Raw genomic sequence first — 72,089 nt, forward strand, 5'->3', positions numbered from 1 at the left:
TCTATCATTTAGGACGCACCATCCAGGCCTTGCTCTCCTCTCACCGATGCCATTGGGAATGATGTACAGGAGCTTTAGGTCCCATACCACTAGGTTCAGGAACAGTTATTACCCTTCAGCCAATAGGTTCCTGAAACAGCATGGATAACTTCACTCACCTCAACTCTCAACTAATTCCACAACCAATGGACTCACATTCTGGAATTCTACAACTCGTGTTCAGAGCATTATTTGTTTACTATTTATTTATTATTATCATGTTTTTTGGTATTTGCACAGATTGTTTTCTTTTGTGCATTGCTTGTTCGTCAATCTTGTGTGTAGCTTTTCATTGTATTTCTTTGTTCTACTGTGAATGCCTGCAAGAAATTGAATCTCAGGATAGTTAGTGTATGGTGACATATGCATACTTTGTTAATACATTTCCTTTCAACCTTTAAGCTTTGAGCAGCTCTCTGCAGTTTTTTGCAGTCCCAGAGCAGTTGCCATACCAGGCCATGATGCATCTGGATCAGATGCTTTCTATGGTGTACGCCAAGCACGTGCCAACAGTAAAGTTTCCCCTCACTTCTCCTTGTAATCAATCTCAGTTTTAATGTCATTTCTGCAATAGAATTATACTAGTAGCTTTGTATCCTCACCTACATCACCACTCCACTGCCCTAACCAGCTATCCTTGTGACTCCCTACACAGCTAGTTTTACTGCATGTGCTCCAATCAAAGCCACGGCTTCTCCTATCAGGAGCAACTGGCAAGTCGAAGGCTGGATCTGTTGGTCAGTACGCATCGATGTACCACAATGTCTGCTCTCCTTATTCTGACTGATGTTTATCCTGGCTGCTTTCACATTGTCCTCTCTGCAAGACGGGTTCAGAGACAATTCACATCAGTAAGTGCCTCATTTACTGTGTGAGCGTGGGTTCACAGACAGTTTCACATCAGTAAGAGTAGCATTCCGACATTCTCTAAAGTGTGGCAGGCTGCTCTGGAAAAATGAGATGTAGCATCTGTTATTTATTGGAGGGGAAAGAATTTGGGTGACTTGGAATGTGTGGGAGGATAATTATCTTTCCATTTCCACTCTGGGCTCTGAGTGGAATTGATTGGTGTTAGATTGGAAGTAATGCTTTAAAACAAAACTGCGTCCTATTTTGGCATTTTCACCCTCAGCTTAACTGCATTTTGATCCACTTTAAATACTGTACAAGATGGCAGGGTTGTATAGCATTTAGCACAACACTATACTGCAGCAGCTTGTATAAAACTGGGGTTCGATTCCTGTCACTGTTTGTAAAGAGTTTGTATGTTCTCTCCTTGACCACATGGGTTTCCTCCAGGTGCTCTGGTTTCCTCCCACATTCCAAAGATGTCTGGTTAGGGTTGGTGAGTTGTGGACATGCTACCACAATCCTTGTTGATTCGATTTGATGCAAATTACCCATTTCGCTGTATGTTTTGTTGTCGAAGTGACAGATCAAACTGATCTTCTTTTGCAACACCCACTGACCTTCTTTTAATCTTTTACTTTTCTTTGTTTCCAACAATGTGGCAGTGTTCACAGACTGACAAGATTTATCCCATTTGATTTGCCATTACTAATTTTTCAATCCTTCTCAAGCCCAAGGGGATTGAGCTTGAATGCTCTGCCTCGATTTACTTTTTTGTGTCGTACTTTCTCTTTGAAAGGAAGAGACTCCTGACAGAGAACTCTACTGGCAGAGTTTGTGTGGTCTTTTCAGATGTTTTGAAGAATTACCCTGTATAGTAGAATTTACTGTGTTTCACAGCCGGGCAGGTTATAGTTAAATGAAAACTTTGTATAATATATCAAACCTTATCTCTCACATCCCTCACCTAATGACTCTAAAGGAGGACATTCAATTCACTGAGGATTTGCTGACTCATACAGCAATCCCACTTATTTCATTAACCCACTGATCTCCCTGAAACTTTTCTCTCACACACAACCAACTCCCCATTCAACTACATTCAGATAGAGTTCCGCTCTTTGGGTGAAAAACATTTCCCTCTATGACTCCACTATCCTGCCTTTCACCTGAAATCTTCAGTCATGAGCTATTGAGTTCTCTGCTGAAGGAAATAATTCCTTCCCCCTCATACGATCCAAGATTCTTAGGATTTTATACAGTGCATCCTCAGTTTTGAGCTATTGGTGATATATAGTCATGATAGTGCAGCTGTTTGCTTTCATAAATAGCCAGAGAAAGTGTACAGAATAACAGTCAGAGCACATTCCACTTAAATAACTCAACATCCTTCCCTCATCAAATAATAAACCACATGCCTTGCCCCTTTCCCAAGCTGACCTACTTGTTTTTGGCATGCCTTTCTTTCCAGAAACTTTCCAGCAGTAAGAAACTATTCTTGCATTTCAGGCTTAGCCTAGAGGCCTACACGCCTGGCTGCCCAGATGCCATTTTGTCCATTAGAGAAATCCCGCCCTTTGGCCCCTCAAGTCGGGGATGACCATAACACACTGATCTAATCTCATCCAATTTTGTATTTCCCCCACAATCTCATCAACAACGTTATGGTATGCACCTGTGATGCTGCTGCAAGTGAGTTTTTAGTGCACCCCTGCCTACCTACTCTTGTGCATGTGATAAAAAATAAACTCAAATTTGACTGTGACTTTGACTTTGAGTCTCCCACTCACTTACACTGGCTAAGTGAGCCACCAATATACACGCCTTTTATGGATGGTGCCGATGACACTACACTGGTTGGTCTAATTTCAAATAATAATGAGGCAGCCTGCAGAGAAGAGGTCATCACCTTGACATAATGGTGTCAAGAAAACAGCCTGTCCCTCAATGTCACAAAAACGAAGGAGCGGGTTGTGGACTACAGGAGGAATGAAGACAGGCTAACCCCAATTGACATCAGTGGATCTGGGGATGAGAAGGTGAACAGCTTTAAATTCTTTGGCATAAACATCACTGAGGATCTCACATTGTCTGTACATACCAGCTGTGTTTTGAAAAAGGGTCTTTTTCACCTCAGGCAGTTGAAGCAATTTGGTATGGGCCCTCAAATCCTAAGAACTTTACTGCTCATGTATATGAAGGATAAAGTATTAATGTCAATTCAAGTTATATGGAATCAAGGGGCTTTCAGGTATGCAAACCAATGATTGGGTACAAATGCAGACAGAGCAAAGAGTTAAATTGTAACACAGAGGCAAAATTCAAAAGGGTGAAGAATACAGGACTGAAGGTGTTGTATTTAAATGCATGTAGCATTCAGAATAAGGTGGATGAACTCATGGTGCAATTAGATTGGTTGGTATGGATTTGCGGACACCGTTGAGTCGTGGCTGAAAGAAGGCCGTAGCTGGGAGCTTATATATACTTTGTATCAAAAGGACAGACAGGAAGGCATAGGCGGTGGTGTGACTTTGTTGGTAAGAGATGGAACTACATCTTTAGAAAAAGATGACACAGGGTCAGAGAATGTTGAATCTTTGTGGATGGAGTTATGAAATTGCAAAGGTAAAATATCTATTATGGGAATCATACATAGGCCTCCAAATAGTAGCCAAGATGTGGGGTTAAGATTGCAAAGGGAACTGGAAAAAGCATGTAATAAGGTTATTGACACAATTGTTATGGGGAACTTCAGTATGCAAGGGAATTGGGAAAATCAGTCTGGTGTCAGATCATAATAGAGGAAATTTTTTTGTATGCCTATGAGATAGCTTTTTAGAGCAGCTTGTGTTTGAGCCTACTTGGGAAAAGGCTATCTTAGATTGGATGTTGTGTAATAACCAAGATCTTATCAGGGAGCTTAATGTAAAGGAACCCTTAGAAGGTGGTTATCATAATATGATTGAATTCATACTGCAATCTGAGAGGAAGAAGCATAAGTCAGAAGTATTAGTATCACAATTGAATAAAGGGCATTACAGAGGCATGAGAGAGGAGCTTGCCCAAGTGAATTGGAAGAGGATACTGGCAAGGATGACAGCGGAGCAGCGATTGCTGAAGTTTCTGGGAATAGTTTACAAGGTGCAGGATAGGTATGTCTCACAGAGGAAGAAGTTCTCAAGCGGTAGGGGAGGCAACTGTTGCTGACAAAGGAAGTTAAGGACTGCATAAAAGCCAAGGAAAGGGCATATAAGGTAGCAAAAGCAAGTAGGAAGTTGGATGATTGGGAAGCTTTTAAAATCTAAGACAACTAAAAAAAGCTATACTGTAAAAAGCTGTAAGAAGGGAAAAGATAATATATGAAGACAGACTAGCCAAAAATATAAAGCAAGATACCAAAAGTATTTTTGGTTATATAAAGGGAGGTGACAGTTGATATTGGACCACTGGAAATGATGCTTGTAAGGTAGTAATGGGGGATAAAAAAATGGCAGATGAATTTAAAGGGCACCTTGCATCTGTCTTCACTGTGGAAGATATTAGCAGTGTGCCAGAGGTCCGTGAGTGTCAGGGAGCAGGAGCGAGTGTCATTGCTATCACAAAGGAAAAAGTGCTAGGCAACCTCAAAGATCTAAAGGTGGATAAGTCACCTTGGCCAGATGGACTGCATCCCAGAGTCCTGAAAGAGGTTGCTGAAGAGATGACGGATGCATTGGTCATGATTGTTCATGAATCACTTGATTCTGGCTTGGTCCCGGAGGACTGGAAAATTGCAAATGTCACTTCACTCTTTAAGAAGGGAGGAAGGGAAAAGAAAGGAAATTATTGGCCCATTAGCCAAACCTCAGTGGTTGGGAAGTGTTGTAGTCTATTATTAAGGATGAGATTTTGAGGTGCTTGGAGACTAATGATAAAATAAGTCAAAGTCAGCATGTTTTCTGTAGAGGGAAATCTTGCCTGATAAATCTGTTAGAGTTCTTCGAGGAAGTAATAAGCAGGTGGACAAAGGAGAGGTTTAGATGTCATTTACTTGGATGTTTCAGAAGGCATTTGATAAAGTGCCAACCAGCTGCTGCTTAACAAAATAAAATTCTAAGGTGTTACAGGAGAGATACTGGCATGGATAGAGGAACGGCTGACAGGAAGGGGGCAGTGAGTGGGAATAAAAGGAGCCTTTTCTAGTTGGCTGTCAGTGACTAATGGTGTTCCTCAGGGATCAGTATTGGGACAGCTGCTTTTCACATTGTTTGTCAGTGATTTAGATAATGGAATCGATGGCTTTGTGGCAAAGTTTGTGGATGATACGAAGATAGGTGGAGGGGTGGGTAGTGCTGAGGAAATGCGATTGCAACAAAACTTAGACAATCAAAATGTTGGCAGATGGAATATAGGGTTGGGAAATGTATCATAATGCATTTTGGCAAAAGGAACAATAGTGCATACTATTACCTAAATGGAGAGACGGTTCAAACATCAGAGGTGCAGAGGGACTTAGAAATCCTTGTGCAAGACTCCCAGAAGGTTAAAGAAGGCAAATGCAATGTTGGCATTTATTTCAAGGGAGATAGAATATAAAAGTGAGGAGATAATGCTAGGCCTTATACGACAGTAGTCAGGCCATATTTGGAGTATTGTCGACAGTTTTGGGCCCCATATCTCAGAAAGGATGTGTTGTCATTGGAGAGAGTCCAGAAGAGGTTCACGAGGATGTTTCTGGGAATGAAGCGGTTAACATATGAGCTGCGTTTTGCAGCTTTGGGCCTGTACTCACTGGAATTTAGGAGAATGTGTGGGGATCTCATTGAAACCTAGCGAATGTTGAAAGGACTAGATAGAGTGGATATGGAGAGGATGTTTCCTATGGTGGTGGGAATCCAGAACTGAAGGGCACAGCCTCAAAATTGAGGGTTGACCCTTTAGAATAGCGGTAAGGAGGAATTATTTTTGCCAGAGAGTAGTAAATCTGTGGAATGCTCTGCCACAGACTGTGGTGGAGGCCAAGTCCATGCGTATATTTAAGGCGGAAGTTGAGCGTTTCCTGAGCGTTCATGGCATCAAAGGATATAGTGAGAAGGATTGAGTGGGATCTGGGATCAGCCAGGATGGAATGGCAGACCAGACTCAATGGTCTAAATGGCCTAATTCTGCTCCTATATCTTATGGTTTTGTGTGGACATCCTCCCTGTCTGTCCTTCCCCCTCCCAGTCTTAAAAATGGGTTTGAAGAGATTGTGTACTGCTTCTCTCAAAATGAATGAGAGCGCTTCAACTGATAGGCTGAAATCAGTCAACTGCCCCTAAATGACACGTTCCACAAGCTGAACACTCTGCCTTTAAAATTGCCTTCAGTATCTACAGCCCATTGTTCAGTTTGACACGTGTGAAAACTTGGGGCTGTAATTTTGTTTGCAGTTCTGCTTTGGGCTTAATCCAGAGAAGGGGAACTTTATATCAGCCGCTTAGCATTTGCCAGGAAATTCAATTCCTGAGTTTTTTTTCCCCTGTGGATTTTCATTTGTGTTAGCAGCTTTTTATTTTGAGAATACAACTCCCCAAAATCACATAAACAGAAGCACAATCTTCATAATTCTTCTGTACTATGACTTATTTTTTTCAGTCTCACTGCAGTGGAAAACAACAGATCTTATTTACTGATCCGGTAGGCTTTTGAACCTGTATTGTCTGGAGGTTCATCTCTCTACCCTCCATTAGTTATCCTTTGTTACCCCTACCCTCCCCAAATACGGGCTCCTTTGTGCATCAAGAATACCTTTCCCATGGAAGTCATGGGCATAATTACCTTCAGCTCAACACGCAAAAAGTGCTGGTGGAACTCCGCAGATCAGGCAGCACTTATGGAGGGGAATAAACAGTCGAAGTTTCAGACTGAGACCCTTCATCAGGAACTAAAAAGGAAGGAGGAAGAAGCCAGAATAAGAAGGTGGGAGGAGGGGAAGTAGAGTTGGCAGGCCAAAGGCAAGACCAGGTGAGAGGGAAGCTGGTGAACGGCAGAGGGGAGTTGAAGTGAGAAACTGGGAAAAGGTAAGGGTCAAAGAAGAAAGAATCGGATAAGAGAAGACAGTGGCCCATGGGAGAAAGGGAGGGAAGAGGGGTACCAGGGGAGGTGATGGGCAGGTAAGGAGAAGAGAAGGGGTGAGAAGGGAATTGGAAAAGAGTAGCGGGGGGGAGGGGAGAAATTATTGGAAGTTAGAGAAATAGGTGTTCATGCCGTCAAGAAGGAGGCTACCCAGATGGAATAGGAGGTGTTGCTCCTCCAACCTGACATTGGCTTCATCATAGCAGTAGAGGAGGCCATGGACCAACATGTCGGAGACCTTCAGCTTCCTGGCCTCAAGGTCACAGCAGTCTGCTGCTGCTAATCTCTGCCGCAACTTCTGACAGTCACTGCATTCAGGTCATCAGCCAAGCTACACTAAAGGAGAGAAGCCATCATGTACTTTTCCTTCAATTCCTCAGGAGCAGGCAGAATAGATGTGCATGTTTCCCCAAAGCGCAAACATACATGGAGCACAAATGATATCCTGGCTAGAGTACCGGAGTATCTTTGGGCTTCCTTTCATAAAGAACCTACCTCCTTTTGGCATTGTTCTTCATCATCCTGCCCACATAGAACATTGGGAGCTCGCTCCCAGACCACACTCCTCTCTCCTCATCACTGACATATCCATTCATTCAATTTTAATGCTCCTCTGTAGCTGGAAAGGTTAACTATAGTGCAACTTGTCCTAAGAATTGGCTGCGGATATCATACCTGCTGGGTTAAGTGTTGGCAGCTCTAGCTTCTCGAAATGATCCAATAGAAACCATTGTGCTGAGGGATATAATTTCAGTTTCAGTGTAACATTCTGCCAGGAGATGCATCAAATGCCTTTCAGTAAAACTCTCAATTGAAGCTCCACTCTCTATGTCACTTACATAAAGAAGGACAGGGTGAAATACAATGCTACTTAATACGTTTAAATGCAATTTCTAGCACTCTGAGTTGCAAATTACAACATTTCAGTGTAATTGGATCCAGAAAAACGTTCTACAAGGAAATTAGTCAAAAAATATGAAATAATGTATAATGATCATTGATGATGGTTGAAGTTAATCTGAGTTACACATTTTTAGGGAGCGACACAGAGACTTCTAACAGCTTTACCTCTGGCTGTTACCTCACCACTGAATAGAAGGTAAATTCCATGTTAAGAATTAGTATGATGTTGCCCTGTTGGATAGTGAAATGAAGTTGGTTTAGATTGAGCTGGACGGATTATGTCTAGGGGCTGAACTGACCTCCCTATGGTTTTGGGAACCAATGCCCATTCCAGAATGTGTCACCAACACCAAGTCATTGCTGGTTCTTTTCCACTGCTATTTTGGAGACAGATAAACTACTGTGTTAGCCTGCATTGCAAGAGCAGTTGGGTTTCGTGAAATAACTTGTATAAAGTCCATAAGAGTATAAGATATAGGAGTAGAAAAAGGCCATTCGGCCCATCGAGTCTGCTCCGCCATTCAATCGTGGGCTGATCCAATTCTTCCAGTCATCCCCACTCCCCTGCCTTCTTCCCATACTCTTTGATGCCATGGCTAATCAAGAACATATCTACCTCTGCTTTAAATGCACCCAATGACTTGGGTCTCCACAGCTGCTTGTGGCAACAAATTCCATAGATTTACCTCCCTCTGACTAAAGTAACTTCTCCATATCTCTGTTCTAAATGGATGTCCTTCAATCCTGAAGTCATGCCCTCTTGTCCTAGACTCCCCTACCATGCGAGATAACTTTGCCATATCTAATCTGTTCAGACCTTTTAACATTCAGAATGTTTCTATGAGATCCCCTCTCCCTCTCCTGAACTCCAGGGAATACAGCCCAAGAGCTGCCAGGCTTTCCTCATATGGTAACCCTTTCATTCCTGGAGTCATTCTCATGAATCTTCTCTGAACCCTTTCCAATGTCAGTATATTCTTTCTAAAATAAGGAGCTCAAAACTGCACACAATACTCCAAGTGTGATCTCACGTGTACCTTATAGAGCCTCAACATCACAACCCTACTCTTCTCTTCTATACCTCTAGAAATGAATGCCAACATTGCATTCACCTTCTGCACCACCGACTCAACTTGGAGGTTAAGTTGAATAGAAGTTGAGGGACTAGGAAAAGGATGCATCAAGGTACCACATTGATAGTATTCTTTCTTTTGAAAGCATGGGCCCTGCTTTGGAGAAATGAGGTAAAATGGGTTGAAAAGAGAATTATCAAGGTACAAGAGGTTCTGCAGATGCTTGACAAACATGCACAAATTGTTGGAGGAACTCAGCAAGTCAGGCAGCATCTATGGAGGGCGATAATGCTGCCTGGCTTGCTGAGTCCCTCCAAAATTATTGAGGTCTCCTTTCTTTCACCCTTTATGAACTCCATTCAAAGATAGACTAAAGCCAGCATGGTTTCCTGGAAGGAAAATCCTGCCTGACAAACCTTCTGCAATTTTTTGAGGAAATTACAAGCAGGGTAGACAAAGGAGATGTAGTAGACGTGGTGTACTTGGATTTTCAGAAGGTCTTTGACCATGTGCCGCACATGAGGCTGCTTAGCAAGATAAGAGCCCATGGAATTACAAGGGAGTTACTAGCAACAGTGGAACATTGGCTGATCAGCAGAAAACAGAGAGTGGGACTAAAGGGATCCTATTTTTGCTGGCTGCCAGTTACCAGTGGAGTTCCACAGGGGCTGGTGTTGGGACTGCTGCTTTTTACGATGTATATCAATGATTAGGACTATGGGATTAATGGATTTGTGGCTAAATTTGCCAATGATACAAAGATAGGTGGAGGAGTGGGTAGTGTTGAGGAAACAGAGAGACTTGGATAGTTTAGGGGAATGGGCAAAGAAGTAGCAAATGAAATACAGTGTTGAAAAGTGTATGGTCATGCACTTTGGTGGAAGAAATAAACAGGCAGAATATTATTTAGGTGGGGAGCGAATTCAAAATGCAGAGATGCAAGGGTACTTGGGAGTCCTTGTGCAGGATACCCTAAAGTTGAGTCAGTGGTGCAGAATGTGAATGCAATGTTGGCATTCATTTCGAGAGGTATAGATTATAAGAGCAGGGATGTGATTTTGAGGCTCTATAATGCATTCATGAGATCACATTTGGAGTATTGTGTGCAGTTTTGGGCTCCTTATTTTAGAAAGAATATACTGACATTGGAGAGAGTTCAGAGAAGATTCACGAGAACGACTCCAGGAATGAAAGGGTTACTATATCAGGAACGTCTGGCAGCTCTTGGGCTGAATTCCCTGGAGTTCAGAAGAATGAGGGAGGGTCTCATAGAAACATTCTGAATGTTAAAAGGCCCGAACAGATTAGATATGGCAAAGTTATTTCCCATGGTAGAGGATTCTAGGACAAGAGGACACGACTTCAGGATTGAAGGACATCCATTTAGAACAGAGAAGCAGAGAAATTACTTTAGTCAGAGGGTGGTAGATCTGTGGAATTTGTGGCCACAAGCAGCTGTGGAGGTCAAGTCATTGGGTGTATTTAAGGCAGAGAAACATAGGTCCTTTTTTTAATATAATTTTTATTGAGTTTTCAAACTTGATTACATGAAATACTAATATCTACCCTCCCCCCTCCCCTTAACCCTTCCCTCCGATATATACCCCAGAAAGATAGGTTTTTGATTAGCCAGGGCATCAAAGGGTATGGGGAGAAGGCAGGGGAATGGGGATGACTGGAAGAATTGGATCTGCCCATGATTGAATGGCAGAGCAGACTCAATGGGCCGAATGGCTTACTTCTGTTCCTATATCTTATAGTCTTATGGTCTTAAATCCTGAGTCAAATCGCTCTCAGCAATCACCATGTATAATAGAACGCAGAACAGCACAGCACAGGGAAAGGCCATTCAGTTGACAATGTCTCTGCCATGCACAATAATACAAAGGCCCCAACCTTTGATTGTTTACTCTTTTTCACCTATGATTCCTGACCTACTGAGTTACTCCAGCATTTAGTCTGTGCTTCTTTGGATTTCCAGCATCTGCAAATTTTCTTGTGCTGTGACAAATTAAACTCAATCCCTTCTGCCTGCTCATGGTTCATATCCCTCTCCCCTGTATATCCTCGTGCCTTTCTAAGCCTTTAAAATGCTGCTATTGTATCTTCTTCCACCGCTACTTCTGGCAGCCTGTTCTAAGCACCTACCACTCAGTGTATAAAATAAATCCTTATCCTGCACATCTCCCTTAAACTACTCCGCTCTTACCTTAAACACATGCCCTCTTGTATATGACATATCTACTCTGGAAAAAAAATCTGGCTGTCTATCTATGCCTCTTTTAATTTTATAAATTTCTACTAGGATTCCCTTCAGCCACTGACACTCCAGTGAAAATCACCAAAGTCTGGTCAACACTTTCTTTTAGGTTAAACCCTGTCTCCAGGCAGCATCCGAGTAAACCTCTTCTATACCTAACCTCCACATTCTTCGTGTAATAGGACAACCAGAACTGCACACAATACCCCAAATATGGCCCAAGCAATATTCTGTCTAAACATATCAAAGAAGTCCCTATGTCATCTTCAGGGGTGTGGAATAAACAGAGGAGCTGAGGAATGAGCTGTGTCACTAAAGTGATGGCAACAGTCAGAGCAGAGATCAGAAACTCAGCCCCAGGTCCAATATGACACTAAGTTTGTGAAAATCCTGCTTCAGACGCAGACAGCTCCCTGAAGCCATGACCATATGTAAATGTTAGAGGTGAAAAGCATTTAAGGAAAATAGTTGCATCAAGGTTTTGCTAGCCTCCTGTTTTGGTGTGGCTGGCACTTTGTGCGGTTACTCTGAAAATGCTGCAAGTATATAAATAATGCAGCAACTTTGATGTATGTTGCTTATATAAATAATGCATTTGTATTAGGATCAGATTTGGCAAAATTAGAATGCACCTCCTGATCCAGTCATAACAAAATCTATGTCATTTAATCTTCCATTTCCTCAGCTAACCATCAGCCAGTTAACTCCCACTGAATTTGGCAACTGATTTTTATCACTGTTAATGTAAATGCAGAAGGTTCATAACTCAGTCCTGAATGCAATTCTGCTTTCAGCCTAGTTTAGGTAAACTCATCAATCAAATCAAAGGAGGGGAAATTACTACACAAGCTATGAATTGTAAATAGTTTTAGATATATTAATCAGGGTAAAGTATTTTGAAAACTTTTGAGAGATGGTTTATATTATTTTCCATTCATTCTGTGAACTATAAGACCGATGCAAATCCACTAAAGAAATAAAAGTCTAATGCAAAATAGTTGAATTTATTATGAAATATCTAGTACAAGACATTTTTTTCACTTTTGTCTGGATTCCTTGATGCCATGCTTGGTGAAATGTTGAGCAACACAAAGGAAATAGGAGAGGAACTCAGCAGGTCAGGCTGCACCTATGGAGGGAAATGAACAGCTGACATTTTGGACTGAGTCCCTCCAGCACCTGAGGAATCTCATGTGTCTGTTGTTGAAATGTTGCCTTGTTGGCAAAGGCAGTCACTCCCACCTTGCCTCTAAAATTCAGATGTTGAATGTATACATAGAACATAGAACTGTACTGCACAAGGGCAGGCTGTTTGGCCCACAATGTTGTGCCGAACCAGCCATAAAGCAAATCAAAAATACCCAAATACCAATCCCTCCTACCGACACCATGTCCTTATCCCTCCATCTACCCCACGTCCATGTTCCTATCCAAATGTCTCTTAAAAGCCTCTAATGTATTTGTCTCTACCACCACACCAGGCAATGCATTTTAGGCATCCACAACTCTGAGTAAAAAACTTATTCCTCACATTCCCCTTGAACCAGCCTCCTTTCACCTTCAATGCATGCCCTCTGCTATTAGACACTTCAACCCTGGGAAACAGATGCTCCCTGTCCACTCAACCTATGCCTCCCAAAGTCTTGTAAATGTCTATCAGATCTCCCCTCAGCCTCCAGCGCTCCAGAGAAAACAACCCAAGCTTATCCAGCCTCTCGTGATAGCACATGCCCTCTAAATCAGGCAGCATCCTGGTAAACCTATTCTGCACCCTCTCCAAAGCCTCAACATCCTTCCTATTGAGGGGCGACCAGAACTGTACGTAATACTCCAGATGTGGCCTAATCAGAGCTCTATAAAGTTGCAACATAACCTGACTTTTGAACTCAATGCTTTGACTAATAAAAGCAAGAATTTCATAAACTTTTTTAACCACCTTATTGACCTGTGTAGCTACTTTCAATGAGCTATGAACTTGGATCCCACGACCTCTCTGCGCAGCAACACTGTTAAGGATCTTGCCCTTAAGTGTAGTGCCTCCTTGCATTTGTTCTACCGAGGTGCAACATCTCGTATATATCTTGGTTAAACTCTATCTGCCATTTCTCAGCCTATGTCTGCAACTGCTCTATGTCATGCTGTATTCATGCTACAGTCTTCTCCACTATCCACAACTCTTGGTATCATCCACAAATTTACATTTTATCCAGGTTATTTATATATATTACAAACAGCTGAGGTCCCAGCACAGATCCCTGTAGAACTCCACTAATTACAGACCTCCAGCTCGAGTAAGTCCCTTCATCCTCCTCCCTCTTGTCTTCTGTGCGTAAGCCAGTTCTGAATCCAAATCACCAATTCTCCACAGACCCCATGCATCTTAATCTTCCGAATTAACCCCCCAGGAGGGTTTCTGTCAAACGCCCCACTGAAATCCATGTAGACAATATCCACTGCCCTACCCTCATCAATTTCTCTCGTCACTTTGTCAAAAAACTCAATCAAGTTGGTAAGACACAACTTGTCACACACAGGGCCATGCTAGCTCTCCCTAATTAGGCTATGGGTTTCCAAATGCTCATATATCCTATCACTAAGACTGTTCTCCAGCAATTTCCCTGCAATGACCTGAGACTCACCGGTCTATGGTTCCCAGGATTTTCCCTTGTTCCTTTCTTAAATAGAGGTACAACATTAGCTACTCATCACTCCTCCAGGATCTCACCTGTGGTCAGAGCGGGCATGAAGATACTGGTGAAGGGCTCAGCAATCTTGTTTCTTGCCTCCTTCAATAACTTGCAATAAATCCTATCAGGCCCTGGGGACTTATCCACCTTAACATTTATTAGGAGGCCCAACATTTCCTCCTTCTTGACTTCTGAACACCATACTTGTCCTCCATATCCTTTTCCTTGGTAAATACTGAAGCAAAGTACTCATTAAGTACCTCACTCTCATTCTGTGCATCCAAGCAAATTTTCCCCCATTTATCCTCGAGTGGTCCCACTCTCTCCCTATTTATCCTCATACTCTTGATGTATACTTGGATCAGGACTGTGATGAGGTCCAGGGCAGCCTGATCCAGGGGTGAGACCTTCCATCACTTTGCTACTGATTGAGATTAGACTTATGGCCTAGTAACTATCTGGATCATATTTGGTTTGCCATTTGTGCAAAGGTATATACCTGGTTGATTTTCCACAGTTCCAACATGATGCAGTAAAGTGGGCATGCTGAAGCTCTTAGCTGAGGCTTCAACCTTCCCAGGAGTATTTTACTGTAATGTTGTTGAGGTGCAAAACCATTACTGTATCTAGCGCTCCCAGATGTCCCTTCATACCACATGAATAAATCCATTTGGTTGCACACTGATGTCTTTGACTGTGGGGAACTCAGGAGGAAGCCAAGTGGATTATTCACCTTTGACTTGCACTCAACCTAGTAGCCACAAACACCGTGGGTGACCAGGTTGTGGGTGAAGCCTTTTTCTTCCATCAGTTGTTTAATTGTCCTCTCCCATTACCATTCATGACTGGATGTGCCATGGTCTAAATGTGAGTTCAATAACTTCTAATCTGAATAAGCTCCTACCACTGTTGAGCATGACTGTGGAACTGTTTCAGCAGGCTGGCACCTCCTTTTATGGGTCCAGTGTGCTTCTCCTGGGATGTCCTTTCATCACTGCTGTCCTTGCTCATTTACACCATCCACTGCCACGTGATATCTGGATAAGAGGAAGTGCTGGAATCAGATACTAAAAAAAACACAGAGAAAACTTACAAAGATATTGACAGAACTTGAGAACCTGAGTTATAGAAAGGTTGAATAATTTAAGATTTTATTCCCAAGAGTTTAGGAGATGGTCCCAGAACCATGCTGCCAAGGGTGACATCCTCATGGCAGGTCATGGAGCAATTCCTTTCACTTCAATTATGTCTTCTTTTTATTTTAGATTGGTTCTGCTACTGTTAGAGCACGTTGTTTCCATTCTGGCGGTGTGTTTTTGGCTCAATCGGGTGATCTGGTGCTTTGCTGTCTCCGAGAGGTTACCATGAGGCTGCAACCAAAGTTTGCGACGTGGAGGCCGGGAAGGCAGGAGGCAGAGCGCAAGCCTCTGATCAATTCCACCTCTTGCCAACCTCGCCAATTAAAGTACTGAGGAAGATTGTTCATCTTCTGTATATAGGTGAGACCCGACGTAGATTGGGAGACCGCTTCGCTGAGCATCTGTGCTCCAACCTCCAGAACAAGCGGGATCTTCCAGTGGCCACCCATTTTAATTCCATTTCCCATTCCCATTCCAATAGGTCCATCCATGGCCTCCTCCACTGCCATGAGGAAGCCACACTTAGATCGGAGGAACAACATCTTATATTCCGTCTGGGCTGCCTCCAACCTGATGGCATGAGCATCGATTTCTCAAACTTCCCGTAATGCCTCCCACCCCCCCACTCCCTTCACCATTTCCCATCCCCTTTTCCCTCCCCCACATTATCTCTTTGCCCATCCATCGCCTCCCTCTGGTGCTCCTTCCTCCCTGCCCCACCTTTTTCTTTCTTCCATGGCCTTCTGTCTCTTTCACCAATCAACTTCCCAGCTCTTTACTTCATCCCTCCCCCTTCAGATTTCACCTATCACCTAGTGTTTCTCTCTCGCCCCCCCCCCCACATTTTACATTTACTCCTCAGCACTTTTTCTCCAGTCCTGCCGAAGGGTTTCAGCCCAAAACATCAATTTTACCTTTCTCTATAGATGCTGCCTGGCCTGATAAGTTCCCCCAGCATTTCGTGTGTGTTGCTTGGATTCCTAGCTACTTCAGATTTTCTCTTGTTTGAGGAAGATTGAAATGATCGAGACAAGTGCGGAAGGCGAGTGAGAGTTCAACACTATCTATCAGCCTCTCACTTGCTGCTGGTGAAGGAGGGTGTCTGAAATATACCTTTTGATTGTTGTATTTTATATCCTGTGTTTTCACTTGCTTTTTTGTTGCCGTTTGCATGATTTTTATTTTTTTTGCGCTTAGAGGAAGGGGGTGGTTTGATGGTTTTTTCCCTTTGAATGGGTTCCATGGTTTTTCTTTGTTTTGTGGCTGTCTGTGGGGGGAAATGAATCTCGGGATTGTATACTGCAGGCATACTTTGATAATAAATGTACTTTGAATCCTTTGAATGAGGGGAGAGTTGATAGAAGTATACAAAATTACAGTATGAGGGGTATAGATATGGTAAATGCAAGTAGTCTTTTTCCACTGAAGTTTTGTGAGACTAGAAATAGAGGTCATGGGTTGAAGGTGAAAGGTGAAATGCTTAAAGGGAACATGAGTGGGATCTTCTTCAATTGAAGGATGGTGAGAGTGTGGAATGAGTAGCCAGTGGAAGTGGTGGATGCAGGTTTGGTTTCAACATCTAAGTGAAATTTGGATAGGTACATGGTTGGGATGGGCATGGAGGACTATGTTCCAGATGGAATTCAACAGACTAGGCAGGTTAATAGTTTGGCATGGACTAGATGGGCCGAAGTGCCTGTTTCTGTGCAGTAGTGTTCTATGACCCTACTAGTTTAAGGGCCACTTAGACAGACCCTTAAATTGGCAAGGCATAGAAGGATATAGTCCAAATGAAGACAAATGGGATTAGTGTTGATAGGCAAAAAGATTCATATGGAAGTGATGGGCCAAGAGGCCTATTTTTATTCTGTCCAGCTTTATGGCTTTATACACAAGATTCCACTTTTGAAAATTCCTTTGCTTTTTTCAACCCACCAGTGGTAGTTGCACTTTCAGTCAGAGGACTTTGTGCTCAGAATATATCTCTGTAAAAGTCACTTTTTAGTCATCCACCCATCCCTGCAAGTGCGACAACACCTGTCTCTTTCTGATTATGCTTTTGCAATGTGACGTGGAATATTGACCAGTCTTGGCAGTGCTATATAAATGAAAGTTGGTTCTACTAATGAGAGATCAGAAAATAATGAGTCATAACTGTAAAGAGCAGCAAAATAAGTCAGATGGACAAATTCAGATATGTTCCATAAATCAAGTGATTCAAAGTATTTTGTTTGGGAAGTCATATTTCCTGGGTCTAGAATCAAAGTTAATCTAAAAAAATCTAAAATTAGCTAATAATTATAGAGTGATGTCAACTATCCATGTCTTTATTGTTTGTACAGAACAAGAAAACACTGCAGTAAGTGTTGTGTAATATACAGTTAGAAATTTCCCTGCTTTTTTAGTTCATTTTGGCCAGTTATTTAACTTGAAAAACAAATAAAGAGCTTGTATATTCCCAAAGTTTTTCTTACGTACAGTGCCAGAAAAGGCTTTTACTGGATTTGGCATAAATCAGATTGAGGTTCTTTGTAAAGTGGATTGACGGAGGAATTAGATAGCTGAGTAGCCCAAAGAAATCTCAGACATTGTTTGTTCCCCAGATTAAAAAGATGGATTGTATCATCATTGAATAATTCTATAGAACTTCAGAGTCAGTGTACAACTAGCAAAGTCTGGTACTGGAGATCAGAACCAGAATCAGGTTTAATATCATTGACATATGTCGTAAAATTTGTTGTTTTGCAGCAACAATGCAGTGCAAGCCACAAGGAATCTATACATTATATAAAAATATATATAAAGTATCAAATTAAATAAGTGGTGCAAAAAGAGAGCAAAAATCATGAGGTAGTGTTCATGGGTTCATGAACCATTCAGAAATCTGATGATAGAGGGGAAGAGGCTGTTCCTAAAACACTGAGTGTGTGTCTTCAGACTCCTGTGCCTCCTCTCTGATGGTAATAAAGAGAAGGGAGCAAGCCCTGGGTGTTGGGGCCCTTAATGATGGATGCCACCATTTGTGGCATTGACTTTTGAAGATGTCCTTGATGATGGGGAAGCTGGTGCCCACGATGGAGCTGGCAGAGTGCAACCCTCTTCAGCTTTTTCTAACCCTGTGCGGTGACCTCTCCATACCAGACGGTGATGCCACCAGCTAGAACGCTCTCCACATTACATCTGTAGAAATCTGCTAGAGTCTTTGGTGGCATACCAGAACTCCCCAGACTCCTAAAGAAATGGAAGATGTTACTGGAGATGGTGACTGAGTTTCACTGAGTGTGTGTGGATACTTGATAATAAAGTTGAAACTAGAAGAAACATTTATCTTGGTTTTACCTTCCAACCTGACATTCCAGAATTTTGATTACTTCAGGGGAGAAAGGCAATATAGCCCTCAAATTGGGTGCTATGGTAGCATAGTAGATAATGCAATGCTAGTGGCATCAATCTTCGGAGATCAGTCCCTGTGTCCTCCTTAAGGAGTCTCTGTATATCCTCTCTGTGGAATATGTCAGTGTTCTCTGGGTGCTCCGGTTTCCTCCCACAGTCTAAAGGTGCACTGGGTAGGAACTGAGCAGATCAGGCAGTTTCGATGGTGCGGAGTAGACAATTATTGTTTCAGACTGAGACCCTTCACCAAGACTACTGTGATTCAGTATTTGACTCTATCCCACAGTGACCTATCCTTTGCTTCCACTCCTGCCCAACAAGAAGGCAGAAGGGAAGAGGTGATTCTAATTCTTGACAGACCACAGTCAATCGTTCATTGTAAATTGTTCTGTGATTAGGTTAGGGTTAAATTGGGGTTGTGGTCCTGAAGGTCGGCATGTCCTGAAGTGCAAGAAGGCCCAATTCCATGCTGTATCCCTAAGTAAATAAATAATCGCAAGCAAAGGCACTTGAGAGAACTAAAACTGGGAATAGGATTACATTTGAAGCTGTGTAAAGCTGGTCAGCACAGTGGTGCAGATAGTAGAGCTGCTGCCTGCATCTCCAAGTGACCCAGGTTCAACTCAAAGCACAACTGTTGTCTGTGAAGTTTGAATGTTTTTCCTGTGACCGCTGGGAGGAGTGTGAGGACATGCCTGTACTGTATGTCTGAAGCCACTGTTTGCTGAGGATTAGAATCACCTGCTCCCTGCTGCCTTCTTGTTGGTCAGAACTGGTGGAAAAGTTGAACTAGACAGGGCACTGCAGGACAGAGTCAAAGACAGAATCATAGTTCTCCCGCTGAAGGGTCCCAGCCATTGATGCTGCCTGACCTGCTGAGTTCCTCCAGCATTTTGTGTGTGTTGCTCTGGATTTCCAGTATCTGCAGAATCACTTGTGCTGCAGAATCACAGTTAAGCAGGGAGCACAACAGCTTCCAACTTCAATAAGCCCTTCGCCTCCTTCAGTCAGAAGGAAACACACTCAAATGCATCTTATGTTAGCTATATGGTGACTTGTAGAATAAGGAACTAACCAATAGGTTCACCACAGAGTCAGTAAAACTCAGTATGTGTAAGAGAGAGATGGTTGCCTTGAAATACATCCTGAATTGCTCACTATATTACACATCATTTCAATGGATAACCATCAACCCATTCTGTCTCTGCCTAACTTAATAGGTATATCAATGCAACCTGCAGATAACCCATGTAAGAAAACTGCCTTGCACAAAATTAATTCCAGACTAAATGCTTGGTTATCTTTTTCTCTTTTGATTTTCTCACTTTTGTAATTGATACTTTATAGCATGGTAGACATGAGTGATGGGATGAATTCTCAGGCAAGTATCTGTGTGAGAAGTTGTGCATTGAGACTGCAAATGCATGAGACAATGTAGAATGTATGATGACTCTGTTTGCACAGTTATGTGAGTGAGTGTAAAAATTGTGTACCGTGTGTGAGTTCCATGTTGATCCACACGTTCTAATTGGACATACCACACACACACACACACACAACTGGTGATCTGGGGGAATGTATGAATTTTACTTTATTCTGTGCTAATTGGATAAATGGGTGAAGAGTGAAAGATGGATAATCAGCGTGATTTCTAGAAAATGTTATTAGGAGATATCCATGTACAGCTTAGCTTTAAGCCAAATCAGTGTGTCTATTTCTATGAATCCGGGCACAGCAGCTATGGGTTGACCCTGTTCCATCTTATCAGTACAATAATTCTGCCACAACAACTTTGCTTCCTTTCAGCATGCTGACTAACCTCATTTATGAACTGAGCTTTTCAGTCCTTTTGGCAGAGACAGTCACTTTCCATTGGCCCTTTATTTTTCCCAGTCCTTCCATCACTGTGGTTGGTTTTATTTTAGGAACATTTCCATCTCATTGCTCTTTTTATCTATTTCCATGTCCACCGCTCTGTGGTTGGTTTTATTTTAGTAACATTTCCATCACTCTCATTCTGTCTGCTATTTCAGTCTTTCTCCTGATGCGCATTTTTGCTGAACTTCTCAGAGTATCCCAGCAGCAAACCTACAACCTACTCAGCGTAGCTGGGACCATGTATTTCCTGAACAGATGTGATACTCATCCTACTGCTCAACCACAGTCACTGCTTTGGGCTGTTCTGACTGTAAATCACAGCAAGTATCACTTGGCACAGGCCATTAGTTCCACTGAACACTGGGTCGAACTCTTCACAAAGTCATTCAGTCTTAATATTAACCCCCACACAAAGATTGGGAAAGCCAACACAGAAATCACCAGCAATTACTTCTCCACCATTTTATGTCATTGAGTATCAGGATAGCTCAGTGTTGCGTGTTTTATCTGGTGCAGTTATGAGCCTGATTAGCAACTCAGTGTTGCTGCTCAGGATCCCTGGACATCTGAAAACAAAATGGAGCAATGAAAGGGGGAAAGAAAGTGGCCTTCTCCACTTACCTTTGGGAGGAGCATTTGTGCTTCTCCCTAATGGTAACAGCGAGATGGTGGAGGTCCTTGATGATGGGTGCTGCTTTCCTGTGGCAGTGCTCCGTGTAGATGTGCTCAGTGATGGGGAGGGCTTTACCTGTGATGGACTAACTGTATCCACTACTTTTAGTGGGCTTTTCCATACAATGGCATTGATGTTTCCCTACCAGGCCATGATACAACTAGTTAATATACTCTTTACCACACTTCTGTAGAAGTTTGTGAAAGTTTTAGATAACATTTGAACCTTTGCTTATTTCTGTGAAAGTAGAGGCACTGCCATGCTTTCTTCATATTGATACTTATGTGCAGTACCCAGGACAGGTATTCTGAAATAATAACACCAAAGAATTTAAAGTTGCTGATCCTTTCCACCTCTGATTTCCTGATGAGGACTGGATAATGGAGCTCCACTTTCCTCATGAAAATCATCTCCTTGGTCTTGCTGTCATTGAGTTGGAGGCTGTTGTTGTGGCGCCGCTCACCCAGATTTGCATTATCTTTCCCATATGTTGATGTCAACAGCTTTGATTCAGCCAACAACAGCAGTGTTGTTGGCAAACTTAAATATGACATTGGAGTTGTGCTTGGCCTCAGTCGTAAGTATAAAGCAAGTAGAGCAGGGAGCTAAGCACCCTGTGGTGCCTAGTGGTGCACCTGTGCAAAGGGAGATTGTGGAGCAGATGTTGTTGCCAATCCGAACTGGCTGGGGTCTGCATGTGAGAAAATCGAGGATCTAGTTGCACAAGGAGTGTATTGAGGCGTAGGTCTTGGAGCTTATTGATTCGTTTTGAGGGGATGATAGTATTGAATGCCGAGCTGTAGTCAATAAAGAGCATCCTGATGTACGCATCTTTGCAGTCCAGATGTTCCAGGATTGAGTGAAGAGCCAATGAAATGGCACCTGCTGTTGGCCTGTTGTGACAGTAGGCAAATTGGAATGGATCTAAGTCACTTCTCAGACAGGAATCTCATCACCAACTTCTCAAAGCACTACATTCCAGTGGATGTAAGTGCTGCTGGATAATAATCATTGAGGCAGGTTACCATGGTCTTCTTAGGCACCAGTGTAACTGAAGCCTGCTTGAAGCAGCTGGCTACCTCAGACTGCCAAATCGACAGGTTAGAGGTATTGCTGAACTCTCCAGCCCGCTGAGCAGGTCTTCAGTAATCGACCAGGTATTCCGTCTGCTCTGGATGCTTTCTGTGAGTTCAACTTTCTGAAGGATGCTTTCACGTCGGCCTCAGAGACTGAAATCACAGGGTCATAGGGCGGCTGTGGAAATTTGTGAAAGCACCTTCATGATTTGATGGTCAAAGTGAGCATAAAAGGCACTGAGCACATTTGGGAGTGAAGTCTTCTGTCGCTTGGTGTCACTCTGTAGGACGTAATAGCATTCATGCCCTGTCACAACTGTCAAGCATCCTTAGGTGACTCAGGTTTGTTTTGGAATTGCCACCTTGCACGTGCAATGGCTTTTTGGAGATTGTAGCTGGACCTCTTGTATTTAACTTGGTCACCAGAATAGAATGCCGATGTTTTGATCTCATGGTTCATCCAGGCCTTCTGGTTAGGGAAGAGTCTAAATGATTTTCTGAGAACACACACATCTACAACTGTTCTTGCAAAATCTGTGACAACCTTGATGTACTTATTCAGATCCTCTGAGTCTTTGAACATGGCCCAGTCTACCAACTTGAAGCAATCACATAACAGCTCCTCAGCCTCCCGTGACCATCTCTTTGTTGTCCTTATCTCTGGATCCTGTTCTTTAGCCTCTGCCTGTATGCAGGTAGAAGGAGGACAGCTAAGAGATCAGATTTCCTGAAATGTAGTCTCGGTATGGAACAGCAGGCATTCCTAATCGTAGTGTAACAGGGGTCGAGTGTGTAGCATTCCTGGTGCTGCAGGTGACAGGTTCAAGATAAATGGGCAGAGGTTTCTTCAAACAAGACTGATTGAAGTACCGACAATGATTTGAAAAGTGTCAGGGCATGCTGTTTCTTGTTTGCCAATCACGACATTCAAAATATCGGATGCCTTACATCTGACTTTTAACATCTGTCTTTGGCAGCATGTAAACTGTGGTTGGGGTCACGGAAGAGAATGCTCTTGGCAAGGAGGACAGTCGGCACTTAATTATCAGGTGTTCCAGGTCAGGGGAGCAAGAGCATGGCAAGACCACAGTGTCCGAGCACTGCTAAGATTTTATCATGAAATAGAACCCCCCCCCCGCCCCCCGCCCTTTTGCCTTCTCCAGAACCACTTTTGCAGTCCAGTCAATACAGCAATCTTGCCTTAGGTCTTCAGTCTTGTTCTCCAGCGTCAAACAAGGTGATGCGTAGAGGGCATTTCATCCCACCGTGTTTCAGTGTGGCCTGGCTTGGAGTCCTCCTCTCCTCCCTCTTTTCCAGCCATGGTGCTGTACCTTGGTCCACTTAAAGGTGCTGTACCTGCAAGATTGAGGGTTAAGTCTGCCGAGTCCTTCAGAAGATCATAAAATCTCTAGTTCATTAAGAAGGTACAAAATACCTTCCCTTAAAGGGAAATTGTAAGCTGTAGATTGAATGAGAGTAAGTCAGAAGTAGTATATCTGGAAACTTGTAAGCAGCCTGCAACACATCACAATGATTCACCAGTGCCATCTTGAAACATCAGGACAATTGGTTAACTTGCTTAGCTTGTCTGTGTTGAGTAGATCTGCCAGTTAGTTAAGAGTTGCTCCGAAGGATCTTGCTTACAGGACCATGCTAGTTTGTAAAGGTGCCTGCTAACCAACCTTACACTGTGCAATAACTGTCCATATTCACACTTCACCCATGCATATTGTCCAGATGGATCTCATTCTTATAAGCTGTGCATAGGGACAGGCCAGAATAGTTCAACCTCCGGACCCAGAATGATCTTAAATAACAGAGTAACACCACACACTCAACATTTTCCCCTCTGATATTACATTTCTATACATTCCATGAACCCATGAACGTAACCTCACTCTTCTGCTCTCTTCTTGAACTTTTTAAATACTTATTGTAATTTATAATAATTTCTATGTATTGCACTGTAAAGCTGCTGCAAAATAACAAATTTCATGCCATATGCCAATGATAACAAAACTGATTCTGGTTCTAATTCTGAACTTGGTAAAGGCACTTACATCAAATAAGCAACATTGCTTGTTCCCTCTGAACTTCTGATCCATATTCTCTGTCTAGCCAAGGTGTGCTGAATGCCGCAAAACAATCACATTCTGCACATTCGTACTTGTAAAGTCAGATCTCATCCCTGTTGGCCAACATTATATTCAACATGTTGTTATTATTTTCCCCTGTCAGACCTGGTCATACATATGTTTTGAAATTATCAGTCTGGATGGCATGCAAAGCCAAGTTTTTCCCCACAACTTAGTCCATGTGACAGTAATAAAGTAATTACCAATTATCAATCTATTCAGATTTGCTAACTGCTGGAGGTATACAGTAGATTCTGTAATTATGAACATCTCTGTTCTGACCTGTTATGTACTTTTATCACATTCCATCATGTGATTGATAAGGACTGGGGCACATGCCTGGACAGACACTAATCTCAATCAGACATCTTAATGATTTTTACAACATTTAACAGCTGGGTACAGTACTGACAAACAACACCTTATACTGCCATGCTGCAACCCACCAACAGGTCATGTTGAAATAAAAACTGTAACTGGCTCTGACTTGTTTCCCTTTTGACCGAGTTTGCACCTAAATTTGCAGTTATTAAAGCAATAGCTTCTGGTAGGTTTGTGATTCCCATGAATGGTACAGTAACATGCATTCAATGAGTAATGCACACAAAATACTCAGCAGGTCAGGCCACATCTGTGAAAAGGAATAAACAGTTGGCGTGTTGGGTCAAGAACCTTTGTCAGGACTGGAAAGGAAGGAAGAAAATGCCAGAATCAAGTGGTAGGTGAGGGAGGGAAAGAAAGACCAGCTAGAGGGTGATAGGGGAGTGATAGGCAAAGCCCCCTTCTTTTCCAGACACGACGAAGGATCTTGGCTCAAAACGTCGACTGTTTATTTATCTTCATAGATTCTGCCAGCCCTGCTGAGTTCCTCCAGTACTTTGTCAGTGTTACTCTGGAATTTCAGCATCTGCAGAATCTCTTGTGTTTATGCATTCAATGAATTACTTCCATGGTGAATTCAATCTGTTTCAATATGCTTGGAAGTACTCACTATAAAAACATACTCAGTTGTTGAATTCTTAGGTTTGCTGCCTTGCAGAAGCTAAAGAGTGAGAATAAAGGGTGCCATTTCTGTTTGGCAGCCAGTAACTAGAGGTGTTGGGTCTGCTACTTTTCACATTATATGTCAGTAATCTGAATTACAGAATTGATGGCCTTGTGGCCAAGTTTGCAGTTGAAACAAAGATAGGTGGATGGGCAGGTAGTGTTGAAGAAGGATTTGAAAAGATTAGGAGAATGGTCAAGGAAGTGCCAGATGGATTGCAATGTAGGGAGGTACATGGTCATGCACTTTGATAAACGGAATAAAGACATACACAATTTTCTAAATGGGGAGTGAATTAAGAAATCGGAAGTCTAAAGGGACTTGGGGGTCTTAGTGCAGGATTCCCGAAAGGTTAAGTTGCAGGTTGAGTCAATAGTATGGAAGGCAATGTTAGCATTCATTTCGAGAGCACTAGAATATAAAAGCAAAGGTGTAGTACTGATACTTTATAAGACATTGGTCAGACCACATTTGCAGTGCTGTGAGCAGTTTTGGACCCCATATCTAAGAAAAGATGCGCTGGCATTGAAAAGGGTCCAGAGGAGGTTTATGAGAATGATCCTGGAAATAAAGGATTAATATCTGAAGAACATTTGATCACTCTGGGTTTGTACTCACTGGAGTTTAGAAGAATGAGGGGGAATCTCATTGAAACCCACCAAATATTGAAAGACCTAGATAGAGTGGATGTGCAGAGGTTGTTTCTAATAGTGAGAGAGTCTAGGACCAGAGCCCACAGAACACAAGGACGTTCCTTTAGAATCAAGTTGAGGAAGAATTTCTTTAGCCAGAGGACCAAGAATCTGCAGAATTCATTGTCACAGACGGTTGTGAAGGCCAGGTCATTGGGTATATTTAATGCAGAAGTTTATATTTCTTGATTCATAAGGGCTTCAAAGCTTACAGGGAGAAGGCAAGAGAATGGGATTTAAAGGGAAAATAAATCAGCCGAAAAATAAATCAGCCATGATCAAATGCACAGCAGACTCGATGAGTTGAATGGCCTAATTCTGCTCTATGTCTTACGGTCTTAATTTTATGTTCATTAATGTTTTGGGGGTGGATGTCACAGCAGTTAAATCTGTCTATGGGTGGAATGGAAAGTGGCTGCAGGGCTGTATGTGGACTGGGTGCACAGTGGCTTTCGGCTAGAGAGCCACTGGGATTCTGAACAGAAGGAAAATTAATTATTAGAGTTTTACTATAAATGGTAATGTGATTTGCATGATTATGTGGATTTCAAAGGGATGTCTTGTTGTGAATTAAGTCTGTGGTGTGCTTTACAAGTGGGTGGAAATTGAGTTAATTATATATGGCTAAAGGTGATTAAACGAACACTAAAGAGAACTGGTAGTACTTGTGTTATATAAACAGGTAGATCTGTGGTTGTGATCATAAATACAGGTGAACCTCAAGGCTACATGCTTAGGCCCTGCTCTATCCTTTTTACACCCATGTCTGTGTGGCTAAGCAATGCTCAAATTTGCCCATGACACCTCACTGGCAAGTTGTTTTACTTCGATGGTACCAGCTCAGCCCCCGCTTCCATATGTCCATCACAATAACTGTAGTATCAGAGCAAAGAGAAGTTTCTTAACACCAACAAGGAAATTAAAGGGAAAATGCAGACTCAATCCCCATTGAACACAGAGACAGAATTATCAAGTACTGCCGCTATTTAATCCATTGTATATGTCACAATTTGCTGAAAGTTTGACTTAATTAACTACATTCCCTTTATTTTCCTTTGAGTCCTGGAAATTATTTTTTTAAATTTTATTTTACAGATACAGTGAGGAACAGGCCCTGCTGTCCCAGCAAGTCACACTGCTCAGAAACCCACAGGACAATTTACAATAACAAATTCACTGACAAACCGGTACACCATTGAACTGTGGGAGGAAACTCACGCAGTCAACAGAGTGAATGAACAAACTCCTACAGACCATGCCAGAATTGAATGTCACACCAACTACTACATTACTCTTCTAAATATTTAGTCAATTTCTGTTTGAAAGTTCAAAGTAAATCTATTATCAAAGTACATATATGTCACCATATACAACCCTGAGATGCATTTACTTGTGGGCATTCTCAATAAATTCACAATAGAATAATAACCATAATAGAATCAATGAAAGACCATGCCAGCTTGGGTGTTCAAACAGTGTGCAAAAGATAAATACAGAAAGAAAGAAAAAATAATAATCAATAAATAAGCAAAGAGCATCAAGAATGTGAAATGAAGCATCCTCGAAAGTGAATCCATAGATTGTGGGAGCATTTCAATAATGGAGCAAGTGAAGCTATCCTCTTTGGTTCAAGAGCCTGATAGCTGAGGAGTAGTAACTGTTCCAGAAACTGGTGATGTGAGTCCTGAGGCTCCTGTACCTTCTTCAAGAAGGGAGCATGAGAGCACGACCAGGGTGGTGGGCATCCCTGATGATGGATGCTGCTTTCCTGTGACAACGTTTCGTGTTGCTGTACTCAGTGATGGGGAGGGTTTTACCAGTGATGGACTGGGCTGTATCTATTACTTTTTGCAGGATTTTCCTTTAAGGACATTTGTGTTTCCATATCAGGCTGTGATGCAGCCAGTTAATATCTTCTCCACTACACATCTGTAGAACTTTGTCAGAGTGTTAGATGTCCTGCCGAACCTTCACAAGCTCCTAAGGTGCTGTTGTGCTTCCTTCGTAATTGCGTTTGCATGCTGGGCCCAGGACAGGTCCCCTGAAATATTAACACTGAGGAATGTGAACATGCTGACTCTCTCCACCTCTAATCCTCCAATAAAGGCTGTCTCACGGAGGTTTCTTCCTCCTTTCAGCTGCATGTGGTGTAGTGGTTAGTACTGTCAGAGTACGGTGCTAGCAATCACCGATTGGAGTTTGATTCCAGCCGCTGTCTGTAAGGAGCTTTTACATTCTCCCCATGAATGTGTGGGTTTCCTCCAGGTGCTCTGGTTTCTTCCCATATTCCAAAAACATATGGTTAATGTTAGTGAGCTGTGGGCATGCTATGTTGGTGTTAGAAGCAGGGCGACACTTGTGGACTGACCCAGAACAATCCTTGTTGAAGCAAATGACACATTTCACTGTATGTTTTGATGATAAGTAAAGCTAATCTCTTCAATCTTAACTGTCTCAATGTAGTTTATAGCAGAGTGTTGGGCTGACAATTGTTGCAGTTAAATTACAGATTTTAATAAATATGTATCTCATCTTTCTTTGACAGATTAAATTACTTGCAACTTCTGAGAATGGTCAAATAGCAAAATACAATGTACTAAATGCTGAAACTTGAAGTAATATTTTTAAATGTGGGTTGGTGAACAAAAATTTTAGATAATTGCAGATCTTTATAGCCAATAAATAGATGTGTGAAATATCTGCGTCTTTTCCAAAAGTCATAGTTATTAAACCCTCTATTATTGAGTTGGCAGGAAAGTTCTTTCAGTCTGCCTCAATGTTGTGGTTTGAAAACATTGGTTGTGAAACCGTGAGTCATTAATTGAAGGGATTGCAGCATATAAAAGGCAACAGCAGATAAAGGCTCAGTGAGAGGGAGAGAGATAGACAGCATCAGCTGCTAAGTACCAAAGCTTGTCAAGATGAAGTCATTTCTATTGACTTTCGCTGTACTTCAGGCTTTCCAATACTGTGCTGGTATTTAAAATTTAAAAGTTATTTTTTCATTAAGATGCCATGAAAACTGCTTTCTGAATGCCGACTGAATGAATTCTAGGAAGTTCAGAACAGGGAGGTTACTATAAATGCTAAGCACCCTTATTGCTGACTTATTTTACAGCCATCCCGGTGTTTGACTTCCTTCCAGTCTTTGAAGATGCACTGAGGCAATCCATTATACAGCTGAACAGTAACACAGCTGGTGGTTACCTGTTTGCTGCCATCAGTGACGAACTGTTGCATGTAAGTATTATTTCATCAAACAAGACTTAAGTTATTCTTCATTTGTGTATTTATTTTGTTTGATCTTCTCTTCATATTTGTTTTAACCCTCATGTCCTATTTCTGGCAGTCTGCTGCTGTCACTTCTTTAATTTTTCACACAGATGCAACGTATGTTTCTTACATAACGTATCCTGCAACTTATCATTCAGTTTTCTGTCTCCTCCTCTTAGGTGTTCTGCACATGTATTTCTACCCACTATTTCTTTGATCTCTTCAGTTGGGATATCAAATATTAATTAAGTCTCTCTTCTCTCTTTCATTTGTCTTCCTTAACTTTTGTCCCAATGATTCTGTTTTTCTTTCTCTGAGCCTGTTACCTTTTTTAAAATTTAGTCTTGTGAAATAAGTAGTGTTTTACTGGTCTGAAAAGGCAGTCAATTATCTGATAACCCATTTGAGGTATTCCTTCTGTACCGGTGGGGAGCCCACATGGGTTAAAGGTTTGCTTCTCTGTTTCAGTGTGGGACGTGGGAAGAGAACATTCCAACAGGTAAACTGAGCTTTTAAGGTACAGAATTGTCCTCAGTCACTAAGTTCACCTGAAGATAAACAGTGAACCTGGCAAGTTCTTTTTTTCCATTTGTTCAAGGTATTGAGAAGCTTAACTACCAAAGCTTGAAGAACTGCTAGACATTTGATTTAGAAACTGCCGTAAAATCCTTTATCATCTTTATAGTTTTGTGGTTAAGGTTCCTCCAGCCATGAAAAAGTTGCAGTCAGCAGATGTCCGGAACATTACTCTCGTTAGCATTGTTCCTTGGACCGTGCCTATCCCTTACTCTAGATGCTGAAGAGCAGGTGGCAGTGCAGTAAACAACAGTAGTGGAAACTGAGTTGCTTATTACCTCAAGGCAGCAACAATAAACAAGTATTGTGCACAATAGATATACAGATAGGTCTATCTTTCTATAATATTTCTGTCAGCCTCATCCCTTTTCTGCTTACTTTCAAGATATTCTTAATAATCTATCCCTTGAGTTTTGAACTGGAACTTTGCACCCAGGCTTCAGAATTCCCCTTTGAAGCTTCCTATCACTTTAAGTCTTTCTTGTTCTTTTAACATGTTCACTGAAACTTACTTCCTTCACCAATTACTATCGCAATCCATAAAAAATGTCTCTAAGTGACTCAAATCTAGTTCCCTGTAGTGTTTGTCAACTAAATGAGAATGGCTATCATATATCCACAGCTCCTTTGAGCCAACTTCACTGTGAGTTGTAATCCTTGTAATGCTGACCTATCCATATTGTAAATTGTTAGCAATTTCAATCCCTTGCTTACAAATAATTGCTGCAGGTCAATGTGAAAATGTGCGGTTTCAGTGACTTCAGAAGATTTTCATTTATCTTAATAAAGCTGGCAATTCACATCGATAAATCTCTATGTTTCATTCCTTAGATTACCCCATCAGGACAAAATGATATTTCTGTGGACCTGAGATTTACTGCAAGGGAGACACTCTGTCCCAAAAATAGTGGAGTAGAGATCGAAAACTGTCAGCTGAGTAGAAACCCCCTGGCTGTGAGCATTATGTTTTTTTAATTCATTGACCTTAATGTTGTGGTTATAATGATGAAGAAACTGTGTACAATTGTCCTGATTATACTGTGAAAAATGACAGCATATTCAGAGTACAAGCTAACATTCTGGAATTGCCATAATGAAGCCTTGTCCTCCACTAGTTGAGCCAAAAGAGTCAAAAGAGAGCAAATACTTAATTGGCTTGAACTTGGCAGTGTGGGATCAAGCAAGGGTCTATATAAGCATATTTATTTTTTAGATGGAACTACTGAAATGAAGAGAACTTCAAAATATTATTCACACTGTAACAACCCTGGAAATGAAATTATTGTTAACTGGATATTTAATGGCATAATAGCATACTTTCAGGCAAGCACTTTCTGTCACTGATAAGCTGACAGATTTCCTCGGGATAATTATTTCATACACACTTAAAACAAAGTCAATATTTAGTTATTTTATTAATGAAATAACTAAATATTGACTTTGTTTTAAGTGTGTATAGAGTTTTAATTGATACTTTAATCATAAGTTTATGTCACGTCTTCATTTCTGTTCCTCTAACACATTTTAAGATGGGTTCTAGTCCTTCTCCAGGCAAATGCGTAAAATCTTGTACAGTAAAACACTGTTAAGCAGTGCTGTCTTTCCAATAAGATATTAAACCAGTATCCTAGTTATTCTCTCTTGTGGTTGTTAAAGAACATCATGAGATTATTTCAGAGAGCTAATAAATTACTCCCCTACCCATGTTGATCATTACTGGGGTAGAGTATTTTGCCAATATCACATTGTTGTTTGTGGGAGCTTACTCAGCATGTCATTTTCTGTATTACCCTAGTAATTCCACTTCAAAAAAAAACCCCAATTGGGTACTCAACATTTTGGGATGCTTTATAATGCACAATATAAATGCAAATCTTTATTTTACATCAATATGGTTATTCCTACTTTAAACCACAGGAAATGGTGACATGTCACAGCAGCGTTGGCTATTCATTAGGAAAATTTGTTGATGTTTTTCTACGTTGCAAGAATGCAAGAAGCAGATTTGTGGACAGCAGCAGTGCATCGGCCTCCTTTGAAAGCAGTGAAGAGGTAAGCTGCAAGTTTATTCTGAATGCCAGTTAATATTTATATGGTATTTATTGGATTGCATGAAGTAAAATCTTGTCCTTTGCTACAGATGAGATATAGTTTCACTGCTGCTTATTGACAAGTTCTGAATTGCCTTTCCCAATTTACATAAATGTGTTTAAGACCTACTCATTTCTAATCAATCAAATCAATTTATCAATGGATTTTAGTTTAACCTTGAATTTTAAATATTTGCCAAGACATCAAATCATTTTAATTGAATTCATATAATGAAAATTGGGTGGTGGAATGGAGATATGTCTCTACCAAAGGAACTGAAAGGCACTCCACCCTTGGGCAAGGTGTAGCACCTGCTTGTCCCCCTGGTCTGGATCACGTGAAGCCATGGGATCAGGTGGTGGATGGTCGTATGAGCAGCTGGTGCATAACACAAGTCCTAGTTATGCAACCACTGCTGTCAAGCAGTCACCCTCTGAAGTGATAATGATAATGAAATGATAATGGCTGAGGTACCCATCTTGTAAAGACACTACCCAGAAGAAGGCAATAGCAAATCACTTCTGTAGGAAAATTTGCCAAAAACAATCATGGTCATGGAAAAACAATGATCACCCACATCATACAACACAGCACATAACAACAACATTGATAGTGAAAATCACTTACATTTTTAATTGTATGTTTTAAAATGGCAAGCGCCTCCCTGTGAAAAGGTATAATGATATACAATCTTAACTCTGGAGCCTGATTCCTAAGTCTGATCCAACCCAATTGTTCATGGTTGGTAAAGGGCCAGTTTAAAACCTGATCTGAGCACAGCTTTCAAACAAAACTAGATAGTTAGGGTGATGGTGGTAGAGGGTGTGAAACCTAAAGTAATATCCAAAACTGCTGGTAATATGCATTAGCTCTGGAATTCCAGCAAAGGTGAACAGAATTACAGAAACATAGAAAATAGGTGCAGGAGTAGGCCATTCGGCCCTTCGAGCCTGCACCGCCATTTATTATGATCATGGCTGATCATCCAACTCAGAACCCCGCCCCAGCCTTCCCTCCATACCCCCTGATCCCCGTAGCCACAAGGGCCATATCTAACTGCCTCTTAAACATAGCCAATGAACTGGCCTCAACAGTTTCCTGTGGCAGAGAATTCCACAGATTCACCACTCTCTGTGTGAAGAAGTTGTTCCTAATCTCGGTCCTAAAAGGCTTCCCCTTTATCCTCAAACTGTGATCCCTCGTTCTGGACTTCCCCAACATCGGGAACAATCTTCCTGCATCTAGCCTGTCCAATCCCTTTAGGATTTTATACGTCTCAATCAGATCCCCCCTCAATCTTCTAAATTCCAACGAGTACAAGCCCAGTTCATCCAGTCTTTCTTCATATGAAAGACCTGCCATCCCAGGAATCAATCTGGTGAACCTTCTTTGTAGTCCCTCTATGGCAAGGATGTCTTTCCTTAGATTAGGGGACCAAAACTGCACACAATACTCCAGGTGTGGTCTCACCAAGGCCTTGTACAACTGCAGTAGTACCACTCTGCTCCTGTACTCGAATCCTCTCGCTATAAATGCCAGCATACCATTCGCCTTTTTCACCGCCTGCTGTACCTGCATGCCCACTTTCAATGACTGGTGTATAATGACACCCAGGTCTCGTTGCACCTCCCCTTTTCCTAATTGGCCACCATTCAGATAATAATCTGTTTTCCTATTTTTGCCACCAAAGTGGATAACTTCACATTTATCCACGTTAAATTGCATCTGCCATGAATTTGCCCACTCACCCAACCTATCCAAGTCACTCTGCATCCTCTTAACATCCTCCTCACAGCTAACACTGCCACCCAGCTTCGTGTCATCCGCAAACATGGAGATGCTGCATTTAATTCCCTCATCCAAGTCATTAATATATATTGTAAACAACTGGGGTCCCAGAGTGAGCCTTGCGGTACCCCATTAGTCACCGCCTGTCATTCTGAAAAGGTCCCGTTTATTCCCACTCTTTCCTTCCTGTCTGCTAACCAATTCTCCATCCACATCAATACCTTACCCCCAATACCGTGTGCTTTAAGTTTGCACACTAATCTCCTGTGTGGGACCTTGTCAAAAACCTTTTGAAAATCCAAATATACCACATCCACTGGTTCTCCCCTATCCACTCTACTAGTTACATCCTCAAAAAATTCTATGAGATTCGTCAGACATGATTTTCCTTTCACAAATCCATGCTGACTTTGTCCGATGATTTCACCGCTTTCCAAATGTGCTGTTATCACATCTTTGATAACTGACTCCAGCAGTTTCCCCACCACCGACGTTAGGCTAACCGGTCTATAATTCCCCGGTTTCTCTCTCCCTCCTTTTTTAAAAAGTGGGGTTACATTAGCCACCCTCCAATCCTCAGGAACTAGTCCAGAATCTAATGAGTTTTGAAAAATTATCACTAATGCATCCACTATTTCTTGGGCTACTTCCTTAAGCACTCTAGGATGCAGACCATCTGGCCCTGGGGATTTATCTGCCTTTAATCCCTTCAATTTACCTAACACCACTTCCCTACTAACAAGTATTTCGCTCAGTTCCTCCATCTCACTGGACCCTCTGTCCCCTACTATTTCTGGAAGATTATTTATGTCCTCCTTAGTGAAGACAGAACCAAAGTAATTATTCAATTGGTCTGCCATGTCCTTGCTCCCCATAATCAATTCACCTGTTTCTGTCTGCAGGGGACCTACATTTGTCTTAACCAGTCTTTTCCTTTTTACATACCTATAAAAGCTTTTACGGTCAATTTTTATGTTCCCTGCCAGTTTTCTCTCATAATCTTTTTTCCCCTTCCTAATTAAGCCCTTTGTCCTCCTCTGCTGAACTCTGAATTTCTCCCAGTCCTCAGGTAAGCCACTTTTTCTGGCTAATTTATATGCTTCTTCTTTGGAATTGATACTATCCCTAATTTCTCTTGACAGCCACGGGTGCACTACCTTCCTTGATTTATTCTTTTGCCAAACTGGGATGAAAAATTGTTGTAGTTCATCCATGCAACCTTTAAATGCTTGCCATTGCATATCCACCGTCAATCCTTTAAGTGTCATTTGCCAGTCTATCTTAGCTAATTCACGTCTCATACCTTCAAAGTTACCCCTCTAAGTTCAGAACCTTTGTTTCTGAATTAACTATGTCACTCTCCATCTTAATGAAGAATTCCACCATATTATGGTCACTCTTACCCAAGGGGCCTCTCATGACAAGATTGCTAATTAACCCTTCCTCATTGCTCAAAACCCAGTCCAGAATAGCCTGCTCTCTAGTTGGTTCCTCAACATGTTGGTTCAAAAAACCATCCCGCATACATTCCAAGAAATCCTCTTCCTCAGCATCTTTACCAATTTGGTCCAGTTGTTGACCCTATGAGTATGATTTTAGAGAGGATAAGTTTTAGACAAGGTACCAACTTCTCTGCATGCCACAGAGTTTTACCTCCATTGCAGACATCTTCTGGAAATCAGCTTGGTTGACTGGCTTGCTTTAAGCTTGTAGGTGTACATTGGGAAGGAGTCTCCAAATATAATTGGTAGAAAGGAGAGATGTTTCATTCACAGATGGTCTAATGGGGGAGCTCTTTTCAATGTATCTGACTCCGAGCATGTAAGTAAGCTTGGAAATCCATATTCCTGTGTCACAAACACTTGCCTTCCCTCTAAAGCACTGCCCATTTCCCTTCAGTGGTTGGTATTCCCAAACTCATGGAAAAATCCATTGTAGAGAAGTTAGAAGAGCAGCTTCTAGGCTCATGAGGGTATGTAAATGATCAACTCAGTTTGAACTGGGATTGTTTTAAGTACCTCATCCGCCACTCGGAAATCCAGGTGGACAAGACGCCCCCAGGCTGTGCCATCAAAAGTTTAACATCATATTTGACCCAAGTAGCTATTTCTGTGGATTGAATTTACCAGCATTGGCAAAGTTTAGAGATAAAGCATGTTTTGAACAATTAGAAAGGAATGGAAAGCATCTGAGATGGGTGGAAGTATAAGATAAACGTTGCATTAATTTATCCTTTTCAGACTAAGGTCTTGGTTAAGGTATGTTGAGGAATTGAATATTATGCCAATTTTGTTATGCTATAATGTTATGAATAACTTCTAAGTCAAGCGTGCTATGGAACAAAAAAATGTAAAACTCCTTGTATCATGAGCCATCGCCATATCTTCAGTCAAGCTTAAGATGCACTTACGTTGTTATAGCTATCTCACACAGATTTGTGTGATTTATTGGGAGATGGGGAGATAGCTGCAGTGTTTAGAGCTTAGTCATAGGATTACCATACTTTGGGATTGCATGTGGCTGATGGAGCCCACCTGGCCCCTCAGAATGTAAAATCAGTTCAATTACACTGACAGGAAAAGAGATCCTCCCTCAAGAGCATGTGACAATGATTTTACAGGCCTAAAGCACCAAAATATCCTCCCCTGCAATTCCAAAAGAAAGGAACTTGGATTTTAGGAGAAAAATATTGGTATTACCCCCAGGGAGCTGTCCTTAGTCACCAAAAAGAACTATCTCTTATTCTGTATTAAGAAAATCAAACTAATAAATACAAGAGAATGATATGGATTTGTATTATTAATCCATATGATATAGAAACCTATTTTGGCTCATTGAATCAATAATCATTCTCCGAACAATCCCATTCTCCCTGTAATTTTCCTTATAATTGATTCTCCCCCCATTTTATCAATTCCCCCTATTTCCTACCACTCATTTATAGACAAAGTGTAATTTAAAACCATTTAACCTATCAACCTGCACATCTTTGAGGTGGGGAGGTAAATGGAATGCTCACAGTCACAGGGAGAACACACAAATGTCACACAGACAGCACCAGAGGCTGCAACTGAACCAGAGCTATTGGTAACACCATCCTGACACCTATCACTATTGAGCACCCCGGACTTGGAGACAGATCAGTTCAGGAATGGGGAGTCAGGGAGCTAAGTAGATGCCTTCTGCACATGGTTTTACAAGCCTTCCTCCCAGGCCTATTTGAATCTACAGCTTGTACCAATTACTCTGCCTTGAAAAGTATTTTCTTCACAACATCTTTCTTCACTTCTAACATCAGCCTTGATGTTTTCATTGTAGGTCATGCACCAGAGGGGATCAAAATTTCAGGATGAGTACTACTCATCAGTAAGTATAAATGACCATTAAAATCTGTCCAGTCACTACATGGTGGTCACATAGCCGTGCCTCTTCCAGTTATCAAGCATCACCAGGTGCTAAAGGCGTAGACCTCTGAGAAATCCTGGGAGGCCAGTGGAGTACGAGGAGGTGGCTGAAGACCTTATTACTCATTCACAGTGTGTAGACATTGGCCATTTAACTTCCACCCCTGGGAGACAATGAACCAAATCTTTAAGCCACCGTCATGTATGCCCTTTGCACTCACGACTTAAGTAACCTGGTGGTCAATAAACATCCTCCAGTTCAAAGGGTATGTGAGTTCCTGTCTCCATGGCACAGAGTGGTGCCAATTGTCACGTCAGCAGAGAACCTTTGGTGACATTTGACATGAGTTAGAAATGCATCTCGTAAGGTATCACAGAATGGAAAGTCTCACATTGATTACCAGGATAATGCACCCCATTTCTTTAAAATTCAGATCCCTTTGCCTTCTGTGGCACTGAGTCGTGGCACTTGTTAACTGGTTCCAGTGATACCTCCATAGAGGCCATTATCTGAGGAGAATATTCAGACAGCGTGCTGTCAGTTGTGTGGGAGCTATACTGGAGTTCTATGCTACATCTTATTTCAGGCAGTGTCTTCCTGAGTTTGTGAGGCCACGTGGTAGAAGTGTCCCAGGCATGTACCCTCGTGGCACAAGTCATTCCAAATTAAAAGGACATCTTGTGAATACTGGTACAGTGGAGATATCATCAGATATCAAACACACTCCAATTGCTACCACTTGCCCATGGGTTGCTAATGACTAAAATGACATAGGATCCAACCATGAGACTATTGGGTTTACACTCTCTTCGCTCCACACTAGATCGACTGGAATAGGCAACAACCTGATGAACACCAGCGGAACGGCTCTGCTATGGAAAAGAAAATTAACCAGAGACAGAATATGAACCGGGGTCTGTCAACCAAGAAGATTCCACGTCGTAAACAGAGGCCGGAATAAGCAGTCAAAATACGTACAAAACTGCATAAGTATATACCATGCATGCTTTAAAGTAAGCAGTAGAATCTAAAAAAAATCTTAATTGTATCTTTCATTCAGTGATATAAGATACATTGCTCTTTATGTACAAGTTGAAAGCAAGACAATAAAGCAAGTCGATGATAGTGTGAAATGTCCTGTCACAGTTTTGTGATAACTGACAATCTGAAAATGCCCCAGACTTGTTCTCAGGCACTGAAATGAATCATAAATTAATTAATGAAGTTGAAAATATCTCAGACTATTGCCTTCAAAAGAATTCTTGGTAGATAAACCAAATCTGGAACATAAATGAAACTAGAGTCACAGCAGGTTATATTTATAAGTTAGGTAAGAAGTGCTTCTCCTGTTAACGTTCCCATGGTTTGCGCGACCTCCTGGTCGGCTTTGGATGAGTTGAAGAGAGTGTGGAGAATTGTTTTCCAGAATGAAAATTGTTGGTCCAGAAGACTTTCTGTTTCTTGGCTTGTCCAAGCAAATTAAATGTCTGAGGTTCGAGGAGGAGGATGGAGAAGTGTAACTGGATGTGAATGCAGGAAACTGAGGCAGGAGTCAAATGCTCAGTTGGGGAGTCTGCTCCACCTTTCCACATCGTGACTAAACCTTGGCCTCACTCCATTTCCTGACTTCATTCCTGAAAGGACTGGTTATATTTTCAGAGTCTGTCTGTTTGTCTCAAACTCATTAGCTACTACCCTATCAGTTCATTATAATAACCCATGAAAAAATGGGACAACTTATCAATGAAACTTCAGAGTTCCAGGAACTACAATGTAGTTTGTGTGATCAAAGCTCAAATGTATCACATTATCATGGTACAGTCCAGACAGATGCCAAATCCTTTCACACGTGTATGATGATCAGAATTGCTCACACAGCTTCATGTGTGATATAACCAGGGATTAATCTGCCTATATAGCATTTCTATAGACCTCCTTCCAATATTTTGTATTAGAAGTCAAATCATAAACATGGAAACATGCTTTTAGGCCCAACTCATCAACATCAATGGATGGTACTTAACCCATCTCCCAGTACTTGGTTCATAACCTTCTATGCCAAGGTGATTCAAGTGTTTATCTAGATCTTTCTTAAATGCTATCAGCAACCCAGTTTCAACCCTTCTCTCAGGCAGTACATTCCAGATACCACTTTCTGGGTGAAGGTCTCTTCAAACATGCCCTTGAATTCTTTTTTGCCTTTGCTAAATATATGAATTTAGAATTTAGAATCAGGTTTAATATCATCAGCATACATCATGAAACTTGTTTTTTTGGCAGCAGTACAATGCAATACACAGTAATAAAAGCTATAAATTACAATAAATATACAGTATATAACAAAATAATTTAGTTAAGTCGTGCAAAAAGGAAGGGGAAAAATACTGAGGTAGTGTCAAAGGGTTCAATGTCCATTTAGAAATCTGATGGCAGAGGGGAAGAAGCTGTTCCTGAAACATTGAGTGCATCTCATCTAGTTTATCCACCAAAATTATAGGGAAAAATTTTCTACAATATATTCTATGTACATAGGCATCCGTTAGTCTCGTAAGACCATGGATTTGCGCCTTGGAAGGTTTCCAGGGTGCAGGCCTGGGCAAGGTTGTATGGAAGACCGGCACTTGCCCATGCTGCAAGTCTCCCCTCTCCACGCCACCGATGTTGTCCAAGGGAAGGGCACTAGGGCTGATACAGCTTGGCATCAGTGTCGTCGCAGAGCAATGTGTGGTTAGGTGCCTTGCTCAAGGACACAACACACTGCCTCAGCTGAGGCTCGAAATAGTGACCTTCAGATCACTAGACCGACGCCTTAACCACTTGGCCACTTATACTGTATGTATAGCCCTCATAATATTATATACTTCAATTGTTCCTTCTTTTAACCTCCTCCATTCCAAGGATAACAACCCAGCCTCTCCAGTTTCTGCTCATAACTCTTACGGCTTCATCATAAAATTATGCTGTGAACCTCCACCATCAACGCTGCCATCAACTGTATCTCTTCCATTTCAAGCATGTCTGCTCTTACCCCATCCTCCCGCCACCCTACCAGGGATAGGGCTCTTCGTCCTCACCAGCCTCCCCATCCAGCACATAATTCTCCGGAACTTCCGTCATCTCGAACGGGATCCCATCACCAAGCACATCTTTCCCTACCAACCCTCCACTTTCTGCTACCCGCAAGAATTGCTCTCTAGCTGACTCCCTTGTCCATTCATGACTCCCCATTGATCTCCCTCCTGCCACTTATGCTTGCACACGGAACAAGTGCTACACCTGCCCCTGCACCTCCTCCCTCACTACCATTCAGGCCCCAAACGATCCTTCCAGTTGAGGTGATACTTCACCTGTGGGTCTGTAGGTGTTATCTACTGTATCTGGGGTGCTCTCGGTGTGGCCTTCTGTATATCGGTGAGACCTGACGCAGATTGGAAGACCATTTCGCCAAGCACCTACATTCCGTCTGCCAGGAAAAGCAGGATCTCCCACTGGCCACCCATTTTAATTCCACTTCCTATTCCCATTCTGACTTGTCAGTCCATGGCCTCCTCTACTGTCGTGATGAGGCCTCATTCAGGTTGGATGAGCAACACCTTATACAGTATTCCATCTGATAGCATGAATGTTGATTTCTCGAACTTCCAGTAACTGTCTCCCCTCCTGTCCCCATCCCTATTTCCCTCTCTCACCTTATCCCCTTACCTGCCCATCACCTCCCTCTGGTGCTCCTCCCATTTTCTTTCTTCCATGGCCTCTGTCTTCTCCTATGATTCCACTTTCTCGAGTCCTGTATCTTCTTCACCAATCAACTTCCCAGCTCTTTACTTCATTCCTCCACCCTCTATTTCACCTATCACCTTGTACTTCTTCCTCCCCTTGCCCGTCTTCCTTACTCTGACTCCTCATCTGTTTTCTCCAGTCCCGATAAAGGGTCTCAGCATGAAATGTCGAGTGTACTCTTTTCCATAGCTGCTGCTTGGCCTGCTGGGTTCCTCCAGCATTTTGTGAACCTCCTCCTCAACCACTCCAGGATTACTACATTCTTCCTGTAGCATGATGAACAGAACTGCATGCTGTACTTCACCTGAAGTTTTATGAAGTTGGAGCATAACTCCCTTACTTCTATATTAAATGCCCTGGCTACCTTTACAATCTGAGCAATGCCTTTGAAGGTCAGTATCCCATATGTCTTTCTAACCACATATTCAACTTGTGTTACCACCTTCAAGGCTGTATGGATGAACTCCAATTTCCCTGTTCCTCAATACTCCTGCGACAGTATTCTAGTCCTTTTATTAAAAAGGATGGCATTCCATTTGGTAGATCAAAGGCAAGTTCACTGCTAGCCAGCAATGATGGCCCATTCTTAGTGTTCTAAATGCTTGTTAGACCACTTAAAAGGGAAAGTTACTCTTAAAGCTTGCTAAGCCACAGTTTCTTACAGGCCAGAATCAGAACTAGATTCAGTTTTATTATCAATGACGTGAAATTTATTGTTTTGTGGCATTAGTACAGTGCAACACATAAAAAGATATTATAAGTTAGAATAAGAAATATATTAAAAATAAACATATAATGAAAAAGAGCAAAAACTGAGGTAGTGTTCACAGTTTCATTGTCCATTCAGAAATCTGTTGGCAAAGGTGAAGAAACTATTGGAAATTGGTAAGTATGATGTTGCGGGAATAACAGAGACATGGCTTCAAGTGGACAGGGCCTGGGAAATGAATATTCAAGGATATACGTCCTATCAAAAGGACAGACTGATGGGCAGAGGGGGTGGGGTGGCTCTGTTGGTGAGGAATGATATTCAGTCCCTTGCGAGGGGGGACATAGAATCAGGAGACGTAGACATAGAGTCAGTATGGATAGAACTGAGAAATTCTAACAGTAGAAAGACCCTAATGGGAGTTATCTACAGGCCCCCAAACAGTAGTCTGGATGTAGGGTGTAAGTTGAATCAAGAGTTAAAATTGGCATGTCGCAAAGGTAATGCTACAGTTGTTATGGGGGACTTCAACATGCAGGTAGACTAGAGGAATCAGGTTGGTACTGAACCCCAAGAAAGGGAGTTTGTGGAGTCCCTCTGAGGTGGATTCTTGGAACAGCTTGTACTGGATCCTACCAGAGTGAACGCAATTCTAGATTTAGTGTTGTGCAATGAACTGGATTTGATCAGGGACCTCGAGGTAAAGGAGCCATTAGGAGGTAGTGACCATAATATGATAAGTTTTAATCTACAATTTGAGAGGGAGAAGGGAAACTCGGAAGTGTCAGTATTACAGTTGAACAAAGGGAACTATGGTGCTATGAGGGAGGAGCTGGCCAAAGTTCAATCAAACAATACCCTAGCAGGGATGACAGTGGAACAGCAATGGCAAGTGTTTCTGGGAATAATGTGGAAGGTGCAGGATCAGTTCATTCCAAAGAGGAAGAAAGATCCTAAGGGGAGTAAGGGGAGGACGTGGCTGACAAGGGAAGTAATGGACAGTATAAAAATAAAAGAGAAGAAGTACAACATAGCAAAGATGAGTGGGAAGCTGGAAGATTGGGAAACTTTTAAAGACCAACAGAAGGTAACTAAAAAGGCAATACGCAGAGAAAAAATGAGGTACAAAGGTAAACTAGCCAAGAATATAAAGGAGGATAGTAAAAGCTTCTTTAGGTATGTGAAAAGGAAAAAAATAGTTAAGACCAAAATTGGGCCCTTGAAGACAGAAGCGGATGAATTTATTATGGGGAACAAGGAAATGGCAGACGAGTTGAAACAGGTACTTTGGATCTGTCTTCACTAGGGAAGACACAATCTCCCAGATGTAATAGTGGCCAAAGGACCTAGAGTAATGGATGAATTACTCTAATGAATTAGGAAGCAAGGATCAGATGGGTCTATTGAGGAATATAGGGAAGCAAGAAAGGAGCTTAAGAAGGGGCTGAGAAGAGCAAGAAGGGGGCATGAGAAGGCCTTGGCAGGTAGGGTAAAGGAAAACCCCAAGGCATTCTTCAATTATGTGAAGAAAAAAAGGATGACAGGAGTAAAAGTAGGACCGATTAGAGATAAAGGTGGGAAGATGTGCCTGGAGGCTGTGGAAGTGAGCGAGGTCCTCAATGAATACTTCTCTTCGGTATTCACCAATGAGAGGGAACTTGATGATGGTGAGGACAATATGAGTGAGGTTGATGTTCTGGAGCATGTTGATATTAAGGGAGAGGAGGTGTTGGAGTTGTTAAAATACATTAGGACAGATAAGTCCCCGGGGCCTGACGGAATATTCCCCAGGCTGCTCCACGAGGCGAGAGAAGAGATTGCTGAGCCTCTGGCTAGGATCTTTATGTCCTCGTTGTCCATGGGAATGGTACCGGAGGATTGGAGGGAGGCGAATGTTGTTCTCTTGTTCAAAAAAGGTAATAGGGATAGTCCAGGTAATTATAGACCAGTGAGCCTTACATCTGTGGTGGGAAAGCTGTTGGAAAAGATTCTTAGAGATAGGATCTATAGGCACTTAGTGAATTATGGTCTGATCAGGGACAGTCAGCATGGCTTTGTGAAGGGCAGATGGTGTCTAACAAGCCTGATAGAGTTCTTTGAGGAGGTGGCCAGGCATATAGATGAGGGTAGTGCAGTGGATGTGATCTATATGGATTTTAGTAAGGCACTTGACAAGGTTCCACACGGTAGGCTTATTCAGAAAGTTAGAAGGCATGGGATCCAGGGAAGTTTGGCCAGGTGGATTCAGAATTGGCTTGCCTGCAGAAGGCAGAGGGTGGTGGTGGAGGGAGTACACTCAGATTGGAGATTGTGACTAGTAGTGTCCCACAAGGTTCTGTTCTGGGACCTCTACTTTTCGTGATTTTTATTAACGACCTGGATGTGGGGGTAGAAGGGTGGGTTGGCAAGTTTGCAGACGACACAAAGGTTGGTGGTATTGTAGATAGTGTAGAGGATTGTCAAAGATTGCAGAGAGACATTAATAGGATGCAGAAGTGGGCTGAGAAGTGGCAGATGGAGTTCAACCCGGAGAAGTGTGAGGTGGTACACTTTGGAAGGACAAACTCCAAGGCAGAGTACAAAGTAAATGGCAGGATACTTGGTAGTGTGGAGGAGCAGAGGGATCTCGGGGTACATGTCCACAGATCCCTGAAAGTTGTCTCACAGGTGGATAGGGTAGTTAAGAAAGCTTATGGGGTGTTAGCTTTCATAAGTCAGGGGATAGAGTTTAAGAGTCACGATGTAATGATGCAGCTCTATAAAACTCTGGTTAGGCCACACTTGGAGTACTGTGTCCAGTTCTGGTCACCTCACTATAGGAAGGATGTGGAAGCATTGGAAAGGGTACAGAGGAGATTTGCCAGGATGCTGCCTGGTTTAGAAAGTATGCATTATGATCAGAGATTAAGGGAGCTAGGGCTTTACTCTTTGGAGAGAAGGAGGATGAGAAGAGACATGATAGAGGTGTACAAGATAATAAGAGGAATAGATAGAGTGGATAGCCAGCGCCTCTTCCCCAGGGCACCACTGCTCAATACAAGAGGACATGGCTTTAAGGTAAGGGGTGGGAAGTTCAAGGGGGATATTAGAGGAAGGTTTTTTACTCAGAGAGTGGTTGGTGCATGGAATGCACTGCCTGAGTCAGTGGTGGAGGCAGATACACTAGTGAAGTTTAAGAGACTACTAGACAGGTATATGGAGGAATCTAAGGTGGGGGCTTATATGGGAGTCAGGGTTTGAGGGTCGGCACAACATTGTGGGCCAAAGGGCCTGTACTGTGCTGTACTATTCTATGTTCTATGTTCTAATTGAAGGAAATTTATATTAGGCAGAAAATGGTGTTGGATAGGCTGTTGGGTCTGAAGGCTGATAAGTCCCCGGGACCTGATGGTCTGCATCCCAGGGTACTTAAGGAGGTGGCTTTAGAAATCGTGGATGCATTGATAATCATTTTCCAATGTTCTATAGATTCATGATCAGTTCCTGTGGATTGGAGGGTGGCTAACGTTGTCCATCTCTTCAAGAAGGGAGGAAGAGAGAAAACAGGGAATTATAGACCAGTTAGCCTGACGTCGGTGGTGGGAAAGATGCTGGAGTCAATTATAAAAGATGAAATTACGACACATCTGGATAGCAGTAACAGGATCGGTCCAAGTCAGCATGGATTTACGAAGGGGAAATCGTGCTTGACTAATCTTCTGGAATTTTTTGAGGATGAAACTATGAAAATGGACAAGGGAGAGCCAGTGGATGTAGTGTACCTGGACGTTCAGAAAGTCCCACATAGGAGATTAGTGGGCAAAATTAGGGCACATGGTATTGGGGGCAGAGTACTGACATGGATTGAAAATTGGCTGGCTGACAGAAAACAAAGAGTAGCGATTAACGGGTCCCTATCGGAATGGCAGGCAGTGACCAATAGGGTACCGCGGGATTCAGTGCTGGGACCGCAGCTGTTTACAATATATATTAATGATTTAGATGAGGGAATTAAAAGTAACATTAGCAAATTTGCCAATGACACAAAGCTGGGTGGCAGTGTGAAATGTGAGGAGGATGTTATGAGAATGCAGGGTGACTTGGACAGGCTGGGTGAGTGGGCAGATGCATGGCAGATGCAGTTTAATGTGGATAAATGTGAGGTTATCCACTTTGGTGGTAAGAACGGGAAGGCAGATTATTATCTAAATGGAGTCAAGTTAGGAAAAGGGGAAGCACAACGAGATCTAGGTGTAGTTGTACATCAGTCACTGAAAGCAAGCATGCAAGTACAGCAGGCAGTGAAGAAAGCTAATGGCATGCTGGCCTTCATAACAAGGGGAACTGAGTATAAGACCAAAGAGGTCCTTCTGCAGCTGTACAGGGCCCTGGTGTGCAGTTTTGGTCTCCAAATTTGAGGAAGGACATTCTTGCTATTGAGGGAGTGCAGCGTAGGTTCACAAGGTTAATTCCCGGGATGGCGGGACTGTCATATGTCGAAAAATTGGAGCCACTGGGCTTGTATACTCTGGAGTTTAGAAGGCTGAGAGGGGATCTTATTGAAACATATAAGATTATTAAGGGATTGGACATGCTGGAGGCAGGAAGCATCGTCCCGCTGATGGGTGAGTCCAGAACCAGAGGCCACAGTTTAAGAATAAGGGGTAGGCCATTTAGAACGGAGTTGAGGAAAAACTTTTTCACTCAGAGAGTGGTGGATATGGTCTGTCCCAGAAGGCAGTGGAGGCCAAGTCTCCGAATGCTTTCAATAAAGAGATGGATAGAGCTCTTAAAGATAGCGGAATCAAAGGTTATGGGGATAAGGCAGGAACTGGATACTGATTGTGGATGATCAGCCATGATCACAGTGAATGGTGGTGCTAGCTGGAAGGGCCAAATGGCCTACTCCTGCATCTATTGTCTATTCCTAAAAAGTTGACTGTAAGACTTCAGGTTTCAGTACCTCCTCGACAGACTGGGTAGAAATGGCAAATTCCTCCCCTAAATGATGTTAATGAATCAAAGTCCTTTCTGATGATCTGGTAGTCTTACGGTCATCATTATTTTAATTTTTTTTTTAACCCCAGAAAGACTTAAATTTCTTCTTTGTCGTATTTAAATTGAGATCTCTGGATCCAGTCCAGCCCTTTGAACATGGGATCAGCAACTTAACCATGATGCTGTTGTATCCAGTGAACATCATTAAATGCAACAGAGGCAATTCATTCTTCTGTCAGGTACAGCCAGTCTCTTTCCTCCCAGACAATTTTTGTCCACAGTGGTTTAATGCAATCCATTAAATCAACAAAAAACAGGTCAAAACAAGTCAATGTAATTACTGTTTGACTTTTTAAAAAGTTGACTAGAGTGAGCAAAATCCAGCCTTAGAAAATTATCCTGAATCTTTCCTGTAGTACACAGATGCCTTAGAGTTATGAAATAATTATATCAAACCTCATTAGATTCAGAGTCATTGAGCACAATAGCACAGAAACAGGCCCTTCAGCCTATCTAGTCCATGCTGAACTGTTATTCTGCTTATTCCCATTGAACGCACCTGGGTAATAGCTCTCCGTACCTGTCTTATCCATGTACTTATCCAAACTTCTTTTAAATGTTACAATTCAACCTAGTTCTACCATTTCTGCTGGCAGCTTGTTCCACACTTACACCATCCTTTGAGTCAAGAAGTTTCCCCTCAGATTCCCCTCAAATATTTCACTTTTCACCCTAAACCTGTGAACTCTAGTTACAGTCTCACCCAACCTGAGGAGAAAAAGCCTGCATTCAACCTATCTATCTCCTTCATAACATTGTCTACCTCTATAAGATCTTCCCTCATTCTCCTGCGTTCCAGGAAATAAAGTCCTAACCTATTCAACCTTTCCCTGTAACTCACATCCTCAAGAGCTGGCAATATCCATATAAAATTTCTCTTCACTCTTTCAATCTTATTGATATCTTTCCTGTAGGTTGTTGACCAGAACTGCACATAATAGTCCAAATTTGGCCTCATCAACATAACATGTTGTCATTCTGCTGTTTGCTTCCTTCCTCCAGCAGCAATAAACCCAAAGGTATCTGGCTCACTGCAGACTGCCTTTTCAAAATCAAAGGGTAGTTCTGAGTCTACTTCTGCAAACTCTTCCTCCCTTTCCAGTTTTTCTGTTTATCTCTCTTGCTCCCACCAGCCGCTCCCTCCCAAACCCTGCTGCTCGACAAACTTCCTGCTCTCTGGAAGGGAAGTTCTAAACACATTATCAATGCAACAAACAAAAAATGTTCCAGTCCCATCACAAAACTTTAGTTGGCAATGGTGGCAACTGAAACTTTGGTTTGTGTATGACAAAAATGTTGAGTTTGAAGCTTATAAGGATTGGTATATATTAATACTTCGCAAAATCAAAGGGCGGCTCGGAGTGTATTACCACAAACCTTTCCCTTCACAGTATTTCCGTTTATCATTCTTATCCTCTTAGCCCCTCCCTCCCAATTCCTCCTGCTGCTCTCTGGAATGGAAAATCCTAAACACACTATAAACGCAACTAGCAAAAATGTTCCAGTCCCAGACAAATGCCAGGACCTACCACATGAATCAATACAAGTATTGGCAGTAACTGGCACCAGCTTAACTGAAACGGCTACATCAGTGGAGAAACGAACACTTGCTCTAACACTGAATTGTTGGAACGAACACTCACAATCTCTCCAAGACAATTCTTCCCACAGCTACTTGGGTGAAGGACTAATGGGAATTCTGACAAATAAGGCACAATAAATTGATCCAATTTTTCTGCAGAGCAGGAGATCAGAGACCTTTCTGTAAGAAGATAGTCCAGCACTAAAGGACTTCAGCTTTGAACACCAATAACAGTACAGGCTGAGAGCTTCCTATTCTAGATCCCATCATCTCACTCAACTCACTGATATTGAAATATATTCTCGAGTGTTTACCCAAGCTTCTATTTAATGATATTAAATGTTGAAGGGATGTTGGACAGGCTGAGGCTGTGCAGGGACCTAAGAGGTGGGAGTACTTCCTGTGATATCATCGCTTTGCAAGATAGGCTGAGCTTGACCATCAGGCTGCAAATCATTTATACTGAGCACATATTTAACAAATGCAGTTTGTATTTCTGGAGGTAAAAATGTCCCTAGTTGTTCTGCAATGAGGTTATTCTAAAGGAAGATTTTACAATTATCTTCTCTAGAAGCAAGCTAGGGTTTGCAGTGTTAATCACTCTTTGCTGTTTGAAAGTTTAATCTGTTATGTTAGACATCAAGAATTTTGACAAATAGCTGACATCATCCAAATGTTCATTAATATCCACAGGGTCTCTTTGGAGTCGCATAACTCTATCCCTGTCAACTTCAGTCATTGGAACTCTTAAAACAGGAGGAAATGCATACTATTCACATCTACAACTCAGCAGAGGTGTGAATAAATTCACTTACACAGCAGGGCTTTGAACTATTTTCACTAATGGGCCAGGCAAGAAGAAAAACTTATTGTTTAATATGGACACATTTAGTCAACTCTGGCCTCCAGGCTCTTGCTTTTGCAACCTCTCTTCAAGGACCCTCTCACTGCTTTGATTCTGATGAGTTTTACTCTTACCAGTCTATGTGGCACTAATCTTCCCTGTGACTTCAAAGTTAAAGCAACTTTTCCCCACTCTAACTGGGCTTTCACCAGCAGTTTAAAGTCGTAGAGTATCTAATTTTATTCAATTTCCTTTTCATGGAATGTACATATATATTTATGTAAAAGTTGAGAACAATATTGTCATAACAGTATTGAAGCAGACCTTTTGGCCTCCCAATCCAAACCCCTCCAACCCACTCTAAATTCTAGCACATTAAGGACAATTTACCATATCCACTCAAACCACACAGCACACAGTCTCAGGGAGAACATACCGACTCGACACAGAGAGCACCTCTCAATAGTAACCAATTTGATGGAGCTGAGAGGCAGCACCATAGTATTGACACTGCTTAAGAAATAAATCATAATCCCTTTCATCTTTTCACATTCCTTACAGCGGAATGCCTGTTATACCTTAGTTTCCAAGAGCATTAATGGGGGCTAACTGGACAGCTGTGCAGGGATGGGCACAACAATTTTGTATCTTTCTTTCATTATCATTATTGTATATACAGAGCTTTGTACCATAAACAGCTGAAGCTAGCAGGAGAGCACTAATTGAAGCTATATCTGCATATCTTAAAGATCTTTGGCATGTAGAGACTGGTTGTTACAGTAAATTTCCACAGTGTTCCAGACCACGTTGAACACTTTGCTTGAAACATCAGTTTATTACACTGATAGGATTGTACCAAATACAACATGTGAAGCTCTGAGCCTCTAGGGCTGTATAGTTGCAGTGACCTGCTTTCGGGTGCTGTCTGTGTAGAGTTTGCATGTTCTCCCTCTGACCACATGGGTTTCCTTTCACATTGTGATTGGAAGGTTAATTGACCAGTGAAAATTTCACTTACTTTGGGAGGAATGTAAGGGCAATAGGTGGGAGGGAAAATAAGCAAGTAAAATGCAACTTCACAGTGAGGCGAAATAGACTCTGTGGGTTGAAATTGCCTTTTCTTTGTGTTGTAAGGATCCATGGAAAGCTCTCCCCCTCAGCCCAGTCATTCAGTTGCATTAACATCCCAATCAAAAGATGTAGGAGAATTGTTAATCATGTAGAAAACTATTTGACAACCTGGCTGCACATCTAGAGTATTTGAACACTTAAGAATCAGGAGGCAAGAATTGAAAATTCACCCAAAATTGGAAGCCATTTGTTGATGTCAGATTGCATAGTCCTCAGTCTCGCGAGCACACATGTAAAATGGCTGCAAATCCGTTCAGACAACTGAAGCCCAAAATGGAGCAGCCACATCTATCTCTAATGGATATCTATTTTAATAATGTGTGGTGTGATGCAGAAGAAGTCAAGTCAAGTTCATTGTCAGTTAACTATATACCATCAAACGAGACGTTTCTCCAAACCAGGGTGTAAAGCACAGAAGTACACATAACATGCATATAACGCACAATAACTTATAAAAGTAAGGCTAAATTCTACATGAATTATGCATAAATAAACAAAGTAAAGTGCATAAATTAAATATTGTAAGGTACATAACAGATTAACCAGTGACATTTAGAATGTGATGAGGCAGGGAGTTCAGAAACCTGAGGAAAGGAACTGTTTCTCATCCTGACCATTCATGTTTTTATGCATCAGAGTCTCCAGCCTAATGGTAGAAAGTCAACGAGGATGGTGGATGGATGGGTGGGTTCCTTAACAATACTAAGAGCCCTGCATACACAGCACTCCTGATAAATATCCCTGATAATCCTCTCAACCGTCTTCATGTTCCTTTGTAGGGACTTGCGGTCCAATGCTTGGCTGCTTCCATACCAGACTGAGATGCAACTTATCAGGACACAATCAATGATGCTCTGATAAAGTTCAGTTAAGGTGTCATGAGCAGAGGGAGCCTGCTTTGCCTCAATCTCCATAGGAAGTGAAGGCACTGCTGTGCCTTCTTGTTCAGGGAGGTGATATTAAAGGACCAGGTGAGGTCATCCATGATATGACCTCCCAGAAAGTTAGTGCACTTAACTCTGTCTGCAGAGGAGCCATGTATTCACAGAGGGGGATAGTTCATCTGCAACTTCCTGAACTCCACAATGGTTTCCTTGGTCTTCTCCATATTCAGACTAAGGTCATTCTTCTCACACCAGTCCTCCAGTAGCTTCACTTCCTCTCTGTACTCCGTCTTCTCATCATTGCTGATAAGGCTAACCACCGTTGTGTCATCTGAAAACTTGACACGGTTTGAGTTGGATCCTGCGACACAGTCATGCGTCAACAGTGTGAACAGCAGCAGGCTAAGCTCACAGCCCTGGGGAGCACCAGGGCTCAGTGTACTGGGACTAGAGGTGTTGCTGCCCACGCGGACCGACTGTGGCCTTTCTGTAAAGATGTCCAGGATGCAGTTGCAGAGGGAGGTGTTGAGATCAGGCAAGGACAGTCTCCCCACCAGTTTCAGTAGTGTGATGGTGTTTAACATAGAATTGAAGTCTATAAACATAGTATGTGAGACCCATTTTCTACATAGGACACAACAGAATGGAGGGCAGAGGCTGTTGCATCATCAGTAGATTGAATTGAGTGATAAGCAAATTGGAAAAGGTCCATTGTAGCTGGGAGTAAGGCTTTAATATGCTTCACGACCACCTGCTCAAAGCATTTCACAATGGTTGACATAACGATAGTCTTTTAGACAGGTTACTGTCACCTTCTTTGGCACTGGAATGATGGTTGGTGCCTTGAAGGTGGCAAGGTTTGTGACTGGTACAGAATAGTGATATTAAACACTCAGTGGCCACTTCATTGGGTTCAGGAGCGGAACCCAAAATGGTTTTCTGCTGCGGTAGCCCCTCTCCCCATCCATCCATCTAATCATGGGTGGTGAACATTTTCTGGTGGGAGCTTTTGCTCCCCCACCCACCACTTCCTTCCGTTGTTGAGTTGCTCCCTCTCCCTCCATTTGACGTGTTGTAACACACGTTTATTTGAGTTACTGTCTCTTTTCTGTCAGCTTGAACAAAGCTGGTCATTCTCCTCTGACAACTCTCATTAACAAAGTGTTTCCAGCCACAGAACTGCCACTTGCTGCATGTTTTCTGTTTCTAACACCATTCTCGATTAACTCAAGAGACTGTTGTGCATGTAAGTCTCAGGAGATCAGCAGTTTTCTGAGATACTCAAACCACCCTGCTGTACACCAACAAACATTCCACAGTCAAAGTCACTTAGATCACATTTATTCCCCTCTCTGCTGTTTGGTCTGAGCAAAGACTGAACATCTTCACCATATCTGCACTTTTTTTGCATTGAGTTGCCGCCACGCAATTGGCTGATATTTACATTAACAAGCAGGTGTAGAGGCGTACCTAATAAAGTAGCCACAGAGCGTTTATTCTATTTAGTTTATCAAAACATTGTGATATATACAGCTAACATTGTTAAATATGGTATGGTAATTCTTAACATGTCAAGAACGTTATCCCCGAAGCACAGGAGAATGAGGGGAAAATTGATTGAATTATACAAAATTATGAGGGGAAAAGACAGGGTAAATGCAAACAGGCTTTTCTGCTGATCATTGATAAAGGTGAAAGGTGAAATATTTAAGGGAACATGAAGGGGATCTTTTTCTCTCAGGGGTGGTGTGAGTGTGGAACGAGCTGCCAGCAGAAGTGGGAGATATGGGCTTTACTTCAAACTTAAGAGAACTTTGGATGAATACAGACATAGATGCAGGTGCAAAGAGGGCTATGTCCAGGTGCAGGTCAGTGGAAGCAGACAGAATGATAGATCAGCACATATTAATTGGGCCAAAGGGCTTGTTTCTGTACTGTCATGCTTTATGACTCTAATTTAAGAAACAGTTTGATTAAAGTTGGTCACAATGTAATTGGAATATGGTACAATCAGTGATATCTCTGTGTCTGACCAACACGTTATTGCATTTATTACATTGATAGCTAGGAGGGCCATTTTGTTGAAGTGGAAGGATACATCAGCTCCCACTTTGTCACAATGGTTCTCTCAAGTGATGCTATGTCTTAGTTTGGAGAAAATTAGAAGTTGAACCTTTGAACCTATATTTGATTTTGAGAAATGATGGGGTTCATTTGCTCGTTATTATCATTTGAGTTAATTGATAGATTTCCTCCACGATCTAATCGTAAATTTTTGGTACATTTTTTTTCTTGCTGGCAGTTTGATGTTTATCTTTAGAAGCTTTTTGTATGACGCCTGGCTCCAGGGTTGAACACCTAATGGTTTTCCCCCCCACTTTTTTTCTTACTATCACCAAAAATTTTTCAATCTTTAAAATAGTTTTTTTTTCTTGAGACATTGTAAGTGTTGCTTACTTCGATGTACTCGTGTTAATTTTGGATAATAATAATAAAAAGATTTGAAAAGGAATATGGCACAACTAGAAGTTGTTTGAGCAAATTGTCATTGATGGAGAGAACGTTCCTTTTGGATTGTAGTTATGCTAACAGCAAACGGAACATGAGAGAACAGTTTAGTTTCCTCTTACAAACTGCTTCCTGGATTGATTGATTGATTGAATAGACTTTGATTTAAAGGCTAGTCATGGCCAAATTGGCCAAGGGCAATTGACTGTTACATTTACTGTTGCCTGGAACAACAGAAGAATGTGAAAACTGAATAGTGCAAGCTGTAACTGATTGTGTTATAAAATATTTTTTAGGCAATTGGTTTGGAACCATTTTCAAAGATCAAAGTAAATTTTATTATCAGTATATAGACATGTCACCACATACAACCCCGTGATCCCTTTTCCTGTGGGAATGCTCAGCAAATCTATAGAACAGTAACTGTAAATAGGATCAGCGAAGGAGCAAATAGGGCGTAGAAGACAACAAACTGTGCAACTGCAAATATAAGTAAACAGCAATAAATAACAAGAGCATGAAATATCAAAATAAAGAACCCTTAAGTTGAGATCATTGGTTGGGGGAGCATCTCAATAGTGGAATGTAGTTATCCTCTTTTGTTCAACAGCCTGATCTTGAACCTGCTGCTGCAAGAGCAGCAGTGAGAAAAAAAAATGGCCTGGGTGGGGAGGATCTTTGATGATGGATGCTGCTTTCCTACAACAACATTTTATGTAGATATGCTCAATGGTTGGGAGGACCACTTCACCCATGATGTAATAGGTCAAATCCAGAACCTTTTGCAGGGTTTTCTGTTCAAAGGCATTGGTGTTCCTATACCAGCCATAATGCAGCTAGTCAATACACTTTCCACTACACAGCTATAGAATTTTGTCAAGGTTTCTGATGTCATGCTGAATCTGTGCAGACTCCTGGAGAAGTAGAGGGGTTGTTGTGCTTTCTTTGCAATTATATTTACATGATGGGTCATCTGAGATAGTGACACTCGAGAATTTAAAGTAACTGACCTTCTTCACAGCTGATCCTCCAATGAAGACTGACTCATGGACCTCTGATTTCACTCCCCTGACCTCTACAGTTGCTTGGTCTTGCTGACATTGAGTGAGAGGTTATTGTAACAACAGCCCTCAGCTAGATTTTCAATTTTTAGATTTTATAATAAGGCAGCGTTTTCTAACATTTGGTGTAGTTGTCAGGATCCAAACAATATGTAGGAAGGAAAAAGCTTCCAAAAGTAGGAGAGACGGAGAATGTTGAATATTGATGAGGATGCCACCTGAAGAGTTACTCAGTGAAAATTGGGCAAGAGTTAACCGAATTTTTACTCTCTGCTATTAAAGATTGTTCAATGAAAATGGGTCACCTAGGTAATCCTGAGCAAGTTGTAAGCATGTTAGATGGATGTTAGCTACTGTGCGTTGAAGCTCACAAAAAATGTATTAGCATATTCAGCATATGGCGCAGCATACAACCAAGAAAGGGCAAAAAGGGTTCATGGGATTTCTGGGATACTGGAGATGAAATATAAGGTGACAAGAAAAAATATTTCTTTTGACTGGGGACCTGAGCAACATCAGGTGTTGAAGCTGCTAAAAGAACTAATTATTACTGCCTTGATTTTAGCGGAAAGATGGCTTGCCAATCATTGGGAGTTCAGGTGTTGGTAGAGAAGAATGCAGCCACATGGAGTCAATGGGAAATGCATCCAGGAAACAGTACCTTCGGGCACAGTAACAGTTACACTATTACATCATCAGCTGTAAGATTGGGCTTCAGTTCCTGCCACTGTCTTTAGGGAGTTGTATATTTTACCTGTGACTGCATAGGTTTCCTCTGGGTGCTCCCGTTTCCACCTACATTTCAAAGGTATATGAGGTCAAATTACTGAGTTGTGGGCATGTTACATTGGCACTGGAATCCCGGCTTATTTGATTTGACACAAACAACATACTTCACTGTAAGTTTTGAAGTATATGAGACAAATAAAACTAATCTTTCAAAGATTTACATTAAGCCAACCTGTCTCTTTTCAAGTAGTAATACAATATGTCTACAGCAGATGCAAACTGACTATGGAAAACTGAGAGTGCCAGTTCCTGTTAGCCAGGGTTGTACTGAAGTCAATGCATTAACGTGATGAGTTACTTTTATGTCTTTTGGCATGTTAGAGTTTATAGATTTGGTCTGGGATATTTATTTGTCATTAGGTTTTATATTTGCATGGTGGCTTCAAGTGGATACCATGCTGGTCAGCAACAGCGGGAAGGTGAGTGGAAATCCGAATTACATTTACTGGAAATGCAATCAGATGAAAAGCTCATGGAAAACCAGTGAGATCTAAGTCGTCCCGTCCTTCTCTCCTCCCTGTCATCAGTTGACTATGGTATAGTTGATAAAAAGTGTTACATTGCTGTGATACCATGATCATAGACCAGATCGATCATTGAACTGAATTGAATTAGTTTTGTATTATCACACTTACTGAGATACGGGGAAAGACTTCCATTGCACGCTATCCTGGCAGGGCATCGCCTTACATAAGTACATCAAGGAAATAAAAAAGAAAACAGAACGCAAAATAGAGTGTAGCAGCTACAGAGAAAGTGCAGTGCCGGTGGAAAAACAAAATACAAGGGGCATGGTGAGGTAGACTGGGAGATGAGGAATTCATGTGAGACTCTATTCAAGGCTCTCATATCAGCAGGTTAGAATCGGTCCTTAAGCCTGGTCATGCAAGATCTCAAGCTTTTGTATCTTTTGCCCAATGGGAGAGGGGTGGTTTTGGGACCTGTCTGCTGGGTTCCTCTGTTTCAGAGTGACAACTGTCTGCTTGTTCGCACAGTGAGGAATTTGTTGCCTACTTCTCGCGGGTTTGACTCTGGCTCTGAGATCTATGGCATAACTGGGTAGCTATTCTCACCTTAGCAGACAGCTTTTGATTTATTCTGTAGGGTCAGGAGATGTTCATGGGAGAAATGTGCGGTCATTACTGCCTGGGTAAGGGGCGTTGTCTGCTGGAGGCTGGTGCTTCTATTAGCAGTATTCATCAGGATCCAGTTAAACACAATCTGCCTGTGTGACAAGTTCCAGGGCATCTGAGCCCTCACTTAGTCAACAATTTGAAATAATTCAGCCACAGCCCAAAGATCAAAAGCCAAATTAGAACCAAATTGCTACCTAATGTGCTAGAACATATTCAGCAAAGTTTGGGGTCTGAGTGTTTAAATCTCACTGCTATCTACAGATATGTTGCCATTCCCCCCCACCCCACCTGTATCCACAGTGACTTACGGTAACAGTGACAGTTTATACTGGTTCAAGGCCATTGGCTTCCACACTGACAGCCTAATTTTATCCAATATCAATATTAATCCCTGAGAGTTTGTTTACTGAGTGTAAATCTTGTGCACATTCCTGTGATAGTTCTGGGCTTTTACTTGCAGGAGTTTAGAAGAATGTGGGGGGGATCTTATTAAATCCTGTTAAACATTGAAAGGCCTAGACAGAGTGTACCTGGAGAGAATGATGCCTATAGTTGTGGAGTCTAGGACCAGAGGGAAATGGCTTTGAATAGAGAGACATCCATTTAGAACAGAGATGAGGAATTCCTTTAGCCAGAGGGCAGTGATTGGGTATATTTAAAGTGGAGGTTGATAAGTTCTTGATTAATCAGGGTGTCAAAGATTATGGGGAGAAGGCAGGAGAATGGAGTTGAGAGGGATAATAAATTAGCAATGATGGAAAGTTGGAGTAGACTTGATGGGCTGAATGGCCTAATTCTGCTCCTATGTCTTATGGTCTTAGAAACATAGAAAACCTACAGCACAATACAGGCCCTTCGGCCCACAAAGCTGTGCCAAACACGTCCTTACCTTAGAACTACCCAGGCTTACCCATAACCTTCTATTTTTCTAAGCTACATGTATGCATCCTGCTGATATGAGACATCTCCTCTGAAATTACTTCCAAGCACCTTATGATGTTATTGTCATAAGTGGGGGTGCTAGTGGCAGACCCAAATGCAAGACACAGACAGTGAAGTAACAGGAACAGGACTAGGTGTGTCAAGAAAGCAAGAGAAGTGGGGAAGAAACGACACTGGACAAGACACAGGCCCTGGATGAGGCTAGGATACAGGGCCTGGGCTAGGACTAGACTAGGAAAGCAGGACCTGGACAAGGACTCCGAGCCAGAGACTGAACAGGGACCCAGAACCTGGGTCTTGACTCGGGTTCAGACCCCGGATCTAGGCGAGGACAAGTCGTGGCTACAGGACTAGGAGTGACAACAGGACTGGATGTGAGACTCCTGGACAGGATGAGGGAACCCTAGCACCTGCCTGAGAGAGGCACATGGACAGGATGAGAACATGAAGCCTTGACTTGGTCAAGGGAGAACAGGAACGCAGAGCCTTGGTCAAGGGAGAACAGGAATACAGAACACAGAGCCGGGACCCCTCCTTGGGAACAGGACTTGGGGCCGGGACTCATACACAGAACACTGAGAGATCTCCACTCAAGGTAGCGGCAAACAGCCGGACCTACCTAGCAAAGGCATGGACACAGAGACAGTTCCCAACACAAGGTAGCACCAAACAGCCAGACCTACCTAGCAGAGGCGTGGACACAAGCGAGGTAGCAGGCAAGACTTCAGGCGAAGGTAACAGACAAAGGTTTCAGGCGAAGGTAGCAGGCTAGGCTTCAGAAGGAAGGGGAAGAGGAGGGAACAGTCCAGCATCAGGGTAACAGCAAAGACGGCCTGGCTTACCCAACGGAGGCAAGGACAGGAAGGGACAGATCCAACCGTAGGGTAATGGCAAAGACGGCCTGACTTACCCTACAGAGGCAAGGACAGGATACTGACAAGATGAATCAGCAACCACACTCGAACCCAGGGCCACTTATATTCCCAGCCCCAAGACGAGCATTAGGTGCCTATGATTAAGCCCAAATGAAACAAGGAACAGCCGGAAGACCTGGAGTCCGGAGTCCACAGACCGGAACGTGAACCGGAATGCGGAATTCACAGACCAGGCCATGACAGTTATGTCATGGCTGTCCCTCAAGGTTGAGGATGATGGTCTTCGTTCTGTTGATCTACTTATGGGTTCTCAAGTGGCTTATGAGTCCAATCTTGGCTTTGAAAGTTCTTCCGCATTCAGGACAGGTAGTTCCAGATGGCAGATCAGGCTTTGGTTGTTGCTGCCTCTCTTTCCATTTTCTTCTCTTTTCTTCTAATTCTGCACATCTGTTGGCTTCGAAAGTTGCTGTTCCTTCTCGGATGATGGCTTGCCAGAGTTTCCTGTCCTTAGCATTGGTTTCCCAATTGTTGATGTCGATGTTACATTTCTTTATGTTAGTTTTTAAGACATCTTTGAATCTCTTCTGTTGTCCGCCTCTTTTATGTTTGCCTTCTTTAATCTGGGAGTAGAAGATTTGTTTTGGCAGACATTCATCTTTCATCCGAACAACATGACCGCTCCATCTTAGTTGGTTCTTGATGACGTAGGCTTCAATGCTGTTGTTTTTGCTTCATTTAGCACACTGACATTGGTTCTTCTATCTTCCCAGCTGATATTTAAGATGTTTCAAAGACAGCGTTGATGGAACTTTTCAAGTGCCTTCAGACGTCGTCGGTATGTTGTCCAGGTTTCCGATGCATACAGGAGCGTTGGGATTACCACCGCTTTGTACGCTAACATTTTGGTGTCTGTTCGGATGTCATGATCATGAAAGACTCTTATTTGGAGATATCCAATAGCTGTTCCAGTGCATTTAAGACAATGTTGGATCTCATCATTAAGGTCGACATTGGAGGAGAGGTGACTTCCAAGATATGGAAAGTGGTCCACATTTTCCAGGGTTGTTTCGCCAAGTTGATGGTTCTATCCAATTTGTCTCAATTGGTGACGGTTGATAGATGATCTGAGTCTTCTTGGAATTGATGGTAAGTCCAAGTTTCGTGTATGCACGGTTGAAGGCAGTCAGAATCTGTTGTAGGTGGTTTTCTGAAAGAACTGCAACACTGTTGTCATCTGCATATTGGAACTCAATGAGGGAACTCGTGGATGTCTTCGTTTTGGATTTGAGACGGGCAAGACTGAAAAGTCTGCCATCTGTTCTGTGGACAATTTCGATTCCTGGGGGTAGGTCGTCCTTGGTAATGCGGATGATTGTCACAATGAATATGGGGCAATCACACATCCCTGTTTTACTCCTGATCTAACTTGAAAAGGCGCATAGTTACTGTTGCTGACCATGACAGTGGCAAGCATGCCATCGTGGAGGAGTCTCAGGATTCGAATGTACTTTTCAGGGCATCCATAGGTGGATAGGACATCCCATAGGAGTTCCCTTGATACCGAGTCAAAGGCTTTGGTGAGGTCGATGAATGCAATGTACAAAGGTTGAAGTTGTTCACGACATTTTTCTTGCAGTTGTCCGTTGTGAAGATCATGTCGATTGCCCCACATGATGGTCTAAAGCTGGTTTGTGTCCCTGGAAGGATCTTCTCAGCTAAAGGCTTGAGCCGATTGTTCATGATGCAGGTGAGGATCTTTTCATTCCCACAAACTAGTAAATTCTTTAGGTGACAATCGTATGACACCAGTGTTTGGAGACTGTTTTTTCTTTCTTACTGAGTGTTGGATCATCGCAAACCCAGCACTCAAATGGATAACACCCTTCGAAAACAGTTCCATTTGTCCAGCTTTTGAGATGTTTTGATGTTGTGGGATTCTGAAATACTTAACCATTTGGACCGATCATAACAACTTTGCTCTTTGGTAGTCTAATATCTGATTTCACTTCTACAATACCATCTCCAACTTGATCTTGGTCATTTCCTTAGATCCTGTAAGAAAATCAAGATTATAGAAACATAGAAACATAGAAAATAGGTGCAGGAGTAGGCCATTCGGCCCTTCGAGCCTGCACCGCCATTTATTATGATCATGGCTGATCATCCAACTCAGAACCCAGCCTTCCCTCCATACCCCCTGACCCCTGTAGCCACAAGGGCCATATCTAACTTCCTTTTAAACATAGCTAATGAACTGGCCTCAACAGTTTGCTGTGGCAGAGAATTCCACAGATTCACCACTCTCTGTGTGAAGAAGTTTTTCCTAACCTCGGTCCTAAAAGGCTTCCCCTCTATCCTCAAACTGTGACCCCTCGTTCTAGACCTCCCCAACATCGGGAACAATCTTCCTGCATCTAGCCTGTCCAATCCCTTTAGGATCTTATACGTTTCAATCAGATCCCCCCTCAATCTTCTAAATTCCAACGAGTACAAGCCCAGTTCATCCAGTCTTTCTTCATATGAAAGACCTGCCATCCCAGGAATCAATCTGGTGAACCTTCTTTGTACTCCCTCTATGGCAAAGATGTCTTTCCTCAGATTAGGGGACCAAAACTGCACACAATACTCCAGGTGTGGTCTCACCAAGGCCTTGTACAACTGCAGTAGTACCTCCCTGCTCCTGTACTCGAATCCTCTCGCTATAAATGCCAGCATACCGTTCGCCTTTTTCACCGCCTGCTGTACCTGCATGCCCACTTTCAATGACTGGTGTATAATGACACCCAGGTCTCGTTGCACCTCCCCTTTTCCTAATCGGCCACCATTCAGATAATAATCTGTTTTCCTATTTTTGCCACCAAAGTGGATAACTTCACATTTATCCACATTAAATTGCATCTGCCATGAGTTTGCCCACTCACCCAACCTATCCAAGTCACCCTGCATCCTCTTAGCATCCTCCTCACTGCTAACACTGCCACCCAGCTTCGTGTCATCCGCAAACTTGGAGATGCTGCATTTAATTCCCTCATCCAAGTCATTAATATATATTGTAAACAACTGGGGTCCCAGCACTGAGCCTTGCGGTACCCCACTAGTCACCGCCTGCCATTCTGAAAAGGTCCCGTTTATTCCCACTCTTTGCTTCCTGTCTGCTAACCAATTCTCCACCCACACCAATACCTTACCCCCAATACCGTGTGCTTTAAGTTTGCACACTAATCTCCTATGTGGGACCTTGTCAAAAGCCTTTTGGAAATCCAAATATACCACATCCACTGGTTCTCCCCTATCCACTCTACTAGTTACATCCTCAAAAAATTCTATGAGATTCGTCAGACATGATTTTCCTTTCACAAATCCATGCTGACTTTGTCGGATCATTTCACCGCTTTCCAAATGTGCTGTTATCACATCCTTGATAACTGACTCCAGCAGTTTCCCCACCACCGACGTTAGGCTAACCGGCCTATAATTCCCCGGTTTCTCTCTCCCTCCTTTTTTAAAAAGTGGGGTTACATTAGCCACCCTCCAATCCTCAGGAACTAGTCCAGAATCTAACGAGTTTTGAAAAATTATCACTAATGCATCCACTATTTCTTGGGCCACTTCCTTAAGCACTCTGGGATGCAGACCATCTGGCCCTGGGGATTTATCTGCCTTCAATCCCTTCAATTTACCTAACACCACTTCCCTACTAACATGTATTTCGCTCAGTTCCTCCATCTCACTGGACCCTCTGTCCCTTACTATTTCTGGAAGATTATTTATGTCCTCCTTAGTGAAGACAGAACCAAAGTAATTATTCAATTGGTCTGCCATGTCCTTGCTCCCCATAATCAATTCACCTGTTTCTGTTTGCAGGGGACCTACATTTGTCTTTATCAGTCTTTTCCTTTTTACATATCTATAAAAGCTTTTACAGTCCGTTTTTATGTTCTCTGCCAGTTTTCTCTCATAATCTTTTTTCCCCTTCCTAATTAAGCCCTTTGTCCTCCTCTGCTGAACTCTGAATTTCTCCCAGTCCTCAGGTGAGCCACTTTCTCTGGCTAATTTGTATGCTACTTCTTTGGAATTGATACTATCCCTAATTTCTCTTGTCAGCCACGGGTGCACTACCTTCCTTGATTTATTCTTTTGCCAAACTGGGATGAACAATTGTTGTAGTTCATCCATGCAACCTTTAAATGCCTGCCATTGCATATCCACCGTCAATCCTTGAAGTGTCATTTGCCAGTCTATCTTAGCTAATTCATTTCTCATACCTTCAAAGTTACCCCTCTTTAAGTTCAGAACCTTTGTTTCTGAATTAACTACGTCACTCTCCATGTTAATGAAGAATTCCACCATATTATGGTCACTCTTACCCAAGGGGCCTCTCACGACAAGATCGCTAATTAACCCTTCCTCATTGCTCAAAACCCAGTCCAGAATAGCCTGCTCTCTAGTCGGTTCCTCGACATGTTGGTTCAAAAAACCATCCCGCATACATTCCAAGAAATCCTCTTCCTCAGCACCTTTACCAATTTGGTTCACCCAGTCTACATGTAGATTGAAGTCACCCATTATAACTGCTGTTCCTTTATTGCACACATTTCTAATTTCCTGTTTAATACCATCTCCGACCTCACTACTACTGTTAGGTGGCCTGTACACAACTCCCACCAGCGTCTTCTGCCCCTTAGTGTTACGCAGCTCTACCCATATCGATTCCACATCTTCCCGGCTTATGTCCTTCCTTTCTATTGCGTTAATCTCTTTTTTAACCAGCAACGCCACCCCACCTCCCCTTCCTTCGTGTCTATCCCTCCTGAATATTGAATATCCCTGAACGTTGAGCTCCCATCCCTGGTCACCCTGGAGCCATGTCTCTGTGATCCCAACTATATCATAATCATTAATAACAATCTGCACTTTCAATTCATCCACCTTATTACGAATGCTCCTTGCATTGACACATAAAGCCTTCAGGCACTCTTTTACAACTCTCTTAGCCCTTTTTAATGCTTGCCCTGGATTTGTCGGCCTGCCACTTTTACTTTTCCCCTTTGTACTTTTTGCTTCTACGCTCACTTTACACCCCTCTGTCTCTCTGCACTGGTTCCCATCCCTCTGTTGTGAACTAACCTCCTCACACCTAGCCGCTTTAATTTGATTCCCACCCCCCAACCATTCTAGTTTAAAGTCACCTCAGTAGCCCCCGCTAATCTCCCTGCCAGGATATTGGTCCCCCGAGGATTTAAGTGTAACCCGTCCTTTTTGTACAGGTCACACCTGCGCCAAAAGAGGTCCCAATGATCCAAAAACTTGAATCCCTGCCCCCTGCTCCAATCCCTCAGCCACGCATTTATCCTCCACCTCATCGCATTCCTACTCTCACTGTCGCGTGGCACAGGCAGTAATCCCGAGATTACTACCTTTGCGGTCCTTTTTCTCAACTCCCTTCCTAGCTCCCTATATTCTTCTTTCAGGACCTCATCCCTTTTCCTACCTATGTCATTGGTACCTATATGTACCAGGACCTCTGGCTCTTCACCCTCCCACTTCAGGATATCTTGGACACGATCAGAAATATCCCGGACCCTGGCACCAGGGAGGCAAACTACCATCCGAGTCTCTGGACTGCGTCCACAGAATCGCCTATCTGACCCCCTTACTATCGAGTCCCCTATCACAACTGCCCTCCTCTTCCTTGCCCTACCCTTCTGAGCTACAGGGCCAGACTCTGTGCCAGATTATGTGTCTTAATGACTACTACCCGTGTTTTGGAATTCTACCAAGATTTCGACCCATTGCAATTTGGCTACAGCTGAACCAGGTCTACAGTGGATGACATCTCCTTCATTCTGTCCTTTGCCTATCCCTGGAGCATCTGGATAGTATAGATATCGATGTCAGACTATAGTTCTACCTTCAATATTAATGTAATAATGCATAACGGTAGCATAGCAGTTAGCACGATGCTATTGGAGCTCGGAGCATTGAGGATCACAGTTCAATTCCAACATCATCTGTAAGGACAATGTACGTTCTCCCCATGGGGTGCATGGGTTTTCTCTGGGTTGGTAGATTAATTGTCCCATGATTAGGCTAGAGTTAAATCAGGTTGATGGGTGGCATGGCTCAATGAGCCAGAAAGGCCTATTCTGTGCTGTATCCTAATAAATAAATAGAAGCAAACTCATCCTAAACTTGAGATCCTGGGACTCAACACCTCCCTCTGTGACTAGATCCTTGACTTTCTGACAAACAGACTGCAGTCAGTAAGGATGAGCAGTAAAACCTCCTCCACAATTATTCGAAACACAGGTGCTTCACCAAGTTCCATCCCTAGCACCTTACTCTACTCCCTGCACACTCGTGACAGGGTGTAGTTGTGTGGTGGAATCTGAAGGAGTTGATAGGAATGGGGGAAGAATGAAATGGGATCACTTTTGGATTAATATGAACGAGTGGTTAATAGCCACTGTAGGCTCAACAGATCAGTTTCCATGCTGTCTGGCTCGAAGGTAACAAGGGTGATTTATCCTACACAAAGGTTTAACAACTGTAATTATTCAACAAAGCAGCTCATGATTGCCTCCATGTGTCCAAACAAGGAACAAATGGCAAAAGCAAAACAACCTGTTGTGCTGAATAGGGAAAGGGCTTACATCAATATAGTGGGGTAATGCCAGCATCAGAATTAATTCATGCATAAGATCCAATCTGTTCCTTAGGGTGAAACAGCCTTTGTGTAGTGAGCCAAATAAAGGAGGACAGGATGGCTACAAGAACTTTGGCAGGGATAAGTGGGGTGATGGAGAGAGATCTAATAGACAGGCTGGAGAAGGAAATATTCTGACATTCATCTGAAGACTATTTGACCCAGGGAGAATTTACAGAATTTGCATTATGCATGCACCAATAATGTTTTTCAATGAAATTCATGCAGCTGGCTCACACAAACAATGTTCTCTGCATGAAAATTGTAAATCTGCAATTTCAACATGTCTTTTGATATTGGAAACATATGTAAAAATCTCCAATTTCCACAGGGAATCCCTTGTCCATTCAACCCTCCCCACTAATCTATCTCCTGGCACTAATCCCTGTAAACAGCAGAAGTTTTAGTCATAGTCATAGTCATACTTTATTGATCCTGGGGGAAATTGGTTTTCATTACAGTTGCACCATAAATAATAAATGGTAATAGATATAGTAATAGTAATATTGCTATTAGTAAATAGTAAATAGTAATAGTCATAGAAATAATAAATAGTAATAGAATAGCAGTAGAAAATAGTAATAAATAGTTAAATAGTAATATGTAAATTATGCCAGTAAATTATGAAATAAGTCCAGCCTATCGGCTCAGGGTGTCTGACCCTCCAAGGGAGGAGTTGTAAAGTTTGATGGCCACAGGCAGGAATGACTTCCTATGACGCTCTGTGTTGCATCTTGGTGGAATGAGTCTCTGGCTGAATGTACTCCTGTGCCCACCCAGTACATTATGTAGTGGATGGGAGACATTGTCCAAGATGGCGTGTAACTTGGACATCATCCTCTTTGCAGACACCACCGTGAGAGAGTCCAGTCCCATCCCCACAACATCACTGGTCTTACGAATGAGTTTGTTGATTCTGTTGGTGTCTGCTACCCCAGCACACAACAGCAAACATGATAGCACTGGCCACCACAGACTCGTAGAACATCCTCAGCATTGTCTGGCAGATGGTAAAGGACCTCTGTCTCCGCAGGAAATAGAGACGGCTCTGACCCTTCTTGTAGCCAGCCTCAGTGTTCTTAGACCAGTCCAGTTTATTGTCAATTCGTATTCCCAGGTATTTGTAATACTGCCTATTACACCTGCCTATTCATCTCCTCCCTCACCCCTCCATTTAATTCCCCAACCTGTCTTTCCAGGGGAGGCAGCACATCTCCTGTAAATCTGTTGGGGTCATCTACTGTACCTGGTGCTCCCTATATAGCCTCCTCTGCATAGGTAAGATCTGACATAGATGGAGAAACTGCTTGTCATGTACTTCCACTCCATTTGCAAAAAGCCTGGTGGCCAACCATTTAAATTCTTATCCCCATTCACATTCTGATATACCTGTCCATGGCCTCCTCATCTGCCAATGATGAGGCCACTCTCATGTTGGAGGAGCAACACCTTAAATTCCACCTACGTAGCTTCCAACCTGATGAATGAACATCAATTCTCCAACTTCCAGTAATTTTGTCCCCTGCCCTTTCCTTCTTCTTCAATTCCACACTCCGGCCTCTTACCTCTTCTCAACACCAGCCTGTCACCTCCCCCTGATACCCTTCCTCCTTCCCTTTCTCCCATGAACCATTCTCCTCTACAATTGAATTCCCTCTTCTCCAGCCTTTTGCCTTTCCACTTGTCACCTCCCAACTTCTTACTTCATCCCCCTCCCTTCCCTTATCACCTTTTAGCTTGTCCTCCTTCCCCTCTCCCCACCTTCTTATTCTAGTATCTTCTCCCTTCCTTCCCAGTCCGGATGAAGGGTCTCAGGCCAAAATGTTGACTGTTTTTCCATTTCCATATATGCTGCCTATCCTTCTGAGTTCCTTCAGTATTTTGTGTGTGTGGCACTGGATTTCCAGTATCTGCAGAATCACCTGTGCATTACTCAGCCAACACTCTCTCAGCAATAGTTATAGTTCCAGAAGGCATTTGGTAACATCAAAAGTTATTGTGGAGAATAAAATCTGACGGTGTGGTTAGAAGGTTGCAGATTAACTGGAAGCACTGAGACGGTATAAATGTATCTTTGTCTGGTTGGCAAGACATCACCAGTGGTTTGCCACAGGGATCCATGTTAGGGCCACAATATTGTTTTTTTTTAATGTAAATGACTTCAGTAAGGCTTTTAGTAAGGTTCTACATGGTTGGCTGCTCTGGAAGGTTAGATCAAATAGAGTTGGCTAATTAAATATATAATTGTCTTGATGGTAGAAAGCAGAGGCTGATAGTAAAAGGTTGTTTCTTGGCCTGGAGTCCCATGACTCGTGGTGTATCCCAGGGTTCAATGCTGGGCCCATAGCTGTTTGTCATCTATATCAATGATCTAGTTAAGAATGTACAAGGCATGTTTAATAAGTTTGCATATGATACTAAAATAGGTTGTATATAGACAATGAAAGAGGTTATCAAAATTGAAGAGAGATCTTGATCAGCTGAATAAGTGGCCCAAGGAATGGCAAATGGAATTTAATTCAGATAAGTTTGAGGAGTTGCATTTTGGAAAGTCAAGTCCAGGTAGGAATTTCATAGAGAATGGCGGAACCCCGGGGAATGTTGTAGAGCAAAGGGATTTTGGAGTACAAGTACATGAATCATTGAAAGTGGAGCCACAGGTAGACAGAGTGGTGGAAATTCAACCAGCTCCATCATGGGTACTAACATCCCCAGCATCAAGGACATCTTCAAAAGATGATGCCTCAAAATGGTGGCTTCACCATTAAGGACTTCTGTCACACAGGACATGCATTCTTCTGATTACTGCCATCAGGAAGGAGGTGTATATATGTATGCTTTTTTATTTTAAGTACTGCACTGTACTTCTACTGCAAAACTACAAATTTCACAACATATGTCAATGACAGTATACCTAATTCTGATTCTGAAGAAGGCTTTTGGAACACTGGCCTTCTAGGCAGGGCTATGAGTATAGAAGTGAGGAGGTCATGGAGCAGTTGTACAGGTTGCTGGCGAGGTTACACTTGGAGTATTGTGTTCAGTTCTGGTCTCCATCTATAGGAAGATGTGCAGTTTAGATTTACAAGGATATTGCCAGGACAAAGTGATATGGAAAGCTGGACATGTTAGGACTCTTATCCTTAGAGCAATCAGAGATTTAGATGTGATCCTATAGAGTGTAAAAATTCACGAGGGGCATTGATAACATAAATGCATCCAGTCTCTTTTATTCCCAGAGTTGGGGTACCAAGAACTAGAGGACGCAAGTTTAAGGTATGAGGAGAAAAGTTTTAGAGGAACTTGAGGGGCAACTATTTTACATAAAGGGTGGTATGTATGTGGAATGGAGTGCAAGGGGAAGTGGTTGATACAGGTACATTAACATCTTTTAAAGTCAATTGGATAGGTACATTGATTGGAAAGGTTTAGAAGGTTATGTGAGAAACGGGAATAGGTTGGATGGGGCATCCTGGTTGATAGGACAATTGGCATGGACTAATTAGGTCAAAGGGCCTATTTCCATGTTGTATGACTCTATGACTTAGATGATAGCTCTGAGAATACACTGTTAATGTACTGATGCAAATGCAAATAGACCGTAACTGTGAAGAAGACACGATGAGACAACAAAGGGATAGGAATAGGTTCAGAGAGGGTGGAATGATCTGGAGTATGACTCAAAAAATGTGGAATTGTTCACTTGACAAAAAAAAATTAAGAAGCACATAATCGGAGTGAAAGATTGCAGAGCTGCGTGCCCAGGTATGTGGGATTCACAAAAAGGTCAGTGTGCAAGAAAAGCAGTATTTAGGCAAGAGTACAAAATGTTGCTGTGTATTGTTAGGGGAATGAAACACTGTTGCAGGGAGACTATGTTTCAATTAGATGATAGGATGTTAAAGTATTGGAATCATTTCAGAGATTTACAAGAATCTTTGAGGATCATCTGGACAGGCTAAACTTGTACACTTTGAAGTTCGAAAGAATCAGATGCACTTGACTGAAACTTTCTGAGAGGTCTTCACAGAAGATTGTGTAAAGAATGCTTCCTCTTCTGGAAGAATCTAGAACTACAGGTGCCTCCAGAATAACGGGATGCCCATTTATGACAGAGATGGGGTGATTTTTTTTTCTCTCTCTCATAAGGCTGTGAATCATTGAAACTATCCGTCAAGGAATGGTGGAAGCAAAGCCTTTGAATAGTTTCAGGGCAAAGTTAGACTGATTCTTGGTAAAGAAGCTAGGCAAACTGCTTTGATCTCATATGGTGGCACAGGCCTGAGGGGTCACGTGATATCCTCTTGCTTCAAATTCAGATGTTTATATACAGACCAGTCGAAGGATGAAGACCAATTCATTTCATACTGACCTAACCTGTTCTTTGCCTAAATCTCATCAAGGACTTGACCAACTCCCTTTGAAAGGTTGCTCTCAAATCTGAATTCCCTATCCTCTCAAGCAGTAAGTCTATGGTACTTCCAGTATACATTTCATAAAGTATCTCCATTGTTTTGCTTAAGAATCCTTAAGCAAAATACTACAGATGCTGTTGAAATTATCTTGTAGATGCTCCAAATAATGTTGATGAAGGAACATTGACATGAAATTGAAACACCCTGGTTTCCTTGGCTACGCAAGTCTAGGGAAGACAACTTCCGGCCCCGCCAAACTCATGAGGTTGAGCCACGCTCAATCCCAACCCAAACCCTGGTTTGTGTGGGTGCTGTGTCATTTGCTACCCCGTTACAAATTAATGCCATGGAATAACAGACAGTACACTGCATACGATTAAAGGAATTATATTTGTGAATCTTAACTAAAGGATTAGTAAAGAATAACAAAACGAAAAGGGCCCATTCCAATTAAAAAGTCAAATCTGCACAAGTTGGAGCTCTCTTGAACTTCTCTGTCATTTTCACGCTGGGCCCTCAGTCAACATGAAAGCACGCATCATCTTCCGAACATCACTCGCGAACCATCTTGAACAAACGGGTCTCCTACCTGATTATGTGATATGACCCATTCTCCCCAGCATCTCCTCTCTTCATCTCTTCTTGAGCAAAAGCTCCAAGCCCAACTTTAGTGTCCCTCACCAGGGAAACCTCCCTTTAATCTAACCATCCTAATTGGTTGGCACACATTTCTCATCTCTCTTCAACAGTAACCCAAACAAGCATGAAGACAGAACAGACTGCTCTTACAGAGCTGCCAAAATGAAATATGTACAGTATAACAGTAAAAATATGAACCAGATCATTAAAAAATGTCAACACTGCCTCTTCCCAGTCATGCTGCCTGACCTGCTGCGTATTCCCAGCATTTTCTGTTCCATTTAAGGAAATGTTTCAGAAACATACTAAAACCTACAGCACAATACAGGCCCTTTGGCCCACAAAGCTGTGCCAAACATGTCCCTACCCTAGAACTACCTAGGCTTTACCCATAGCCCTCTATTTTCCTAAGCTCCATGTACCTATCGAAGAGTCTCTTAAAAGACCCTATCTTTTCCGCCTCCACCACTCCTGCTGGCAGCCCATTCCACGCACTCACCACTCTCTGCATAAAAAAACTTACCCCTGACATTTCCTGTGTACCTGCTTCCAAGCACCTTAAAACTATGCCCTCTCATGCTAGTCATTTCAGCCCTGGGGAAAAGCCTCTGACTATCCACACGATCGATGCCTCTCATTATCTTGTACACCTCTCGTCCTCTGTCACTCCAAGAAGAAAAGGCCGAGTTCACTCAACCTATTCTCATAAGGCATGCTCCCCAATCCAGGCAACATCCTTGTAAATCTCCTCTTCACCCTTTCTACCGTTTCCACATCCTTCCTGTAGTGAGGTGACCAGAATTGAGCACAGTACTCCAAGTGGGTTCTGACCAGCGTCCTACGTAGCTGCAACATTACCTCTCGGCTCTTAAACTCAGTCCCACGATTGATGACGGCCAATGCACCGCATGCCTTCTTAACCATAGAGTCAACCTGCATCTTAGTTTTAAGTATCCTATGGACTCGGACCCCAAGATCCCTCTGATCCTCCGCACTGCCAAGAGTCTTACCATTAATGCTATATTCTGCCATCATATTTGACCTACTAAAATGAACCACCTCACACTTATCTGGGTTGAACTCTATCTGCCACTTCTCAGCCCAGTTTTGCAACCTATCAATGTTCCATTGCAACCTCTAACAACCCTCCACACTATCCACAACACCATCAACCTTTGTGTCATCAGCAAATTTACTAACCCATCCGTCCACTTCCTCATCCAGGTCATTTATAATATTCATGAAGAGTAAGGGTCCCAGAACAGATCCTTGAGGCACACCACTGGTCACCGACCTCCATGCAGAATATGACCTGTCTACAACCACCCTTTGCCTTCTGTGGGCAAGCCAGTTCTGGATTCACAAAGCAATGCCTCCTTGGATTCCATGCCTCCTTACTTTCTCAATAAGCCTTGCATGGGGTACCTTATCAAATACCTTGCTAAAATCCATATACACTACATCTACTGCTCTACCTTCATCAATGTGTTTAGTCAGATCTTCAAAAAATTCAATCAGGCTCATAAGGCACGACCAGCCTTTGACAAAGCCATGTTGACTATTCCTAATCATATTATGCCTCTCCAAATGTTCATAAATCCTGCCTCTCGGGATCTTCTCCATCAAATTACCAACCACTGAAGTAAGACTCACTGGCCTATAATTTCCTGGGCTATCCCTACTCACTTTCTTGAATAAGGGAACAACATCCGCAACCCTCCAATCCTCTGGAACCTCTCCCATCCCCATTGATGATGCAAAAATCATTGCCAGAGGCTCAGCAATCTCCTCCCTTGCTTTCCACAGTAGCCTGGGTTACATCCCGTCTGGTCCAGGTGACTTATCCAACTTGATGCTTTCCAAAAGCTCCAGCACATCCTCTTCCTTAATATTTACATGCTCAAGCTTTCCAGTCCAGTGCAAGTCATCCCTACAATCACCAAGATCCTTTTCCGTAGTGAATACTGAAGCAAAGTATTC

The 72,089-nt window shown here is 42.4% G+C and overlaps 1 protein-coding gene and 1 long non-coding RNA gene across 2 annotated transcripts; one reads left to right on the top strand and one right to left on the bottom strand.

Moving 5' to 3' along the window:
- Positions 1 to 12,275: 12,275 nt before the first annotated feature.
- LOC134347654 (uncharacterized) lies at positions 12,276 to 24,151 on the bottom strand. Its single transcript, XR_010018222.1, has 3 exons — positions 24,127 to 24,151; positions 14,812 to 14,944; positions 12,276 to 12,349 (listed from the first exon to the last, which is right to left on the bottom strand). It is a non-coding gene; the product is annotated as an uncharacterized LOC134347654 (long non-coding RNA).
- Positions 24,152 to 28,764: 4,613 nt separating this feature from the next.
- On the top strand, positions 28,765 to 38,216 carry LOC134347655 (secreted phosphoprotein 24-like). The gene is made up of 6 exons (XM_063050024.1): positions 28,765 to 28,914; positions 29,057 to 29,178; positions 30,619 to 30,741; positions 31,705 to 31,839; positions 36,985 to 37,032; positions 37,895 to 38,216. Exons 1-6 carry the CDS (start codon positions 28,860 to 28,862, stop codon positions 38,030 to 38,032), a joined length of 621 nt encoding a protein of 206 aa, XP_062906094.1. The 5' UTR covers positions 28,765 to 28,859; the 3' UTR covers positions 38,033 to 38,216.
- The last annotated feature ends 33,873 nt before the right edge of the window (positions 38,217 to 72,089 follow it).

Source organism: Mobula hypostoma, chromosome 6 (genome assembly GCF_963921235.1).
Source record: "Mobula hypostoma chromosome 6, sMobHyp1.1, whole genome shotgun sequence".
NCBI lineage: Eukaryota > Metazoa > Chordata > Chondrichthyes > Myliobatiformes > Myliobatidae > Mobula > Mobula hypostoma.

Bases quoted from the DNA above. Each gene is read 5' to 3' on its own strand.
- LOC134347655 (XM_063050024.1), top strand. From the start codon at position 28,860: ATGAAGTCATTTCTATTGACTTTCGCTGTACTTCAGGCTTTCCAATAC. The intron at 31,840-36,984 runs GTAAGCTGCAAG...TTTTCATTGTAG, and splicing joins CCTTTGAAAGCAGTGAAGAG to GTCATGCACCAGAGGGGATC. The intron at 37,033-37,894 runs GTAAGTATAAAT...GCTCCACACTAG, and splicing joins AGGATGAGTACTACTCATCA to ATCGACTGGAATAGGCAACA.